Raw genomic sequence first — 72,089 nt, 5'->3', positions numbered from 1 at the left:
CTACTTTCTTGCGCTCCTATTTCGGAGCACAGATAGGTGTTCGCCTGATTTTCGTATTGGGCTTTAAATATATTGCTAGTTCCTCATACTCATTAATCTACACTGAATTGGCGGGGTTCGCTACTTTCTTGCGCTCCCATTTCGGAGCACAACAAGGTGTTCGCCTGATTTTCCTATTGGGCTTAAAATATATTGCTAGTTCTTCATACTCATTCATGTACACTGAATTGGCGGGGTTCGCTACTTTCTTGCGATGCCATTTCGGAGCACAAATACGTATTCGCCTGATTTTCGTATTGGGCTTTTATATATTGCTAGTTCCTGATACTCATTCATCTACACTGAGTTGGCGGGGTTCGCAACTTTCTTTCGCTCCCATTTCAGAGCACAACACGGTGTTTGCCTGATTTTCCTATTGGGCTTAAAATATATTGCTAGTTCTTCATAATCATTCATCTACACTGAATTGGCGGGATTCGCTACTTTCTTGCGCTCCCATTTCAGAGCACAACACGGTGTTTGCCAGATTTTCCTATTGGGCTTAAAATATATTGCTAGTTCTTATACTCATTCATCTACACTGAATTGGCGGGGTTCTCTACTTTCTTGCGCTGTCATTTCGGAGCACATATAGGGGTGCGCCTGGTTTTCCTATTGGGCTTAAAATATATTGCTAGTTCTTCATAATCATTCATCTACACTGATTTGGCGGGGTTCGCTACTTTCTTGCGCTCCCATTTCAGAGCACAACACGGTGTTTGCCTGATTTTCCTATTGGGCTTAAAATATATTGCTAGTTCTTCATATTCATTCATCTACACTGAATTGGCGGGGTTCTCTAATTGCTTGCGCTGTCATTTCGGAGCACAGATAGGGGTGCGCCTGGTTTTCCTATTGGGCTTGAAATATATTGCTAGTTCCTCATACTCATTCATCTATACTGAATTGCGGGGTTCACTACTTTCTTGCGCTCCCATTTCGGAGCACAGATAGGTGTTTGCCTGATTTTTGTATTGGGCTTTTAATATATGGCTAGTTCCTCATACTCATTCATCTACACTGAATTGGCGGGGTTCGCTACTTTCTTGCGCTCCCATTTCGGAGCACAGATTGTGTGTTTGATGATTTTCGTATTGGGCTTTAAATATATTGCTAGTTCCTCATACTCATTCATCTACACTGAATTGGCGGGGTTCGCTACTTTCTTGCGCTCCCATTTCGGAGCACAGATAGGTATTCGCCTGATTTTCGTATTGGGCTTTAAATATATTGCTTGTTCCTCATACTCATTCATCTACACTGAATTGGCGGGGTTCGCTACTTTCTTGCGCTCCTTTTTCGGAGCACAGATAGGTGTTCGCCTGATTTTCGTATTGGGCTTTAAATATATTGCTTGTTCCTCATACTCATTCATCTACACTGAATTGGCGGGGTTCGCTACTTTCTTGCGCTCCTTTTTCGGAGCACAGATAGGTGTTCGCCTGATTTTCGTATTGGGCTTTAAATATATTGCTTTTTCCTCATACTCATTCATCTACACTGAATTGGCGGGGTTCGCTACTTTCTTGCGCTCCCATTTCGGAGCACAGATGGGTGTTCGCCTGATTTTCGTATTGGGCTTTAAATATATTGCTAGTTCCTCATACTCATTCATCTACACTGAATTGGCGGGGTTCGCTACTTTCTTGCGCTCCTATTTCGGAGCACAGATAGGTGTTCGCCTGATTTTCGTATTGGGCTTTAAATGTATAGCTAGTTCCTCATACTCACTCGTCTACACTGAATTGGCGGGGTTTGGTACTTTCTTGCGCTCCTATTTCGGAGCACAGATAGGTGTTCGCCTGATTTTCGTATTGGGCTTTAAATGTATAGCTAGTTCCTCATACTCACTCGTCTACACTGAATTGGCGGGGTTCGCTACTTTCTTGCGCTCCCATTTCGGAGCACAGATGGGTGTTCGCCTGATTTTCGTATTGGGCTTTAAATGTATAGCTAGTTCCTCATACTCACTTGTCCACACTGAATTGGCGGGGTTCGCTACTTTCTTGCGCTCCTATTTCGGAGCACAGATAGCTGTTCGCCTGATTTTCGTATTGGGCTTTAAATGTATAGCTAGTTCCTCATACTCATTCGTCTACACTGAATTGGCGGGGTTTCTCTACTTTCTTGCGCTCCCATTTCGGAGCACAGATGGGTGTTCGCCTGATTTTCGTATTGGGCTTTAAATGTATAGCTAGTTCCTCATACTCACTCGTCTACACTGAATTGGCGGGGTTCGCTACATTCTTGCGCTCCCATTTCGGAGCACAGATGGGTGTTCGCCTGATTTTCGTATTGGGCTTTAAATATATTGCTAGTTCCTCATACTCATTAATCTACACTGAATTGGCGGGGTTCGCTACTTTCTTGCGCTCCTATTTCGGAGCACAGATAGGTGTTCGCCTGATTTTCGTATTGGGCTTTAAATGTATAGCTAGTTCCTCATACTCACTCGTCTACACTGAATTGGCGGGGTTCGCTACTTTCTTGCGCTACTATTTCGGAGCACAGATGGGTGTTCGCCTGATTTTCGTATTGGGCTTTCAATATATTGGTAGTTCCTCATACTCATTCATCTATACTGAATTGGCGGGGTTCGCTACTTTCTTGCGCTCCCATTTCGGAGCACAACAAGGTGTTCGCCTGATTTTCCTATTGGGCTTAAAATATATTGCTAGTTCCTCATACTCATTAATCTACACTGAATTGGCGGGGTTCGCTACTTTCTTGCGCTACTATTTCGGAGCACAGATAGGTGTTCGCCTGATTTTCGTATTGGGCTTTAAATATATTGCTAGTTCCTCATACTCATTAATCTACACTGAATTGGCGGGGTTCGCTACTTTCTTGCGCTCCCATTTCGGAGCACAACAAGGTGTTGGCCTGATTTTCCTATTGGGCTTAAAATATATTGCTAGTTCTTCATACTCATTCATGTACACTGAATTGGCGGGGTTCGCTACTTTCTTGCGATGCCATTTCGGAGCACAAATACGTATTCGCCTGATTTTCGTATTGGGCTTTTATATATTGCTAGTTCCTGATACTCATTCATCTACACTGAGTTGGCGGGGTTCGCTACTTTCTTTCGCTCCCATTTCAGAGCACAACACGGTGTTTGCCTGATTTTCCTATTGGGCTTAAAATATATTGCTAGTTCTTCATAATCATTCATCTACACTGAATTGGCGGGATTCGCTACTTTCTTGCGCTCCCATTTCAGAGCACAACACGGTGTTTGCCAGATTTTCCTATTGGGCTTAAAATATATTGCTAGTTCTTATACTCATTCATCTACACTGAATTGGCGGGGTTCTCTACTTTCTTGCGCTGTCATTTCGGAGCACATATAGGGGTGCGCCTGGTTTTCCTTTTGGGCTTAAAATATATTGCTAGTTCTTCATAATCATTCATCTACACTGATTTGGCGGGGTTCGCTACTTTCTTGCGCTCCCATTTCAGAGCACAACACGGTGTTTGCCTGATTTTCCTATTGGGCTTAAAATATATTGCTAGTTCTTCATACTCATTCATCTACACTGAATTGGCGGGGTTCTCTAATTGCTTGCGCTGTCATTTCGGAGCACAGATAGGGGTGCGCCTGGTTTTCCTATTGGGCTTGAAATATATTGCTAGTTCCTCATACTCATTCATCTATACTGAATTGCGGGGTTCACTACTTTCTTGCGCTCCCATTTCGGAGCACAGATGGGTGTTCGCCTGATTTTCGTATTGGGCTTTAAATGTATAGCTAGTTCCTCATACTCACTTGTCCACACTGAATTGGCGGGGTTCGCTACTTTCTTGCGCTCCTATTTCGGAGCACAGATAGCTGTTCGCCTGATTTTCGTATTGGGCTTTAAATGTATAGCTAGTTCCTCATACTCATTCGTCTACACTGAATTGGCGGGGTTCGCTACATTCTTGCGCTCCCATTTCGGAGCACAGATGGGTGTTCGCCTGATTTTCGTATTGGGCTTTAAATATATTGCTAGTTCCTCATACTCATTAATCTACACTGAATTGGCGGGGTTCGCTACTTTCTTGCGCTCCTATTTCGGAGCACAGATAGGTGTTCGCCTGATTTTCGTATTGGGCTTTAAATGTATAGCTAGTTCCTCATACTCACTCGTCTACACTGAATTGGCGGGGTTCGCTACTTTCTTGCGCTACTATTTCGGAGCACAGATGGGTGTTCGCCTGATTTTCGTATTGGGCTTTCAATATATTGGTAGTTCCTCATACTCATTCATCTATACTGAATTGGCGGGGTTCGCTACTTTCTTGCGCTCCCATTTCGGAGCACAACAAGGTGTTCGCCTGATTTTCCTATTGGGCTTAAAATATATTGCTAGTTCCTCATACTCATTAATCTACACTGAATTGGCGGGGTTCGCTACTTTCTTGCGCTACTATTTCGGAGCACAGATAGGTGTTCGTCTGATTTTCGTATTGGGCTTTAATTGTATAGCTAGTTCCTCATACTCACTCGTCTACACTGAATTGGCGGGGTTCGCTACTTTCTTGCGCTCCTATTTCGGAGCACAGATAGGTGTTCGCCTGATTTTCGTATTGGGCTTTAAATATATTGCTAGTTCCTCATACTCATTAATCTACACTGAATTGGCGGGGTTCGCTACTTTCTTGCGCTCCCATTTCGGAGCACAACAAGGTGTTCGCCTGATTTTCCTATTGGGCTTAAAATATATTGCTAGTTCTTCATACTCATTCATGTACACTGAATTGGCGGGGTTCGCTACTTTCTTGCGATGCCATTTCGGAGCACAAATACGTATTCGCCTGATTTTCGTATTGGGCTTTTATATATTGCTAGTTCCTGATACTCATTCATCTACACTGAGTTGGCGGGGTTCGCTACTTTCTTTCGCTCCCATTTCAGAGCACAACACGGTGTTTGCCTGATTTTCCTATTGGGCTTAAAATATATTGCTAGTTCTTCATAATCATTCATCTACACTGAATTGGCGGGATTCGCTACTTTCTTGCGCTCCCATTTCAGAGCACAACACGGTGTTTGCCAGATTTTCCTATTGGGCTTAAAATATATTGCTAGTTCTTATACTCATTCATCTACACTGAATTGGCGGGGTTCTCTACTTTCTTGCGCTGTCATTTCGGAGCACATATAGGGGTGCGCCTGGTTTTCCTATTGGGCTTAAAATATATTGCTAGTTCTTCATAATCATTCATCTACACTGATTTGGCGGGGTTCGCTACTTTCTTGCGCTCCCATTTCAGAGCACAACACGGTGTTTGCCTGATTTTCCTATTGGGCTTAAAATATATTGCTAGTTCTTCATACTCATTCATCTACACTGAATTGGCGGGGTTCTCTAATTGCTTGCGCTGTCATTTCGGAGCACAGATAGGGGTGCGCCTGGTTTTCCTATTGGGCTTGAAATATATTGCTAGTTCCTCATACTCATTCATCTATACTGAATTGCGGGGTTCACTACTTTCTTGCGCTCCCATTTCGGAGCACAGATAGGTGTTTGCCTGATTTTTGTATTGGGCTTTTAATATATGGCTAGTTCCTCATACTCATTCATCTACACTGAATTGGCGGGGTTCGCTACTTTCTTGCGCTCCCATTTCGGAGCACAGATTGTGTGTTTGATGATTTTCGTATTGGGCTTTAAATATATTGCTAGTTCCTCATACTCATTCATCTACACTGAATTGGCGGGGTTCGCTACTTTCTTGCGCTCCTATTGCGGAGCACAGATAGGTATTCGCCTGATTTTCGTATTGGGCTTTAAATATATTGCTTGTTCCTCATACTCATTCATCTACACTGAATTGGCGGGGTTCGCTACTTTCTTGCGCTCCTTTTTCGGAGCACAGATAGGTGTTCGCCTGATTTTCGTATTGGGCTTTAAATATATTGCTTTTTCCTCATACTCATTCATCTACACTGAATTGGCGGGGTTCGCTACTTTCTTGCGCTCCCATTTCGGAGCACAGATGGGTGTTCGCCTGATTTTCGTATTGGGCTTTAAATATATTGCTAGTTCCTCATACTCATTCATCTACACTGAATTGGCGGGGTTCGCTACTTTCTTGCGCTCCTATTTCGGAGCACAGATAGGTGTTCGCCTGATTTTCGTATTGGGCTTTAAATGTATAGCTAGTTCCTCATACTCACTCGTCTACACTGAATTGGCGGGGTTTGGTACTTTCTTGCGCTCCTATTTCGGAGCACAGATAGGTGTTCGCCTGATTTTCGTATTGGGCTTTAAATGTATAGCTAGTTCCTCATACTCACTCGTCTACACTGAATTGGCGGGGTTCGCTACTTTCTTGCGCTCCCATTTCGGAGCACAGATGGGTGTTCGCCTGATTTTCGTATTGGGCTTTAAATGTATAGCTAGTTCCTCATACTCACTTGTCCACACTGAATTGGCGGGGTTCGCTACTTTCTTGCGCTCCTATTTCGGAGCACAGATAGCTGTTCGCCTGATTTTCGTATTGGGCTTTAAATGTATAGCTAGTTCCTCATACTCATTCGTCTACACTGAATTGGCGGGGTTTCTCTACTTTCTTGCGCTCCCATTTCGGAGCACAGATGGGTGTTCGCCTGATTTTCGTATTGGGCTTTAAATGTATAGCTAGTTCCTCATACTCACTCGTCTACACTGAATTGGCGGGGTTCGCTACTTTCTTGCGCTCCTATTTCGGAGCACAGATAGGTGTTCGCCTGATTTTCGTATTGGGCTTTAAATGTAAAGCTAGTTCCTCATACTCACTCGTCTACACTGAATTGGCGGGGTTTGGTACTTTCTTGCGCTCCTATTTCGGAGCACAGATAGGTGTTCGCCTGATTTTCGTATTGGGCTTTAAATATATAGCTAGTTCCTCATACTCACTCGTCTACACTGAATTGGCGGGGTTCGCTACTTTCTTGCGCTCCCATTTCGGAGCACAGATGGGTGTTCGCCTGATTTTCGTATTGGGCTTTAAATGTATAGCTAGTTCCTCATACTCATTCATCTACACTGAATTGGCGGGGTTCGCTACTTTCTTGCGCTCCCATTTCGGAGCACAGATGGGTGTTCGCCTGATTTTCGTATTGGGCTTTAAATGTACAGCTAGTTCCTCATACTCACTTGTCCACACTGAATAGGCAGGGTTCGCTACTTTCTTGCGCTCCTATTTCGGAGCACAGATAGGTGTTCGCCTGATTTTCGTATTGGGCTTTAAATGTATAGCTAGTGCCTCATACTCATTCGTCTACACTGAATTGGCGGGGTTCGCTACTTTCTTCCGCTCCTATTTCGGAGCACAGATGGGTGTTAGCCTGATTTTCGTATTGGGCTTTAAATGTATAGCTAGTTCCTCATACTCACTCATCTACACTGAATTGGCGGGGTTCGCTATTTTCTTGCGCTCCTATTTCGGAGCACAGATAGGTGTTCGCCTGATTTTCGTATTGGGCTTTAAATATATTGCTTGTTCCTCATACTCATTCATCTACACTGAATTGGCGGGGTTCGCTGCTTTCTTGCGCTCCTATTTCGGAGCACTGATAGGTGTTCGCCTGATTTTCGTATTGGGCTTTAAATATATTGCTTGTTCCTCATACTCATTCATCTACACTGAATTGGCGGGGTTCGCTACTTTCTTGCGCTCCCATTTCGGAGCACAGATGGGTGTTCGCCTGATTTTCGTATTGGGCTTTAAATATATTGCTTGTTCCTCATACTCATTCATCTACACTGAATTGGCGGGGTTCGCTGCTTTCTTGCGATGCCATTTCGGAGCACAAATACGTATTCGCCTGATTTTCGTATTGGGCTTTTATATATTGCTAGTTCCTGATACTCATTCATCTACACTGAGTTGGCGGGGTTCGCTACTTTCTTTCGCTCCCATTTCAGAGCACAACACGGTGTTTGCCTGATTTTCCTATTGGGCTTAAAATATATTGCTAGTTCTTCATAATCATTCATCTACACTGAATTGGCGGGATTCGCTACTTTCTTGCGCTCCCATTTCAGAGCACAACACGGTGTTTGCCAGATTTTCCTATTGGGCTTAAAATATATTGCTAGTTCTTATACTCATTCATCTACACTGAATTGGCGGGGTTCTCTACTTTCTTGCGCTGTCATTTCGGAGCACATATAGGGGTGCGCCTGGTTTTCCTATTGGGCTTAAAATATATTGCTAGTTCTTCATAATCATTCATCTACACTGATTTGGCGGGGTTCGCTACTTTCTTGCGCTCCCATTTCAGAGCACAACACGGTGTTTGCCTGATTTTCCTATTGGGCTTAAAATATATTGCTAGTTCTTCATACTCATTCATCTACACTGAATTGGCGGGGTTCTCTAATTGCTTGCGCTGTCATTTCGGAGCACAGATAGGGGTGCGCCTGCTTTTCCTATTGGGCTTGAAATATATTGCTAGTTCCTCATACTCATTCATCTATACTGAATTGCGGGGTTCACTACTTTCTTGCGCTCCCATTTCGGAGCACAGATAGGTGTTTGCCTGATTTTTGTATTGGGCTTTTAATATATGGCTAGTTCCTCATACTCATTCATCTACACTGAATTGGCGGGGTTCGCTACTTTCTTGCGCTCCCATTTCGGAGCACAGATTGTGTGTTTGATGATTTTCGTATTGGGCTTTAAATATATTGCTAGTTCCTCATACTCATTCATCTACACTGAATTGGCGGGGTTCGCTACTTTCTTGCGCTCCTATTGCGGAGCACAGATAGGTATTCGCCTGATTTTCGTATTGGGCTTTAAATATATTGCTTGTTCCTCATACTCATTCATCTACACTGAATTGGCGGGGTTCGCTACTTTCTTGCGCTCCTTTTTCGGAGCACAGATAGGTGTTCGCCTGATTTTCGTATTGGGCTTTAAATATATTGCTTTTTCCTCATACTCATTCATCTACACTGAATTGGCGGGGTTCGCTACTTTCTTGCGCTCCCATTTCGGAGCACAGATGGGTGTTCGCCTGATTTTCGTATTGGGCTTTAAATATATTGCTAGTTCCTCATACTCATTCATCTACACTGAATTGGCGGGGTTCGCTACTTTCTTGCGCTCCTATTTCGGAGCACAGATAGGTGTTCGCCTGATTTTCGTATTGGGCTTTAAATGTATAGCTAGTTCCTCATACTCACTCGTCTACACTGAATTGGCGGGGTTTGGTACTTTCTTGCGCTCCTATTTCGGAGCACAGATAGGTGTTCGCCTGATTTTCGTATTGGGCTTTAAATGTATAGCTAGTTCCTCATACTCACTCGTCTACACTGAATTGGCGGGGTTCGCTACTTTCTTGCGCTCCCATTTCGGAGCACAGATGGGTGTTCGCCTGATTTTCGTATTGGGCTTTAAATGTATAGCTAGTTCCTCATACTCACTTGTCCACACTGAATTGGCGGGGTTCGCTACTTTCTTGCGCTCCTATTTCGGAGCACAGATAGCTGTTCGCCTGATTTTCGTATTGGGCTTTAAATGTATAGCTAGTTCCTCATACTCATTCGTCTACACTGAATTGGCGGGGTTTCTCTACTTTCTTGCGCTCCCATTTCGGAGCACAGATGGGTGTTCGCCTGATTTTCGTATTGGGCTTTAAATGTATAGCTAGTTCCTCATACTCACTCGTCTACACTGAATTGGCGGGGTTCGCTACTTTCTTGCGCTCCTATTTCGGAGCACAGATAGGTGTTCGCCTGATTTTCGTATTGGGCTTTAAATGTAAAGCTAGTTCCTCATACTCACTCGTCTACACTGAATTGGCGGGGTTTGGTACTTTCTTGCGCTCCTATTTCGGAGCACAGATAGGTGTTCGCCTGATTTTCGTATTGGGCTTTAAATATATAGCTAGTTCCTCATACTCACTCGTCTACACTGAATTGGCGGGGTTCGCTACTTTCTTGCGCTCCCATTTCGGAGCACAGATGGGTGTTCGCCTGATTTTCGTATTGGGCTTTAAATGTATAGCTAGTTCCTCATACTCATTCATCTACACTGAATTGGCGGGGTTCGCTACTTTCTTGCGCTCCCATTTCGGAGCACAGATGGGTGTTCGCCTGATTTTCGTATTGGGCTTTAAATGTACAGCTAGTTCCTCATACTCACTTGTCCACACTGAATAGGCAGGGTTCGCTACTTTCTTGCGCTCCTATTTCGGAGCACAGATAGGTGTTCGCCTGATTTTCGTATTGGGCTTTAAATGTATAGCTAGTGCCTCATACTCATTCGTCTACACTGAATTGGCGGGGTTCGCTACTTTCTTCCGCTCCTATTTGGGAGCACAGATGGGTGTTAGCCTGATTTTCGTATTGGGCTTTAAATGTATAGCTAGTTCCTCATACTCACTCATCTACACTGAATTGGCGGGGTTCGCTACTTTCTTGCGCTCCTATTTCGGAGCACAGATAGGTGTTCGCCTGATTTTCGTATTGGGCTTTAAATATATTGCTTGTTCCTCATACTCATTCATCTACACTGAATTGGCGGGGTTCGCTGCTTTCTTGCGCTCCTATTTCGGAGCACTGATAGGTGTTCGCCTGATTTTCGTATTGGGCTTTAAATATATTGCTTGTTCCTCATACTCATTCATCTACACTGAATTGGCGGGGTTCGCTACTTTCTTGCGCTCCCATTTCGGAGCACAGATGGGTGTTCGCCTGATTTTCGTATTGGGCTTTAAATATATTGCTTGTTCCTCATACTCATTCATCTACACTGAATTGGCGGGGTTCGCTGCTTTCTTGCGCTCCTATTTCGGAGCACAGATGGGTGTTCGCCTGATTTTCGTATTGGGCTTTAAATATATTGCTTGTTCCTCATACTCATTCATCTACACTGAATTGGCGGGGTTCGCTACTTTCTTGCGCTCCCATTTCGGAGCACAGATGGGTGTTCGCCTGATTTTCGTATTGGGCTTTAAATATATTGCTTGTTCCTCATACTCATTCATCTACACTGAATTGGCGGGGTTCGCTGCTTTCTTGCGCTCCTATTTCGGAGCACAGATGGGTGTTCGCCTGATTTTCGTATTGGGCTTTAAATATATTGCTAGTTCCTCATACTCATTCATCTACACTGAATTGGCGGGGTTCGCTACTTTCTTGCGCTCCTATTTCGGAGCACAGATAGGTGTTCGCCTGATTTTCGTATTGGGCTTTAAATATATTCCTTGTTCCTCATACTCATTCATCTACACTGAATTGGCGGGGTTCGCTACTTTCTTGCGCTCCCATTTCGGAGCACAGATGTGTGTTCGCCTGATTTTCGTATTGGGCTTTAAATGTATAGCTAGTTCCTCATACTCACTCATCTACACTGAATTGGCGGGGTTCGCTACTTCCTTGCGCTCCCATTTCGGAGCACAGATGGGTGTTTGCCTGATTTTCGTATTGGGCTTTAAATATATTGCTAGTTCCTCATACTCATTCATCTACACTGAATTGCCGGGGTTCGGTGCTTTCTTGCGCTCCTATTTCGGAGCACAGATAGGTGTTCGCCTGATTTTCGTATTGGGCATTAAATATATTGTTAGTTCCTCATACTCATTCATCTACACTGAATTGGCGGGGTGCGCTGCTTTCTTGCGCTCCTATTTCGGAGCACAGATCTGTGTTAGCCTGATTTTCGTATTGGGCTTTAAATATATTGCTAGTTCTTCATACTCACTCATCTACACTGAATTGGCGGGGTTCGCTACTTTCTTGCGCTCCCATTTCAGAGCAGAGATGGGTGTTTGCTGATTTTCGTATTGGGCTTTCAATATATATATTATATACTATATATTACTATACTATATATTATATATTATATATACTGTATACTATATACTATATACATACTATATATTATATTTTATATACAATACTATATTGCTAGTTCATCATACTCATTCATCTACACTGAATTGGCGGGGTTCGCTGCTTTCTTGCGCTCCTATTTTGGAGCACAGATAGGTGTTCGCCTGATTTTCTTATTGGGCTTTAAATGTATTGGTAGTTCCTGATACTCATTCATCTACACTGATGTGGCGGGGTTCGCTGCTTTCTTGCGCTCCTATTTCGGAGCACAGATAGGTGTTCGCCTGATTTTCGTATTGGGCTTCAAATATATTGCTAGTTCCTCATACTCATTCATCTACACTAAAGTGGCGGGGTTCGCTGCTTTCTTGCGCTCCTCTTTCGGAGCACAGATCTGTGTTAGCCTGATTTTCGTATTGGGCTTTAAATATATTGCTAGTTCTTCATACTCACTCATCTACAATGAATTGGCGGGGTTCGCTACTTTCTTGCGCTCCCATTTCAGAGCAGAGATGGGTGTTTGCTGATTTTCGTATTGGGCTTTCAATATATATATTATATACTATATATTACTATACTATATATTAAATATTATATATACTGTATACTATATACTATATACATACTATATATTATATTTTATATACAATACTATATTGCTAGTTCCTCATACTCATTCATCTACACTGAATTGGCGGGGTTCGCCTCTTTCTTGCGCTCCTATTTCGGAGCACAGATAGGTGTTCGCCTGATTTTCGTATTGGGCTTTAAATATATTGCTAGTTCCTCATACTCATTCATCTACACTGAATTGGCGGGGTTCGCTGCTTTCTTGCGCTCCTATTTCGGAGCACAGATAGGTGTTCGCCTGATTTTCGTATTGGGCTTCAAATATATTGCTAGTTCCTCATACTCATTCATCTACACTAAAGTGGCGGGGTTCGCTGCTTTCTTGCGCTCCTCTTTCGGAGCACAGAGAGGTGTTCGCCTGATTTTCGTATTGGGCTTTAAATGTATTGCTAGTTCCTCATACTCATTCATCTACACTGAATTGGCGGGGTTCGCTGCTTTCTTGCGCTCCTATTTCGGAGCACAGATAGGTGTTCGCCTGATTTTCGTATTGGGCTTCAAATATATTGCTAGTTCCTCATACTCATTCATCTACACTGAAGTGGCGGGGTTCGCTGCTTTCTTGCGCTCCTCTTTCGGAGCACAGATTGGTGTTCGCCTGATTTTCGTATTGGGCATTAAATATATTGTTAGTTCCTCATACTCATTCATCTACACTGAATTGGCGGGGTGCGCTGCTTTCTTGCGCTCCTATTTCGGAGCACAGATCTGTGTTAGCCTGATTTTCGTATTGGGCTTTAAATATATTGCTAGTTCTTCATACTCACTCATCTACACTGAAGTGGCGGGGTTCGCTGCTTTCTTGCGCTCCTATTTTGGAGCACAGATAGGTGTTCACCTGATTTTCATATTGGGCTTTCAATATATTGCTAGTTCCTCATACTCATTCATCTACGCTGAAGTGGCGGGGTTCGCCGCTTTCTTGCGCTCCTATTTTGGAGCACAGATAGGTGTTCGCCTGATTTTCGTATTGGGCTTTCAATATATTGCTAGTTCCTCATACTCATTCATCTATACTGAAGTGGCGGGGTTCGCTGCTTTCTTGCGCTCCTATTTTGGAGCACTGATAGGTGTTCGCCTGATTTTCGTATTGGGCTTTCAATATATTGGTAGTTCCTCATACTCATTCATCTACACTGAATTAGCGGGGTTCGCTGCTTTCTCTCGCTCCCATTTCGGAGCACAGGTGGGTGTTCGCCTGATTTTCGTATTGGGCTTTCAATATATTGGTAGTTCCTCATACTCATTCATCTACACTGAAGTGGCGGGGTTCGCTGCTTTCTTCCGCTCCTATTTTGGAGCACAGATAGGTGTTCACCTGATTTTCATATTGGGCTTTCAATATATTGGTAGTTCCTCATACTCATTCATCTACACTGAAGTGGCGGGGTTCGCTGCTTTCTTGCGCTCCGATTTCGGAGCACAGATAGGTGTTCGCCTGATTTTCGTATTGGGCTTTTAATATATTGGTAGTTCCTCATAGTCATTCATCTACACTGAAGTGGCGGGGTTCGCTGCTTTCTTGCGCTCCTATTTTGGAGCACAGATAAGTGTTCGCCTGATTTTCGTATTGGGCTTTAAATATATTGGTAGTTCCTCATACTCATTCATCTACACTGAAGTGGCGGGGTTCGCTGCTTTCTTGCGCTCCTACTTTGGAGCACAGATAGGTGTTCGCCTGATTTTCGTATTGGGCTTTCAATATATTGGTAGTTCCTCATACTCATTCATCTACACTGAAGTGGCGGGGTTCGCTGCTTTCTTGCGCTCCTATTTTGGAGCACAGATAGGTGTTCGCCTGATTTTCGTATTGGGCTTTCAATATATTGGTAGTTCCTCATACTCATTCATCTACACTGAAGTGGCGGCGTTCGCTGCTTTCTTGCGCTCCTATTTTGGAGCACAGATAGATGTTCGCCTGATTTTTGTATTGGGCTTTCAATATATTGCCAGTTCCTCATACTCATTCATCTACACTGAATTGGTGGGGTTCGCTACTTTCTTGCGCTCCTATTTCGGAGCACAGATAGGTGTTCGCCTGATTTTCGTATTGGGCTTTAAATGTATAGCTAGTTCCTCATACTCACTCGTCTACACTGAATTGGCGGGGTTCGCTACTTTCTTGCGCTCCTATTTCGGAGCACAGATAGCTGTTCGCCTGATTTTCGTATTGGGCTTTCAATATATTGCTAGTTCCTCATACTCATTCATCTATACTGAAGTGGCGGGGTTCGCTGCTTTCTTGCGCTCCTATTTTGGAGCACAGATAGGTGTTCGCCTGATTTTCGTATTGGGCTTTCAATATATTGGTAGTTCCTCATACTCATTCATCTACACTGAATTGGCGGGGTTCGCTGCTTTCTTGCGCTCCTATTTCGGAGCACAGATGGGTGTTCGCCTGATTTTCGTATTGGGCTTTCAATATATTGGTAGTTCCTCATACTCAATCATCTACACTGAAGTGGCGGGGTTCGCTGCTTTCTTGCGCTCCTATTTTGGAGCACAGATAGGTGTTCGCCTGATTTTCGTATTGGGCTTTAAATATATTGGTAGTTCCTCATACTCATTCATCTACACTGAAGTGGCGGGGTTCGCTGCTTTCTTGCGCTCCTATTTTGGAGCACAGATAGGTGTTCACCTGATTTTCATATTGGGCTTTCAATATATTGGTAGTTCCTCATACTCATTCATCTACACTGAAGTGGCGGGGTTCGCTGCTTTCTTGCGCACCGATTTCGGAGCACAGATAGGTGTTCGCCTGATTTTCGTATTGGGCTTTCAATATATTGGTAGTTCCTCATAGTCATTCATCTACACTGAAGTGGCGGGGTTCGCTGCTTTCTTGCGCTCCTATTTTGGAGCACAGATAGGTGTTCGCCTGATTTTCGTATTGGGCTTTAAATATATTGGTAGTTCCTCATACTCATTCATCTACACTGAAGTGGCGGGGTTCGCTGCTTTCTTGCGCTCCTATTTTGGAGCACAGATAGGTGTTTGCCTGATTTTCGTATTGGGCTTTCAATATATTGGTAGTTCCTCATACTCATTCATCTACACTGAAGTGGCGGGGTTCGCTGCTTTCTTGCGGTCCTATTTTGGAGCACAGATAGGTGTTGGCCTGATTTTCGTATTGGGCTTTCAATATATTGGTAGTTCCTCATACTCATTCATCTACACTGAAGTGGCGGCGTTCGCTGCTTTCTTGCGCTCCTATTTTGGAGCACAGATAGGTGTTCGCCTGATTTTTGTATTGGGCTTTCAATATATTGCCAGTTCCTCATACTCATTCATCTACACTGAATTGGTGGGGTTCGCTACTTTCTTGCGCTCCTATTTCGGAGCACAGATAGGTGTCCGCCTGATTTTCGTATTGGGCTTTAAATGTATAGCTAGTTCCTCATACTCACTCGTCTACAGTGAATTGGCGGGGTTCGCTACTTTCTTGCGCTCCTATTTCGGAGCACAGATAGGTGTTCGCCTGATTTTCGTATTGGGCTTTAAATGTATAGCTAGTTCCTCATACTCACTCATCTACACTGAATTGGCGGGGTTCGCTACTTTCTTGCGCTCTCACTTCGGAGCACAGATGGGTGTTTGCCTGATTTTCGTATTGGGCTTTAAATATATTGCTAGTTCCTCATACTCATTCATCTACACTGAATTGGCCTGGTTCGCTACTTTCTTGCGCTCCCATTTCGAAGCACAGATGGGTGTTCGCCTGATTTTCGTATTGGGCTTTAAATATATTGCTAGTTCCTCATACTCATTCATCTACACTGAATTGGCGGGGTTCGCTACTTTCTTGCGCTCCTATTTCTGAGCACAGATAGGTGTTCGCCTGATTTTCGTATTGGGCTTTAAATATATTGCTAGTTCCTCATACTCATTCATCTACACTGAATTGGCGGGGTTCGCTACTTTCTTGCGCTCCTATTTCGGAGCACAGATGGGTGTTCGCCTGATTTTCGTATTGGGCTTTAAATGTATAGCTAGTTCCTCATACTCATTCATCTACACTGAATTGGCGGGGTTCGCTACTTTCTTGCGCTCCCATTTCGGAGCACAGATGGGTGTTCGCCTGATTTTCGTATTGGGCTTTAAATGTACAGCTAGTTCCTCATACTCACTTGTCCACACTGAATAGGCAGGGTTCGCTACTTTCTTGCGCTCCTATTTCGGAGCACAGATAGGTGTTCGCCTGATTTTCGTATTGGGCTTTAAATGTATAGCTAGTGCCTCATACTCATTCGTCTACACTGAATTGGCGGGGTTCGCTACTTTCTTCCGCTCCTATTTGGGAGCACAGATGGGTGTTAGCCTGATTTTCGTATTGGGCTTTAAATGTATAGCTAGTTCCTCATACTCACTCATCTACACTGAATTGGCGGGGTTCGCTACTTTCTTGCGCTCCTATTTCGGAGCACAGATAGGTGTTCGCCTGATTTTCGTATTGGGCTTTAAATATATTGCTTGTTCCTCATACTCATTCATCTACACTGAATTGGCGGGGTTCGCTGCTTTCTTGCGCTCCTATTTCGGAGCACTGATAGGTGTTCGCCTGATTTTCGTATTGGGCTTTAAATATATTGCTTGTTCCTCATACTCATTCATCTACACTGAATTGGCGGGGTTCGCTACTTTCTTGCGCTCCCATTTCGGAGCACAGATGGGTGTTCGCCTGATTTTCGTATTGGGCTTTAAATATATTGCTTGTTCCTCATACTCATTCATCTACACTGAATTGGCGGGGTTCGCTGCTTTCTTGCGCTCCTATTTCGGAGCACAGATGGGTGTTCGCCTGATTTTCGTATTGGGCTTTAAATATATTGCTTGTTCCTCATACTCATTCATCTACACTGAATTGGCGGGGTTCGCTACTTTCTTGCGCTCCCATTTCGGAGCACAGATGGGTGTTCGCCTGATTTTCGTATTGGGCTTTAAATATATTGCTTGTTCCTCATACTCATTCATCTACACTGAATTGGCGGGGTTCGCTGCTTTCTTGCGCTCCTATTTCGGAGCACAGATGGGTGTTCGCCTGATTTTCGTATTGGGCTTTAAATATATTGCTAGTTCCTCATACTCATTCATCTACACTGAATTGGCGGGGTTCGCTACTTTCTTGCGCTCCTATTTCGGAGCACAGATAGGTGTTCGCCTGATTTTCGTATTGGGCTTTAAATATATTCCTTGTTCCTCATACTCATTCATCTACACTGAATTGGCGGGGTTCGCTACTTTCTTGCGCTCCCATTTCGGAGCACAGATGTGTGTTCGCCTGATTTTCGTATTGGGCTTTAAATGTATAGCTAGTTCCTCATACTCACTCATCTACACTGAATTGGCGGGGTTCGCTACTTCCTTGCGCTCCCATTTCGGAGCACAGATGGGTGTTTGCCTGATTTTCGTATTGGGCTTTAAATATATTGCTAGTTCCTCATACTCATTCATCTACACTGAATTGCCGGGGTTCGGTGCTTTCTTGCGCTCCTATTTCGGAGCACAGATAGGTGTTCGCCTGATTTTCGTATTGGGCATTAAATATATTGTTAGTTCCTCATACTCATTCATCTACACTGAATTGGCGGGGTGCGCTGCTTTCTTGCGCTCCTATTTCGGAGCACAGATCTGTGTTAGCCTGATTTTCGTATTGGGCTTTAAATATATTGCTAGTTCTTCATACTCACTCATCTACACTGAATTGGCGGGGTTCGCTACTTTCTTGCGCTCCCATTTCAGAGCAGAGATGGGTGTTTGCTGATTTTCGTATTGGGCTTTCAATATATATATTATATACTATATATTACTATACTATATATTATATATTATATATACTGTATACTATATACTATATACATACTATATATTATATTTTATATACAATACTATATTGCTAGTTCATCATACTCATTCATCTACACTGAATTGGCGGGGTTCGCTGCTTTCTTGCGCTCCTATTTTGGAGCACAGATAGGTGTTCGCCTGATTTTCTTATTGGGCTTTAAATGTATTGGTAGTTCCTGATACTCATTCATCTACACTGATGTGGCGGGGTTCGCTGCTTTCTTGCGCTCCTATTTCGGAGCACAGATAGGTGTTCGCCTGATTTTCGTATTGGGCTTCAAATATATTGCTAGTTCCTCATACTCATTCATCTACACTAAAGTGGCGGGGTTCGCTGCTTTCTTGCGCTCCTCTTTCGGAGCACAGATCTGTGTTAGCCTGATTTTCGTATTGGGCTTTAAATATATTGCTAGTTCTTCATACTCACTCATCTACAATGAATTGGCGGGGTTCGCTACTTTCTTGCGCTCCCATTTCAGAGCAGAGATGGGTGTTTGCTGATTTTCGTATTGGGCTTTCAATATATATATTATATACTATATATTACTATACTATATATTAAATATTATATATACTGTATACTATATACTATATACATACTATATATTATATTTTATATACAATACTATATTGCTAGTTCCTCATACTCATTCATCTACACTGAATTGGCGGGGTTCGCCTCTTTCTTGCGCTCCTATTTCGGAGCACAGATAGGTGTTCGCCTGATTTTCGTATTGGGCTTTAAATATATTGCTAGTTCCTCATACTCATTCATCTACACTGAATTGGCGGGGTTCGCTGCTTTCTTGCGCTCCTATTTCGGAGCACAGATAGGTGTTCGCCTGATTTTCGTATTGGGCTTCAAATATATTGCTAGTTCCTCATACTCATTCATCTACACTAAAGTGGCGGGGTTCGCTGCTTTCTTGCGCTCCTCTTTCGGAGCACAGAGAGGTGTTCGCCTGATTTTCGTATTGGGCTTTAAATGTATTGCTAGTTCCTCATACTCATTCATCTACACTGAATTGGCGGGGTTCGCTGCTTTCTTGCGCTCCTATTTCGGAGCACAGATAGGTGTTCGCCTGATTTTCGTATTGGGCTTCAAATATATTGCTAGTTCCTCATACTCATTCATCTACACTGAAGTGGCGGGGTTCGCTGCTTTCTTGCGCTCCTCTTTCGGAGCACAGATTGGTGTTCGCCTGATTTTCGTATTGGGCATTAAATATATTGTTAGTTCCTCATACTCATTCATCTACACTGAATTGGCGGGGTGCGCTGCTTTCTTGCGCTCCTATTTCGGAGCACAGATCTGTGTTAGCCTGATTTTCGTATTGGGCTTTAAATATATTGCTAGTTCTTCATACTCACTCATCTACACTGAAGTGGCGGGGTTCGCTGCTTTCTTGCGCTCCTATTTTGGAGCACAGATAGGTGTTCACCTGATTTTCATATTGGGCTTTCAATATATTGCTAGTTCCTCATACTCATTCATCTACGCTGAAGTGGCGGGGTTCGCCGCTTTCTTGCGCTCCTATTTTGGAGCACAGATAGGTGTTCGCCTGATTTTCGTATTGGGCTTTCAATATATTGCTAGTTCCTCATACTCATTCATCTATACTGAAGTGGCGGGGTTCGCTGCTTTCTTGCGCTCCTATTTTGGAGCACTGATAGGTGTTCGCCTGATTTTCGTATTGGGCTTTCAATATATTGGTAGTTCCTCATACTCATTCATCTACACTGAATTAGCGGGGTTCGCTGCTTTCTCTCGCTCCCATTTCGGAGCACAGGTGGGTGTTCGCCTGATTTTCGTATTGGGCTTTCAATATATTGGTAGTTCCTCATACTCATTCATCTACACTGAAGTGGCGGGGTTCGCTGCTTTCTTCCGCTCCTATTTTGGAGCACAGATAGGTGTTCACCTGATTTTCATATTGGGCTTTCAATATATTGGTAGTTCCTCATACTCATTCATCTACACTGAAGTGGCGGGGTTCGCTGCTTTCTTGCGCTCCGATTTCGGAGCACAGATAGGTGTTCGCCTGATTTTCGTATTGGGCTTTTAATATATTGGTAGTTCCTCATAGTCATTCATCTACACTGAAGTGGCGGGGTTCGCTGCTTTCTTGCGCTCCTATTTTGGAGCACAGATAAGTGTTCGCCTGATTTTCGTATTGGGCTTTAAATATATTGGTAGTTCCTCATACTCATTCATCTACACTGAAGTGGCGGGGTTCGCTGCTTTCTTGCGCTCCTACTTTGGAGCACAGATAGGTGTTCGCCTGATTTTCGTATTGGGCTTTCAATATATTGGTAGTTCCTCATACTCATTCATCTACACTGAAGTGGCGGGGTTCGCTGCTTTCTTGCGCTCCTATTTTGGAGCACAGATAGGTGTTCGCCTGATTTTCGTATTGGGCTTTCAATATATTGGTAGTTCCTCATACTCATTCATCTACACTGAAGTGGCGGCGTTCGCTGCTTTCTTGCGCTCCTATTTTGGAGCACAGATAGATGTTCGCCTGATTTTTGTATTGGGCTTTCAATATATTGCCAGTTCCTCATACTCATTCATCTACACTGAATTGGTGGGGTTCGCTACTTTCTTGCGCTCCTATTTCGGAGCACAGATAGGTGTTCGCCTGATTTTCGTATTGGGCTTTAAATGTATAGCTAGTTCCTCATACTCACTCGTCTACACTGAATTGGCGGGGTTCGCTACTTTCTTGCGCTCCTATTTCGGAGCACAGATAGCTGTTCGCCTGATTTTCGTATTGGGCTTTCAATATATTGCTAGTTCCTCATACTCATTCATCTATACTGAAGTGGCGGGGTTCGCTGCTTTCTTGCGCTCCTATTTTGGAGCACAGATAGGTGTTCGCCTGATTTTCGTATTGGGCTTTCAATATATTGGTAGTTCCTCATACTCATTCATCTACACTGAATTGGCGGGGTTCGCTGCTTTCTTGCGCTCCTATTTCGGAGCACAGATGGGTGTTCGCCTGATTTTCGTATTGGGCTTTCAATATATTGGTAGTTCCTCATACTCAATCATCTACACTGAAGTGGCGGGGTTCGCTGCTTTCTTGCGCTCCTATTTTGGAGCACAGATAGGTGTTCGCCTGATTTTCGTATTGGGCTTTAAATATATTGGTAGTTCCTCATACTCATTCATCTACACTGAAGTGGCGGGGTTCGCTGCTTTCTTGCGCTCCTATTTTGGAGCACAGATAGGTGTTCACCTGATTTTCATATTGGGCTTTCAATATATTGGTAGTTCCTCATACTCATTCATCTACACTGAAGTGGCGGGGTTCGCTGCTTTCTTGCGCACCGATTTCGGAGCACAGATAGGTGTTCGCCTGATTTTCGTATTGGGCTTTCAATATATTGGTAGTTCCTCATAGTCATTCATCTACACTGAAGTGGCGGGGTTCGCTGCTTTCTTGCGCTCCTATTTTGGAGCACAGATAGGTGTTCGCCTGATTTTCGTATTGGGCTTTAAATATATTGGTAGTTCCTCATACTCATTCATCTACACTGAAGTGGCGGGGTTCGCTGCTTTCTTGCGCTCCTATTTTGGAGCACAGATAGGTGTTTGCCTGATTTTCGTATTGGGCTTTCAATATATTGGTAGTTCCTCATACTCATTCATCTACACTGAAGTGGCGGGGTTCGCTGCTTTCTTGCGGTCCTATTTTGGAGCACAGATAGGTGTTGGCCTGATTTTCGTATTGGGCTTTCAATATATTGGTAGTTCCTCATACTCATTCATCTACACTGAAGTGGCGGCGTTCGCTGCTTTCTTGCGCTCCTATTTTGGAGCACAGATAGGTGTTCGCCTGATTTTTGTATTGGGCTTTCAATATATTGCCAGTTCCTCATACTCATTCATCTACACTGAATTGGTGGGGTTCGCTACTTTCTTGCGCTCCTATTTCGGAGCACAGATAGGTGTCCGCCTGATTTTCGTATTGGGCTTTAAATGTATAGCTAGTTCCTCATACTCACTCGTCTACAGTGAATTGGCGGGGTTCGCTACTTTCTTGCGCTCCTATTTCGGAGCACAGATAGGTGTTCGCCTGATTTTCGTATTGGGCTTTAAATGTATAGCTAGTTCCTCATACTCACTCATCTACACTGAATTGGCGGGGTTCGCTACTTTCTTGCGCTCTCACTTCGGAGCACAGATGGGTGTTTGCCTGATTTTCGTATTGGGCTTTAAATATATTGCTAGTTCCTCATACTCATTCATCTACACTGAATTGGCCTGGTTCGCTACTTTCTTGCGCTCCCATTTCGAAGCACAGATGGGTGTTCGCCTGATTTTCGTATTGGGCTTTAAATATATTGCTAGTTCCTCATACTCATTCATCTACACTGAATTGGCGGGGTTCGCTACTTTCTTGCGCTCCTATTTCTGAGCACAGATAGGTGTTCGCCTGATTTTCGTATTGGGCTTTAAATATATTGCTAGTTCCTCATACTCATTCATCTACACTGAATTGGCGGGGTTCGCTACTTTCTTGCGCTCCTATTTCGGAGCACAGATGGGTGTTCGCCTGATTTTCGTATTGGGCTTTAAATGTATAGCTAGTTCCTCATACTCATTCATCTACACTGAATTGGCGGGGTTCGCTACTTTCTTGCGCTCCCATTTCGGAGCACAGATAGGTGTTCGCCTGATTTTCGTATTGGGCTTTAAATGTATAGCTAGTTCCTCATACTCACTCATCTACACTGAATTGGCGGGGTTCGCTACTTTCTTGCGCTCCTATTTCTGAGCACAGATAGCTGTTCGCCTGATTTTCGTATTGGGCTTTAAATATATTGCTTGTTCCTCATACTCATTCATCTACACTGAATTGACGGGGTTCGCTGCTTTCTTGCGCTCCTATTTCGGAGCACAGATGGGTGTTCGCCTGATTTTCGTATTGGGCTTTAAATGTATAGCTAGTTCCTCATACTCATTCATCTACACTGAATTGGCGGGGTTCGCTACTTTCTTGCGCTCCCATATCGGAGCACAGATAGGTGTTCGCCTGATTTTCGTATTGGGCTTTAAATGTATAGCTAGTTCCTCATACTCACTCATCTACACTGAATTGGCGGGGTTCGCTACTTTCTTGCGCTCCCATTTCGGAGCACAGATGGGTGTTCGCCTGATTTTCGTATTGGGCTTTAAATATATTGCTAGTTCCTCATACTCATTCATCTACACTGAATTGGCGGGGTTCGCTACTTTCTTGCGCTCCTATTTCTGAGCACAGATAGGTGTTCGCCTGATTTTCGTATTGGGCTTTAAATATATTGCTAGTTCCTCATACTCATTCATCTACACTGAATTGGCGGGGTTCGCTACTTTCTTGCGCTCCTATTTCTGAGCACAGATAGGTGTTCGCCTGATTTTCGTACTGGGCTTTAAATGTATAGCTAGTTCCTCATACTCATTCATCTACACTGAATTGGCGGGGTTCGCTGCTTTCTTGCGCTCCCATTTCGGAGCACAGATGGGTGTTCGCCTGATTTTCGTATTGGCCTTTAAATATATTGCTTGTTCCTCATACTCATTCATCTACACTGAATTGGCGGGGTTCGCTGCTTTCTTGCGTTCCTCTTTCGGAGCACAGATAGGTATTCGCCTGATTTTCGTATTGGGCTTTAAATGTATAGCTAGTTCCTCATACTCACTCATCTACACTGAATTGGCGGGGTTCGCTGCTTTCTTGCGCTCCTATTTCGGAGCACTGAAAGGTGTTCGCCTGATTTTCGTATTGGGCTTTAAATATATTGCTTGTTCCTCATACTCATTCATCTACACTGAATTGGCGGGGTTCGCTGCTTTCTTGCGCTCCCATTTCGGAGCACAGATGGGTGTTCGCCTGATTTTCGTATTGGGCTTTAAATGTATAGCTAGTTCCTCATACTCATTCATCTACACTGAATTGGCGGGGTTCGCTGCTTTCTTGCGCTCCCATTTCGGAGCACAGATGGGTCTTCGCCTGATTTTCGTATTGGGCTTTAAATGTATAGCTAGTTCCTCATACTCATTCATCTACACTGAATTGGCGGGGTTCACTGCTTTCTTGCGCTCCCATTTCGGAGCACAGATGGGTGTTCGCCTGATTTTCGTATTGGGCTTTATATATATTGCTTGTTCCTCATACTCATTCATCTACACTGAATTGACGGGGTTTGCTGCTTTCTTGCGTTCCTCTTTCGGAGCACAGATAGGTGTTCGCCTGATTTTCGTATTGGGCTTTCAATATATTGGTAGTTCCTCATACTCATTCATCTACACTGAAGTGGCGGGGTTCGCTGCTTTCTTGCGCTCCTATTTCGGAGCACAGATGGGTGTTCGCCTGATTTTCGTATTGGGCTTTATATATATTGCTTGTTCCTCATACTCATTCATCTACACTGAATTGACGGGGTTCGCTGCTTTCTTGCGTTCCTCTTTCGGAGCACAGATAGGTGTTCGCCTGATTTTCGTATTGGGCTTTCAATATATTGGTAGTTCCTCATACTCATTCATCTACACTGAAGTGGCGGGGTTCGCTGCTTTCTTGCGCTCCTATTTTGGAGTACAGATAGGTGTTCGCCTGATTTTCGTATTGGGCTTTAAATATATTGCTAGTTCCTCATACTCATTCATCTACACTGAAGTGGCGGGGTTCGCTGCTTTCTTGCGCTCCTATTTATTAGCACAGATAGGTGCTCGCCTGATTTTCGTATTGGCCTTCAAATATATTGCTAGTTCCTCATACTCATTCATCTACACTGAATTGGCGGGGTTCGCTACTTTCTTGCGCTCCCATTTCGGAGCAGAGATGGGTGTTTGCCTGATTTTCGTATTGGGCTTTCAATATATTGGTAGTTCCTCATACTCATTCATCTACACTGAAGTGGCGGGGTTCGCTGCTTTCTTGCGCTCCTATTTTGGAGCACAGATAGGTGTTCACCTGATTTTCATATTGGGCTTTCAATATATTGCTAGTTCCTCATACTCATTCATCTACGCTGAAGTGGCGGGGTTCGCCGCTTTCTTGCGCTCCTATTTTGGAGCACAGATAGGTGTTCGCCTGATTTTCGTATTGGGCTTTCAATATATTGCTAGTTCCTCATACTCATTCATCTATACTGAAGTGGCGGGGTTCGCTGCTTTCTTGCGCTCCTATTTTGGAGCACAGATAGGTGTTCGCCTGATTTTCGTATTGGGCTTTCAATATATTGGTAGTTCCTCATACTCATTCATCTACACTGAATTGGCGGGGTTCGCTGCTTTCTTCCGCTCCTATTTCGGAGCACAGGTGGGTGTTCGCCTGATTTTCGTATTGGGCTTTCAATATATTGGTAGTTCCTCATACTCATTCATCTACACTGAAATGGCGGGGTTCGCTGCTTTCTTGCGCTCCTATTTTGGAGCACAGATAGGTGTTCGCCTGATTTTCGTATTGGGCTTTAAATATATTGGTAGTTCCTCATACTCATTCATCTACACTGAAGTGGCGGGGTTCGCTGCTTTCTTGCGCTCCTATTTTGGAGCACAGATAGGTGTTCACCTGATTTTCATATTGGGCTTTCAATATATTGGTAGTTCCTCATACTCATTCATCTACACTGAAGTGGCGGGGTTCGCTGCTTTCTTGCGCTCCGATTTCGGAGCACAGATAGGTGTTCGCCTGATTTTCGTATTGGGCTTTCAATATATTGGTAGTTCCTCATAGTCATTCATCTACACTGAAGTGGCGGGGTTCGCTGCTTTCTTGCGCTCCTATTTTGGAGCACAGATAGGTGTTCGCCTGATTTTCGTATTGGGCTTTAAATATATTGGTAGTTCCTCATACTCATTCATCTACACTGAAGTGGCGGGGTTCGCTGCTTTCTTGCGCTCCTATTTTGGAGCACAGATAGGTGTTCGCCTGATTTTCGTATTGGGCTTTAAATATATTGCTTGTTCCTCATACTCATTCATCTACACTGAATTGGCGGGGTTCGCTGCTTTCTTGCGCTCCTATTTCGGAGCACAGATGGGTGTTCGCCTGATTTTCGTATTGGGCTTTAAATATATTGCTAGTTCCTCATACTCATTCATCTACACTGAATTGGCGGGGTTCGCTACTTTCTTGCGCTCCTATTTCGGAGCACAGATAGGTGTTCGCCTGATTTTCGTATTGGGCTTTAAATATATTCCTTGTTCCTCATACTCATTCATCTACACTGAATTGGCGGGGTTCGCTACTTTCTTGCGCTCCCATTTCGGAGCACAGATGTGTGTTCGCCTGATTTTCGTATTGGGCTTTAAATGTATAGCTAGTTCCTCATACTCACTCATCTACACTGAATTGGCGGGGTTCGCTACTTCCTTGCGCTCCCATTTCGGAGCACAGATGGGTGTTTGCCTGATTTTCGTATTGGGCTTTAAATATATTGCTAGTTCCTCATACTCATTCATCTACACTGAATTGCCGGGGTTCGGTGCTTTCTTGCGCTCCTATTTCGGAGCACAGATAGGTGTTCGCCTGATTTTCGTATTGGGCATTAAATATATTGTTAGTTCCTCATACTCATTCATCTACACTGAATTGGCGGGGTGCGCTGCTTTCTTGCGCTCCTATTTCGGAGCACAGATCTGTGTTAGCCTGATTTTCGTATTGGGCTTTAAATATATTGCTAGTTCTTCATACTCACTCATCTACACTGAATTGGCGGGGTTCGCTACTTTCTTGCGCTCCCATTTCAGAGCAGAGATGGGTGTTTGCTGATTTTCGTATTGGGCTTTCAATATATATATTATATACTATATATTACTATACTATATATTATATATTATATATACTGTATACTATATACTATATACATACTATATATTATATTTTATATACAATACTATATTGCTAGTTCATCATACTCATTCATCTACACTGAATTGGCGGGGTTCGCTGCTTTCTTGCGCTCCTATTTTGGAGCACAGATAGGTGTTCGCCTGATTTTCTTATTGGGCTTTAAATATATTGGTAGTTCCTGATACTCATTCATCTACACTGATGTGGCGGGGTTCGCTGCTTTCTTGCGCTCCAATTTCGGAGCACAGATAGGTGTTCGCCTGATTTTCGTATTGGGCTTCAAATATATTGCTAGTTCCTCATACTCATTCATCTACACTGAAATGGCGGGGTTCGCTGCTTTCTTGCGCTCCTATTTTGGAGCACAGATAGGTGTTCGCCTGATTTTCGTATTGGGCTTTAAATATATTGGTAGTTCCTCATACTCATTCATCTACACTGAAGTGGCGGGGTTCGCTGCTTTCTTGCGCTCCTATTTTGGAGCACAGATAGGTGTTCACCTGATTTTCATATTGGGCTTTCAATATATTGGTAGTTCCTCATACTCATTCATCTACACTGAAGTGGCGGGGTTCGCTGCTTTCTTGCGCTCCGATTTCGGAGCACAGATAGGTGTTCGCCTGATTTTCGTATTGGGCTTTCAATATATTGGTAGTTCCTCATAGTCATTCATCTACACTGAAGTGGCGGGGTTCGCTGCTTTCTTGCGCTCCTATTTTGGAGCACAGATAGGTGTTCGCCTGATTTTCGTATTGGGCTTTAAATATATTGGTAGTTCCTCATACTCATTCATCTACACTGAAGTGGCGGGGTTCGCTGCTTTCTTGCGCTCCTATTTTGGAGCACAGATAGGTGTTCGCCTGATTTTCGTATTGGGCTTTCAATATATTGGTAGTTCCTCATACTCATTCATCTACACTGAAGTGGCGGGGTTCGCTGCTTTCTTGCGCTCCTATTTTGGAGCACAGATAGGTGTTCGCCTGATTTTCGTATTGGGCTTTCAATATATTGGTAGTTCCTCATAGTCATTCATCTACACTGAAGTGGCGGGGTTCGCTGCTTTCTTGCGCTCCTATTTTGGAGCACAGATAGGTGTTCGCCTGATTTTCGTATTGGGCTTTAAATATATTGGTAGTTCCTCATACTCATTCATCTACACTGAAGTGGCGGGGTTCGCTGCTTTCTTGCGCTCCTATTTTGGAGCACAGATAGGTGTTCACCTGATTTTCATATTGGGCTTTCAATATATTGGTAGTTCCTCATACTCATTCATCTACACTGAAGTGGCGGGGTTCGCTGCTTTCTTGCGCTCCGATTTCGGAGCACAGATAGGTGTTCGCCTGATTTTCGTATTGGGCTTTCAATATATTGGTAGTTCCTCATAGTCATTCATCTACACTGAAGTGGCGGGGTTCGCTGCTTTCTTGCGCTCCTATTTTGGAGCACAGATAGGTGTTCGCCTGATTTTCGTATTGGGCTTTCAATATATTGGTAGTTCCTCATACTCATTCATCTACACTGAAGTGGCGGGGTTCGCTGCTTTCTTGCGCTCCTATTTTGGAGCACAGATAGGTGTTCGCCTGATTTTCGTATTGGGCTTTCAATATATTGGTAGTTCCTCATACTCATTCATCTACACTGAAGTGGCGGCGTTCGCTGCTTTCTTGCGCTCCTATTTTGGAGCACAGATAGGTGTTCGCCTGATTTTTGTATTGGGCTTTCAATATATTGCCAGTTCCTCATACTCATTCATCTACACTGAATTGGTGGGGTTCGCTACTTTCTTGCGCTCCTATTTCGGAGCACAGATAGGTGTCCGCCTGATTTTCGTATTGGGCTTTAAATGTATAGCTAGTTCCTCATACTCACTCGTCTACACTGAATTGGCGGGGTTCGCTACTTTCTTGCGCTCCTATTTCGGAGCACAGATAGGTGTTCGCCTGATTTTCGTATTGGGCTTTAAATGTATAGCTAGTTCCTCATACTCACTCATCTACAGTGAATTGGCGGGGTTCGCTACTTTCTTGCGCTCTCACTTCGGAGCACAGATGGGTGTTTGCCTGATTTTCGTATTGGGCTTTAAATATATTGCTAGTTCCTCATACTCATTCATCTACACTGAATTGGCGGGGTTCGCTACTTTCTTGCGCTCCCATTTCGAAGCACAGATGGGTGTTCGCCTGATTTTCGTATTGGGCTTTAAATATATTGCTAGTTCCTCATACTCATTCATCTACACTGAATTGGCGGGGTTCGCTACTTTCTTGCGCTCGTATTTCGGAGCACAGATAGGTGTTCGCCTGATTTTCGTATTGGGCTTTAAATGTATAGCTAGTTCCTCATACTCACTCATCTACACTGAATTGGCGGGGTTTGCTACTTTCTTGCGCTCCTATTTCGGAGCACAGATAGGTGTTCGCCTGATTTTCGTATTGGGCTTTAAATGTATAGCTAGTTCCTCATACTCACTCGTCTACACTGAATTGGCACGGTTCGCTACTTTCTTGCGCTCCCATTTCGGAGCACAGATGGGTGTTCGCCTGATTTTCGTATTGGGCTTTAAATGTATAGCTAGTTCCTGATACTCACTCGTCTACACTGAATTGGCGGGGTTCGCCACTTTCTTCCGCTCCTATTTCGGAGCACAGATGGGTGGTAGCCTGATTTTCGTATTGGGCTTTAAATGTATAGCTAGTTCCTCATACTCATTCATCTACACTGAATTGGCGGGGTTTCTCTACTTTCTTGCGCTCCCATTTCGGAGCACAGGTGGGTGTTCGCCTGATTTTCGTATTGGGCTTTAAATGTATAGCTAGTTCCTCATACTCACTCGTCTACACTGAATTGGCGGGGTTCGCTACTTTCTTCCGCTCCTATTTCGGAGCACAGATGGGTGTTAGCCTGATTTTCGTATTGGGCTTTCAATGTATAGCTAGTTCCTCATGCTCATTCATCTACACTGAAGTGGCGGGGTTCGCTGCTTTCTTGCGCTCCTATTTCGGAGCACAGATAGGTGCTCGCCTGATTTTCGTATTGGCCTTCAAATATATTGCTAGTTCCTCATACTCATTCATCTACACTGAAGTGGCGGGGTTCGCTGCTTTCTTGCGCTCCTATTTTGGAGCACAGATAGGTGTTCGCCTGATTTTCGTATTGGGCTTTAAATATATTGGTAGTTCCTCATACTCATTCATCTACACTGAAGTGGCGGGGTTCGCTGCTTTCTTGCGCTCCTATTTTGGAGCACAGATAGGTGTTCGCCTGATTTTCGTATTGGGCTTTCAATATATTGGTAGTTCCTCATACTCATTCATCTACACTGAAGTGGCGGGGTTCGCTGCTTTCTTGCGCTCCTATTTCGGAGCACAGATAGGTGCTCGCCTGATTTTCGTATTGGCCTTCAAATATATTGCTAGTTCCTCATACTCATTCATCTACACTGAAGTGGCGGGGTTCGCTGCTTTCTTGCGCTCCTATTTTGGAGAACAGATAGGTGTTCGCCTGATTTTCGTATTGGGCTTTAAATATATTGGTAGTTCCTCATACTCATTCATCTACACTGAAGTGGCGGGGTTCGCTGCTTTCTTGCGCTCCTATTTTGGAGCACAGATAGGTGTTCGCCTGATTTTCGTATTGGGCTTTCAATATATTGGTAGTTCCTCATACTCATTCATCTACACTGAATTGGCGGGGTTCGCTGCTTTCTTGCGCTCCTATTTCGGAGCACAGATGGGTGTTCGCCTGATTTTCGTATTGGGCTTTCAATATATTGGTAGTTCCTCATACTCATTCATCTACACTGAAATGGCGGGGTTCGCTGCTTTCTTGCGCTCCTATTTTGGAGCACAGATAGGTGTTCGCCTGATTTTCGTATTGGGTTTTAAATATATTGGTAGTTCCTCATACTCATTCATCTACACTGAATTGGCGGGGTTCGCTGCTTTCTTGCGCTCCTATTTTGGAGCACAGATAGGTGTTCACCTGATTTTCGTATTGGGCTTTCAATATATTGGTAGTTCCTCATACTCATTCATCTACACTGAAATGGCGGGGTTCGCTGCTTTCTTGCGCTCCTATTTTGGAGCACAGATAGGTGTTCGCCTGATTTTCGTATTGGGCTTTAAATATATTGGTAGTTCCTCATACTCATTCATCTACACTGAAGTGGCGGGGTTCGCTGCTTTCTTGCGCTCCTATTTTGGAGCACAGATAGGTGTTCGCCTGATTTTCGTATTGGGCTTTCAATATATTGGTAGTTCCTCATACTCATTCATCTACACTGAATTGGCGGGGTTCGCTGCTTTCTTGCGCTCCTATTTCGGAGCACAGATGGGTGTTCGCCTGATTTTCGTATTGGGCTTTCAATATATTGGTAGTTCCTCATACTCTTTCATCTACACTGAAATGGCGGGGTTCGCTGTTTTCTTGCGCTCCTATTTTGGAGCACAGATAGGTGTTCGCCTGATTTTCGTATTGGGTTTTAAATATATTGGTAGTTCCTCATACTCATTCATCTACACTGAATTGGCGGGGTTCGCTGCTTTCTTGCGCTCCTATTTCGGAGCACAGGTGGGTGTTCGCCTGATTTTCGTATTGGGCTTTCAATATATTGGTAGTTCCTCATACTCATTCATCTACACTGAAATGGCGGGGTTCGCTGCTTTCTTGCGCTCCTATTTTGGAGCACAGATAGGTGTTCGCCTGATTTTCGTATTGGGCTTTAAATATATTGGTAGTTCCTCATACTCATTCATCTACACTGAAGTGGCGGGGTTCGCTGCTTTCTTGCGCTCCTATTTTGGAGCACAGATAGGTGTTCCCCTGATTTTCATATTGGGCTTTCAATATATTGGTAGTTCCTCATACTCATTCATCTACACTGAAGTGGCGGGGTTCGCTGCTTTCTTGCGCTCCGATTTCGGAGCACAGATAGGTGTTCGCCTGATTTTCGTATTGGGCTTTCAATATATTGGTAGTTCCTCATAGTCATTCATCTACACTGAAGTGGCGGGGTTCGCTGCTTTCTTGCGCTCCTATTTTCGAGCACAGATAGGTGTTCGCCTGATTTTCGTATTGGGCTTTAAATATATTGGTAGTTCCTCATACTCATTCATCTACACTGAAGTGGCGGGGTTCGCTGCTTTCTTGCGCTCCTATTTTGGAGCACAGATAGGTGTTCGCCTGATTTTCGTATTGGGCTTTCAATATATTGGTAGTTCCTCATACTCATTCATCTACACTGAAGTGGCGGGGTTCGCTGCTTTCTTGCGCTCCTATTTTGGAGCACAGATAGGTGTTCGCCTGATTTTCGTATTGGGCTTTCAATATATTGCCAGTTCCTCATACTCATTCATCTACACTGAATTGGTGGGGTTCGCTACTTTCTTGCGCTCCTATTTCGGAGCACAGATAGGTGTTCGCCTGATTTTCGTATTGGGCTTTAAATGTATAGCTAGTTCCTCATACTCACTCGTCTACACTGAATTGGCGGGGTTCGCTACTTTCTTGCGCTCCTATTTCGGAGCACAGATAGGTGTTCGCCTGATTTTCGTATTGGGCTTTAAATGTATAGCTAGTTCCTCATACTCACTCATCTACACTGAATTGGCGGGGTTCGCTACTTTCTTGCGCTCTCACTTCGGAGCACAGATGGGTGTTTGCCTGATTTTCGTATTGGGCTTTAAATATATTGCTAGTTCCTCATACTCATTCATCTACACTGAATTGGCGGGGTTCGCTACTTTCTTGCGCTCCCATTTCGAAGCACAGATGGGTGTTCGCCTGATTTTCGTATTGGGCTTTAAATATATTGCTAGTTCCTCATACTCATTCATCTACACTGAATTGGCGGGGTTCGCTACTTTCTTGCGCTCCTATTTCGGAGCACAGATAGGTGTTCGCCTGATTTTCGTATTGGGCTTTAAATGTATAGCTAGTTCCTCATACTCACTCATCTACACTGAATTGGCGGGGTTTGCTACTTTCTTGCGCTCCTATTTCGGAGCACAGATAGGTGTTCGCCTGATTTTCGTATTGGGCTTTAAATGTATAGCTAGTTCCTCATACTCACTCGTCTACACTGAATTGGCGGGGTTCGCTACTTTCTTGCGCTCCCATTTCGGAGCACAGATGGGTGTTCGCCTGATTTTCGTATTGGGCTTTAAATGTATAGCTAGTTCCTGATACTCACTCGTCTACACTGAATTGGCGGGGTTCGCCACTTTCTTCCGCTCCTATTTCGGAGCACAGATGGGTGGTAGCCTGATTTTCGTATTGGGCTTTAAATGTATAGCTAGTTCCTCATACTCATTCATCTACACTGAATTGGCGGGGTTTCTCTACTTTCTTGCGCTCCCATTTCGTAGCACAGGTGGGTGTTCGCCTGATTTTCGTATTGGGCTTTAAATGTATAGCTAGTTCCTCATACTCACTCGTCTACACTGAATTGGCGGGGTTCGCTACTTTCTTCCGCTCCTATTTCGGAGCACAGATGGGTGTTAGCCTGATTTTCGTATTGGGCTTTCAATGTATAGCTAGTTCCTCATACTCACTCATCTAAACTGAATTGGCGGGGTTCGCTACTTTCTTGCGCTCCTATTTCGGAGCACAGATAGGTGTTCGCCTGATTTTCGTATTGGGCTTTAAATATATTGCTTGTTCCTCATACTCATTCATCTACACTGAATTGGCGGGGTTCGCTGCTTTCTTGCGCTCCTATTTCGGAGCACTGATAGGTGTTCGCCTGATTTTCGTATGGGGCTTTAAATATATTGCTTGTTCCTCATACTCATTCATCTACACTGAATTGGCGGGGTTCGCTACTTTCTTGCACTCCCATGTCGGAGCACAGATGGGTGTTCGCCTGAATTTCGTATTGGGCTTTAAATATATTGCTTGTTCCTCATACTCATTCATCTACAATTCATCTACACTGAATTGGCGGGGTTCGCTACTTTCTTGCGCTCCCATTTCGGAGCACAGATGGGTGTTCGCCTGATTTTCGTATTGGGCTTTAAATATATTGCTTGTTCCTCATACTCATTCATCTACACTGAATTGGCGGGGTTCGCTACTTTCTTGCGCTCCCATTTCGGAGCACAGATGGGTGTTCGCCTGATTTTCGTATTGGGCTTTAAATATATTGCTTGTTCCTCATACTCATTCTACTACACTGAATTGGCGGCGTTCGCTGCTTTCTTGCGCTCCCATGTCGGAGCACAGATGGGTGTTCGCCTGATTTTCGTATCAGGCTTTAAATATATTGCTTGTTCCTCATACTCATTCTACTACACTGAATTGGCGGCGTTCGCTGCTTTCTTGCGCTCCTATTTCGGAGCACTGATAGGTGTTCGCCTGATTTTCGTATGGGGCTTTAAATATATTGCTTGTTCCTCATACTCATTCATCTACACTGAATTGACGGGGTTCGCTACTTTCTTGCGCTCCCATTTCGGAGCACAGATGGGTGTTCGCCTGATTTTCGTATTGGGCTTTAAATATATTGCTTGTTCCTCATACTCATTCTACTACACTGAATTGGCGGCGTTCGCTGCTTTCTTGCGCTCCTATTTCGGAGCACAGATGGGTGTTCGCCTGATTTTCGTATTGGGCTTTAAATATATTGCTTGTTCCTCATACTCATTCATCTACACTGAATTGGCGGGGTTCGCTACTTTCTTGCGCTCCCATGTCGGAGCACAGATGGGTGTTCGCCTGATTTTCGTATTGGGCTTTAAATATATAGCTTGTTCCTGATACTCATTCTACTACACTGAATTGGCGGCGTTCGCTGCTTTCTTGCGCTCCTATTTCGGAGCACAGATGGGTGTTCGCCTGATTTTCGTATTGGGCTTTAAATATATTGCTTGTTCCTCATACTCATTCATCTACACTGAATTAGCGGGGTTCGCTGCTTTCTTGCGCTCCTATTTCGGAGCACAGATGGGTGTTCGCCTGATTTTCGTATTGGGCTTTAAATGTATAGCTAGTTCCTCATACTCACTCATCTACACTGAATTGGCGGGGTTCGCTGCTTTCTTGCGCTCCTATTTCGGAGCACAGTTAGGTGTTCGCCTGATTTTCGTATTGGGCATTAAATATATTGTTAGTTTCTCATACTCATTCATCCATACTGAATTGGCGGGGTTCGCTACTTTCTTGCGCTCCCATTTCGTAGCACAGATGTGTGTTCGCCTGATTTTCGTATTGGGCTTTAAATATATTGCTTTTTCCTCATACTCATTCATCTACACTGAATTGGCATGGTTCGCTACTTCCTTGCGCTCCCATTTCGTAGCACAGATGTGTGTTCGCCTGATTTTCGTATTGGGCTTTAAATGTATAGCTAGTTCCTCATACTCACTCATCTACACTGAATTGGCGGGGTTCGCTGCTTTCTTGCGCTCCCATTTCGGAGCACAGATGGGTGTTTGCCTGATTTTCGTATTGGGCTTTAAATATATTGCTAGTTCCTCATACTCATTCATCTACACTGAATTGCCGGGGTTCGCTACTTTCTTGCACTCGCATTTCGGAGCACAGATCTGTGTTAGCCTGATTTTCGTATTGGGCTTTAAATATATTGCTAGTTCTTCATACTCACTCATCTACACTGAATTGGCGGGGTTCGCTACTTTCTTGCGCTCCCATTTCGGAGCACAGTTAGGTGTTCGCCTGATTTTCGTATTGGGCATTAAATATATTGTTAGTTCCTCATACTCATTCATCCACACTGAATTGGCGGGGTGCGCTGCTTTCTTGCGCTCCTATTTCGGAGCACAGATCTGTGTTAGCCTGATTTTCGTATTGGGCTTTAAATATATTGCTAGTTCTTCATACTCACTCATCTACACTGAATTGGCATGGTTCGCTACTTTCTTGCGCTCCCATTTCGGAGCAGAGATGGGTGTTTGCCTGATTTTCGTATTGGGCTTTCAATATATATATTATATACTATATATTACTATACTATATATTATATATTATATATACTATATACTATATACATACTATATATTACATATTATATGCAATACTATATTGCTAGTTCCTCATACTCATTCATCTACACTGAATTGGCGGGGTTCGCTGCTTTCTTGCGCTCCTATTTCGGAGCACAGATAGGTGTTCGCCTGATTTTCGTATTGGGCTTTAAATACATTGCTAGTTCCTCATACTCATTTATCTACACTGAATTGGCGGGGTTCGCTGCTTTCTTGCGCTCCTATTTCGGAGCACAGATAGGTGTTCGCCTGATTTTCGTATTGGGCTTCAAATATATTGCTAGTTCCTCATACTCATTCATTTACACTGAAGTGGCGGGGTTCGCTGCTTTCTTGCGCTCCTATTTTGGAGCACAGATAGGTGTTCGCCTGATTTTCGTATTGGGCTTTCAATATATTGCTAGTTCCTCATACTCATTCATCTATACTGAAGTGGCGGGGTTCGCCGCTTTCTTGCGCTCCTATTTTGGAGCACAGATAGGTGTTCGCCTGATTTTCGTATTGGGCTTTCAATATATTGCTAGTTCCTCATACTCATTCATCTATACTGAAGTGGCGGGGTTCGCTGCTTTCTTGCGCTCCTATTTCGGAGCACAGATAGGTGTTCGCCTGATTTTCGTATTGGGCTTCAAATATATTGGTAGTTCCTCATACTCATTCATCTACACTGAAGTGGCGGGGTTCGCTGCTTTCTTGCGGTTCTATTTTGGAGCACAGATAGGTGTTCGCCTGATTTTCGTATTGGGTTTTAAATATATTGGTAGTTCCTCATACTCATTCATTTACACTGAAGTGGCGGGGTTCGCTGCTTTCTTGCGCTCCGATTTCGGAGCACAGATAGGTGTTCGCCTGATTTTCGTATTGGGCTTTCAATATATTGGTAGTTCCTCATACTCATTCATCTACACTGAAGTGGCGGGGTTCGCTACCTTCTTGCGCTCCCATTTCGGAGCACAGATGGGTGTTCGCCTGATTTTCGTATTGGGCTTTAAATATATTGCTTGTTCCTCATACTCATTCATCTACACTGAATTAGCGGGGTTCGCTACTTTCTTGCGCTGCCATTTCGGAGCACAGATGGGTGTTTGCCTGATTTTCGTATTGGGCTTTAAATATATTGCTAGTTCCTCATACTCATTCATCTACACTGAATTGCCGGGGTTCGCTACTTTCTTGCGCTCCTATTTCGGAGCACAGATAGGTGTTCGCCTGATTTTCGTATTGGGCTTTAAATATATTCCTTGTTCCTCATACTCATTCATCTACACTGAATTGGCGGGGTTCGCTACTTTCTTGCGCTCCCATTTCGTAGCACAGATGTGTGTTCGCCTGATTTTCGTATTGGGCTTTAAATGTATAGCTAGTTCCTCATACTCACTCATCTACACTGAATTGGCGGGGTTCGCTACTTTCTTGCGCTCCCATTTCGGAGCAGAGATGGGTGTTTGCCTGATTTTCGTATTGGGCTTTAAATATATTGCTAGTTCCTCATACTCATTCATCTACACTGAATTGCCGGGGTTCGCTATTTTCTTGCACTCGCATTTCGGAGCACAGATCTGTGTTAGCCTGATTTTCGCATTGGGCTTTCAATATATTGGTAGTTCCTCATACTCATTCATCTACACTGAAGTGGCGGGGTTCGCTGCTTTCTTGCGCTCCTATTTCGGAGCACAGTTAGGTGTTCGCCTGATTTTCGTATTGGGCATTAAATATATTGTTAGTTCCTCATACTCATTCATCCACACTGAATTGGCGGGGTGCGCTGCTTTCTTGCGCTCCTATTTCGGAGCACAGATCTGTGTTAGCCTGATTTTCGTATTGGGCTTTAAATATATTGCTAGTTCTTCATACTCACTCATCTACACAGAATTGGCATGGTTCGCTACTTTCTTGCGCTCCCATTTCGGAGCAGAGATGGGTGTTTGCCTGATTTTCGTATTGGGCTTTCAATATATATATTATATACTATATATTACTATACTATATATTATATATTATATATACTATATACTATATACATACTATATATTATACATTATATGCAATACTATATTGGTAGTTCCTCATACTCATTCATCTACACTGAAGTGGCGGGGTTCGCTGCTTTCTTGCGCTCCTATTTTGGAGCACAGATAGGTGTTCGCCTGATTTTCGTATTGGGCTTTAAATATATTGGTAGTTCCTGATACTCATACATCTACACTGAAGTGGCGGGGTTCGCCGCTTTCTTGCGCTCCTATTTTGGAGCACAGATAGGTGTTCGCCCGATTTTCGTATTGGGCTTCAAATATATTGCTAGTTCCTCATACTCATTCATCTACACTGAAGTGGCGGGGTTCGCCGCTTTCTTGCGCTCCTATTTTGGAGCACAGATAGGTGTTCGCCTGATTTTCGTATTGGGCTTTCAATATATTGCTAGTTCCTCATACTCATTCATCTACACTGAATTAGCGGGGTTCGCTACTTTCTTGCGCTCCCATTTCGGAGCACAGATGGGTGTTTGCCTGATTTTCGTATTGGGCTTTCAATATATTGGTAGTTCCTCATACTCATTCATCTACACTGAAGTGGCGGGGTTCGCTACCTTCTTGCGCTCCCATTTCGGAGCACAGATGGGTGTTCGCCTGATTTTCGTATTGGGCTTTAAATATATTGGTAGTTCCTGATACTCATACATCTACACTGAAGTGGCGGGGTTCGCCGCTTTCTTGCGCTCCTATTTTGGAGCACAGATAGGTGTTCGCCCGATTTTCGTATTGGGCTTCAAATATATTGCTAGTTCCTCATACTCATTCATCTACACTGAAGTGGCGGGGTTCGCCGCTTTCTTGCGCTCCTATTTTGGAGCACAGATAGGTGTTCGCCTGATTTTCGTATTGGGCTTCAAATATATTGCTAGTTCCTCATACTCATTCATCTACACTGAAGTGGCGGGGTTCGCTGCTTTCTTGCGCTCCGATTTCGGAGCACAGATAGGTGTTCGCCTGATTTTCGTATTGGGCTTTCAATATATTGGTAGTTCCTCATACTCATTCATCTACACTGAAGTGGCGGGGTTCGCTACCTTCTTGCGCTCCCATTTCGGAGCACAGATGGGTGTTCGCCTGATTTTCGTATTGGGCTTTAAATATATTGCTTGTTCCTCATACTCATTCATCTACACTGAATTAGCGGGGTTCGCTACTTTCTTGCGCTCCCATTTCGGAGCACAGATGGGTGTTTGCCTGATTTTCGTATTGGGCTTTAAATATATTGCTAGTTCCTCATACTCATTCATCTACACTGAATTGCCGGGGTTCGCTACTTTCTTGCGCTCCTATTTCGGAGCACAGATAGGTGTTCGCCTGATTTTCGTATTGGGCTTTAAATATATTCCTTGTTCCTCATACTCATTCATCTACACTGAATTGGCGGGGTTCGCTACTTTCTTGCGCTCCCATTTCGGAGCACAGATGTGTGTTCGCCTGATTTTCGTATTGGGCTTTAAATGTATAGCTAGTTCCTCATACTCACTCATCTACACTGAATTGGCTGGGTTCGCTACTTCCTTGCGCTCCCATTTCGGAGCACAGATGGGTGTTTGCCTGATTTTCGTATTGGGCTTTAAATATATTGCTAGTTCCTCATACTCATTCATCTACACTGAATTGCCGGGGTTCGCTACTTTCTTGCACTCGCATTTCGGAGCACAGATCTGTGTTAGCCTGATTTTCGCATTGGGCTTTCAATATATTGGTAGTTCCTCATACTCAGTCATCTACACTCAAGTGGCGGGGTTCGCTGCTTTCTTGCGCTCCTATTTCGGAGCACAGATAGGTGTTCGCCTGATTTTCGTATTGGGCATTAAATATATTGTTAGTTCCTCATACTCATTCATCCACACTGAATTGGCGGGGTGCGCTGCTTTCTTGCGCTCCTATTTCGGAGCACAGATCTGTGTTAGCCTGATTTTCGTATTGGGCTTTAAATATATTGCTAGTTCTTCATACTCACTCATCTACACTGAATTGGCGGGGTTCGCTACTTTCTTGCGCTCCCATTTCGGAGCAGAGATGGGTGTTTGCCTGATTTTCGTATTGGGCTTTCAATATATGTATTATATACTATATATTACTATACTATATATTATATATTATATATACTATATACTATATACATACTATATATTATATATTATATGCAATACTATATTGGTAGTTCCTCATACTCATTCATCTACACTGAAGTGGCGGGGTTCGCTGCTTTCTTGCGCTCCTATTTCGGAGCACAGATAGGTGTTCGCCTGATTTTCGTATTGGGCTTTCAATATATTGCTAGTTCCTCATACTCATTCATCTATACTGAAGTGGCGGGGTTCGCTGCTTTCTTGCGCTCCTATTTTGGAGCACAGATAGGTGTTCGCCTGATTTTCGTATTGGGCTTCAAATATATTGCTAGTTCCTCATACTCATTCATCTACACTGAAGTGGCGGGGTTCGCTGCTTTCTTGCGCTCCTATTTTGGAGCACAGATAGGTATTCGCCTGATTTTCGTATTGGGCTTTAAATATATTGGTAGTTCCTGATACTCATTCATCTACACTGAAGTGGCGGGGTTCGCCGCTTTCTTGCGCTCCTATTTTGGAGCACAGATAGGTGTTCGCCTGATTTTCGTATTGGGCTTTAAATATATTGGTAGTTCCTCATACTCATTCATTTACACTGAAGTGGCGGGGTTCGCTGCTTTCTTGCGCTCCTATTTCGGAGCACAGATAGGTGTTCGCCTGATTTTCGTATTGGGCTTTCAATATATTGGTAGTTCCTCATACTCATTCATCTACACTGAAGTGGCGGGGTTCGCTGCTTTCTTGCGCTTCTATTTTGGAGCACAGATAGGTGTTCGCCTGATTTTCGTATTGGGCTTTAAATATATTGGTAGTTCCTCATACTCATTCATTTACACTGAATTGGCGGGGTTCGCTGCTTTCTTGCGCTCCTATTTCGGAGCACAGATAGGTGTTCGCCCGATTTTCGTATTGGGCTTTCAATATATTGCTAGTTCCTCATACTCATTCATCTATACTGAAGTGGCGGGGTTCGCTGCTTTCTTGCGCTCCTATTTCGGAGCACAGATAGGTGTTCGCCTGATTTTCGTATTGGGCTTTCAATATATTGGTAGTTCCTCATACTCATTCATCTACACTGAAGTGGCGGGGTTCGCTGCTTTCTTGCGCTTCTATTTTGGAGCACAGATAGGTGTTCGCCTGATTTTCGTATTGGGCTTTAAATATATTGGTAGTTCCTCATACTCATTCATTTACACTGAAGTGGCGGGGTTCGCCGCTTTCTTGCGCTTCTATTTTGGAGCACAGATAGGTGTTCGCCTGATTTTCGTATTGGGCTTTAAATATATTGGTAGTTCCTCATACTCATTCATTTACACTGAAGTGGCGGGGTTCGCTGCTTTCTTGCACTCCTATTTTGGAGCACAGATAGGTGTTCGCCTGATTTTAGTATTGGGCTTTCAATATATTGGTAGTTCCTCATACTCATTCATCTACACTGATGTGGCGGGGTTCGCTACTTTCTTGCGCTCCTATTTTGGAGCACAGATAGGTGTTCGCCTGATTTTCGTATTGGCCTTTCAATATATTGGTAGTTCCTCATACTCATTCATCTACACTTAAGTGGCGGGGTTCGCTGCTTTCTTGCGCTCCGATTTCGGAGCACAGATAGGTGTTCGCCTGATTTTCGTATTGGGCTTTCAATATATTCGTAGTTCCTCATACTCATTCATCTACACTGAAGTGGCCGGGTTCGCTGCATTCTTGCGCTCCTATTTTGGAGCACAGATAGGTGTTAGCCTGATTTTCGTATTGGGCTTTAAATATATTGCTAGTTCCTCATACTCATTCATCTACACTGAAGTGGCGGGGTTCGCTGCTTTCTTGCGCTCCTATTTCGGAGCACAGATAGGTGTTCGCCTGATTTTCGTATTGGGCTTTAAATACATTGCTAGTTCCTCATGCTCATTCATCTACACTGAATTGGCGGGGTTCGCTGCTTTCTTGCGCTCCTATTTCGGAGCACAGATAGGTGTTCGCCTGATTTTCGTATTGGGCTTCAAATATATTGCTAGTTCCTCATACTCATTCATCTACACTGAAGTGGCGGGGTTCGCTGCTTTCTTGCGCTCCTATTTTGGAGCACATATAGGTGTTCGCCTGATTTTCGTATTGGGCTTTAAATATATTGCTAGTTCCTCATACTCATTCATCTACACTGATGTGGCGGGGTTCGCCGCTTTCTCGCGCTCCTATTTTGGAGCACAGATAGGTGTTCGCCTGATTTTCGTATTGGGCTTTAAATACATTGCTAGTTCCTCATGCTCATTCATCTACACTGAATTGGCGGGGTTCGCTGCTTTCTTGCGCTCCTATTTCGGAGCACAGATAGGTGTTCGCCTGATTTTCGTATTGGGCTTCAAATATATTGCTAGTTCCTCATACTCATTCATCTACACTGAAGTGGCGGGGTTCGCTGCTTTCTTGCGCTCCTATTTTGGAGCACAGATAGGTGTTCGCCTGATTTTCGTATTGGGCTTTAAATATATTGGTAGTTCCTGATACTCATTCATCTACACTGAATTGGCGGGGTTCGCTGCTTTCTTGCGCTCCTATTTCGGAGCACAGATAGGTGTTCGCCTGATTTTCGTATTGGGCTTCAAATATATTGCTAGTTCCTCATACTCATTCATCTACACTGATGTGGCGGGGTTCGCCGCTTTCTCGCGCTCCTATTTTGGAGCACAGATAGGTGTTCGCCTGATTTTCGTATTGGGCTTTCAATATATTGGTAGTTCCTCATACTCATTCATCTACACTGAAGTGGCGGGGTTCGCTACCTTCTTGCGCTCCCATTTTGGAGCACAGATGGGTGTTCGCCTGATTTTCGTATTGGGCTTTAAATATATTGCTTGTTCCTCATACTCATTCATCTACACTGAATTAGCGGGGTTCGCTACTTTCTTGCGCTCCCATTTCGGAGCACAGATGGGTGTTTGCCTGATTTTCGTATTGGGCTTTAAATATATTGCTAGTTCCTCATACTCATTCATCTACACTGAATTGCCGGGGTTCGCTACTTTCTTGCACTCGCATTTCGGAGCACAGATCTGTGTTCGCCTGATTTTCGTATTGGGCTTCAAATATATTGGTAGTTCCTCATACTCATTCATCCACACTGAAGTGGCGGGGTTCGCTGCTTTCTTGCGCTCCTATTTTGGAGCACAGATAGGTGTTCGCCTGATTTTCGTATTGGGCTTTAAATATATTGCTAGTTCCTCATACTCATTCATCTACACTGAAGTGGCGGGGTTCGCCGCTTTCTTGCGCTCCTATATTGGAGCACAGATAGGTGTTCGCCTGATTTTCGTATTGGGCTTTAAATATATTCCTTGTTCCTCATACTCGTTCATCTACACTGAATTGGCGGGGTTCGCTACTTTCTTGCGCTCCCATTTCGTAGCACAGATGTGTGTTCGCCTGATTTTCGTATTGGGCTTTAAATGTATAGCTAGTTCCTCATACTCACTCATCTACACTGAATTGGCGGGGTTCGCTACTTTCTTGAGCTCCCATTTCGGAGCAGAGATGGGTGTTTGCCTGATTTTCGTATTGGGCTTTAAATATATTGCTAGTTCCTCATACTCATTCATCTACACTGAATTGCCGGGGTTCGCTATTTTCTTGCACTCGCATTTCGGAGCACAGATCTGTGTTAGCCTGATTTTCGCATTGGGCTTTCAATATATTGGTAGTTCCTCATACTCATTCATCTACACTGAAGTGGCGGGGTTCGCTGCTTTCTTGCGCTCCTATTTCGGAGCACAGTTAGGTGTTCGCCTGATTTTCGTATTGGGCATTAAATATATTGTTAGTTCCTCATACTCATTCATCCACACTGAATTGGCGGGGTTCGCTACTTTCTTGCGCTCCCATTTCGTAGCACAGATGTGTGTTCGCCTGATTTTCGTATTGGGCTTTAAATATATTGCTTGTTCCTCATACTCATTCATCTACACTGAATTGGCATGGTTCGCTACTTTCTTGCGCTCCCATTTCGTAGCACAGATGTGTGTTCGCCTGATTTTCGTATTGGGCTTTAAATGTATAGCTAGTTCCTCATACTCACTCATCTACACTGAATTGGCGGGGTTCGCTGCTTTCTTGCGCTCCCATTTCGGAGCACAGATGGGTGTTTGCCTGATTTTCGTATTGGGCTTTAAATATATTGCTAGTTCTTCATACTCATTCATCTACACTGAATTGCCGGGGTTCGCTATTTTCTTGCACTCGCATTTCGGAGCACAGATCTGTGTTAGCCTGATTTTCGCATTGGGCTTTCAATATATTGGTAGTTCCTCATACTCACTCATCTACACTGAATTGGCGGGGTTCGCTACTTTCTTGCGCTCCCATTTCGGAGCACAGATGGGTGTTTGCCTGATTTTCGTATTCGGCTTTAAATATATTGCTAGTTCCTCATACTCATTCATCTACACTGAATTGCCGGGGTTCGCTACTTTCTTGCGCTCCTATTTCGGAGCACAGATAGGTGTTCGCCTGATTTTCGTATTGGGCTTTAAATATATTCCTTGTTCCTCATACTCATTCATCTACACTGAATTGGCGGGGTTCGCTACTTTCTTGCGCTCCCATTTCGTAGCACAGATGTGTGTTCGCCTGATTTTCGTATTGGGCTTTAAATGTATAGCTAGTTCCTCATACTCACTCATCTACACTGAATTGGCGGGGTTCGCTACTTTCTTGCGCTCCCATTTCGGAGCAGAGATGGGTGTTTGCCTGATTTTCGTATTGGGCTTTAAATATATTGCTAGTTCCTCATACTCATTCATCTACACTGAATTGCCGGGGTTCGCTGCTTTCTTGCGCTCCTATTTTGGAGCACATATAGGTGTTCGCCTGATTTTCGTATTGGGCTTTAAATATATTGCTAGTTCCTCATACTCATTCATCTACACTGATGTGGCGGGGTTCGCCGCTTTCTCGCGCTCCTATTTTGGAGCACAGATAGGTGTTCGCCTGATTTTCGTATTGGGCTTTAAATACATTGCTAGTTCCTCATGCTCATTCATCTACACTGAATTGGCGGGGTTCGCTGCTTTCTTGCGCTCCTATTTCGGAGCACAGATAGGTGTTCGCCTGATTTTCGTATTGGGCTTCAAATATATTGCTAGTTCCTCATACTCATTCATCTACACTGAAGTGGCGGGGTTCGCTGCTTTCTTGCGCTCCTATTTTGGAGCACAGATAGGTGTTCGCCTGATTTTCGTATTGGGCTTTAAATATATTGGTAGTTCCTGATACTCATTCATCTACACTGAATTGGCGGGGTTCGCTGCTTTCTTGCGCTCCTATTTCGGAGCACAGATAGGTGTTCGCCTGATTTTCGTATTGGGCTTCAAATATATTGCTAGTTCCTCATACTCATTCATCTACACTGATGTGGCGGGGTTCGCCGCTTTCTCGCGCTCCTATTTTGGAGCACAGATAGGTGTTCGCCTGATTTTCGTATTGGGCTTTCAATATATTGGTAGTTCCTCATACTCATTCATCTACACTGAAGTGGCGGGGTTCGCTACCTTCTTGCGCTCCCATTTTGGAGCACAGATGGGTGTTCGCCTGATTTTCGTATTGGGCTTTAAATATATTGCTTGTTCCTCATACTCATTCATCTACACTGAATTAGCGGGGTTCGCTACTTTCTTGCGCTCCCATTTCGGAGCACAGATGGGTGTTTGCCTGATTTTCGTATTGGGCTTTAAATATATTGCTAGTTCCTCATACTCATTCATCTACACTGAATTGCCGGGGTTCGCTACTTTCTTGCACTCGCATTTCGGAGCACAGATCTGTGTTCGCCTGATTTTCGTATTGGGCTTCAAATATATTGGTAGTTCCTCATACTCATTCATCCACACTGAAGTGGCGGGGTTCGCTGCTTTCTTGCGCTCCTATTTTGGAGCACAGATAGGTGTTCGCCTGATTTTCGTATTGGGCTTTAAATATATTGCTAGTTCCTCATACTCATTCATCTACACTGAAGTGGCGGGGTTCGCCGCTTTCTTGCGCTCCTATATTGGAGCACAGATAGGTGTTCGCCTGATTTTCGTATTGGGCTTTAAATATATTCCTTGTTCCTCATACTCGTTCATCTACACTGAATTGGCGGGGTTCGCTACTTTCTTGCGCTCCCATTTCGTAGCACAGATGTGTGTTCGCCTGATTTTCGTATTGGGCTTTAAATGTATAGCTAGTTCCTCATACTCACTCATCTACACTGAATTGGCGGGGTTCGCTACTTTCTTGAGCTCCCATTTCGGAGCAGAGATGGGTGTTTGCCTGATTTTCGTATTGGGCTTTAAATATATTGCTAGTTCCTCATACTCATTCATCTACACTGAATTGCCGGGGTTCGCTATTTTCTTGCACTCGCATTTCGGAGCACAGATCTGTGTTAGCCTGATTTTCGCATTGGGCTTTCAATATATTGGTAGTTCCTCATACTCATTCATCTACACTGAAGTGGCGGGGTTCGCTGCTTTCTTGCGCTCCTATTTCGGAGCACAGTTAGGTGTTCGCCTGATTTTCGTATTGGGCATTAAATATATTGTTAGTTCCTCATACTCATTCATCCACACTGAATTGGCGGGGTTCGCTACTTTCTTGCGCTCCCATTTCGTAGCACAGATGTGTGTTCGCCTGATTTTCGTATTGGGCTTTAAATATATTGCTTGTTCCTCATACTCATTCATCTACACTGAATTGGCATGGTTCGCTACTTTCTTGCGCTCCCATTTCGTAGCACAGATGTGTGTTCGCCTGATTTTCGTATTGGGCTTTAAATGTATAGCTAGTTCCTCATACTCACTCCTCTACACTGAATTGGCGGGGTTCGCTGCTTTCTTGCGCTCCCATTTCGGAGCACAGATGGGTGTTTGCCTGATTTTCGTATTGGGCTTTAAATATATTGCTAGTTCCTCATACTCATTCATCTACACTGAATTGCCGGGGTTCGCTATTTTCTTGCACTCGCATTTCGGAGCACAGATCTGTGTTAGCCTGATTTTCGCATTGGGCTTTCAATATATTGGTAGTTCCTCATACTCACTCATCTACACTGAATTGGCGGGGTTCGCTACTTTCTTGCGCTCCCATTTCGGAGCACAGATGGGTGTTTGCCTGATTTTCGTATTCGGCTTTAAATATATTGCTAGTTCCTCATACTCATTCATCTACACTGAATTGCCGGGGTTCGCTACTTTCTTGCGCTCCTATTTCGGAGCACAGATAGGTGTTCGCCTGATTTTCGTATTGGGCTTTAAATATATTCCTTGTTCCTCATACTCATTCATCTACACTGAATTGGCGGGGTTCGCTACTTTCTTGCGCTCCCATTTCGTAGCACAGATGTGTGTTCGCCTGATTTTCGTATTGGGCTTTAAATGTATAGCTAGTTCCTCATACTCACTCATCTACACTGAATTGGCGGGGTTCGCTACTTTCTTGCGCTCCCATTTCGGAGCAGAGATGGGTGTTTGCCTGATTTTCGTATTGGGCTTTAAATATATTGCTAGTTCCTCATACTCATTCATCTACACTGAATTGCCGGGGTTCGCTATTTTCTTGCACTCGCATTTCGGAGCACAGATCTGTGTTAGCCTGATTTTCGCATTGGGCTTTCAATATATTGGTAGTTCCTCATACTCATTCATCTACACTGAAGTGGCGGGGTTCGCTGCTTTCTTGCGCTCCTATTTCGGAGCACAGTTAGGTGTTCGCCTGATTTTCGTATTGGGCATTAAATATATTGTTAGTTCCTCATACTCATTCATCCACACTGAATTGGCGGGGTGCGCTGCTTTCTTGCGCTCCTATTTCGGAGCACAGATCTGTGTTAGCCTGATTTTCGTATTGGGCTTTAAATATATTGCTAGTTCTTCATACTCACTCATCTACACTGAATTGGCATGGTTCGCTACTTTCTTGCGCTCCCATTTCGGAGCAGAGATGGGTGTTTGCCTGATTTTCGTATTGGGCTTTCAATATATATATTATATACTATATATTACTATACTATATATTATATATTATATATACTATATACTATATACATACTATATATTATATATTATATGCAATACTATATTGGTAGTTCCTCATACTCATTCATCTACACTGAAGTGGCGGGGTTCGCTGCTTTCTTGCGCTCCTATTTTGGAGCACAGATAGGTGTTCGCCTGATTTTCGTATTGGGCTTTAAGTATATTGGTAGTTCCTGATACTCATACATCTACACTGAAGTGGCGGGGTTCGCCGCTTTCTTGCGCTCCTATTTTGGAGCACAGATAGGTGTTCGCCCGATTTTCGTATTGGGCTTCAAATATATTGCTAGTTCCTCATACTCATTCATCTACACTGAAGTGGCGGGGTTCGCCGCTTTCTTGCGCTCCTATTTTGGAGCACAGATAGGTGTTCGCCTGATTTTCGTATTGGGCTTTCAATATATTGCTAGTTCCTCATACTCATTCATCTACACTGAATTAGCGGGGTTCGCTACTTTCTTGCGCTCCCATTTCGGAGCACAGATGGGTGTTTGCCTGATTTTCGTATTGGGCTTTCAATATATTGGTAGTTCCTCATACTCATTCATCTACACTGAAGTGGCGGGGTTCGCTACCTTCTTGCACTCCCATTTCGGAGCACAGATGGGTGTTCGCCTGATTTTCGTATTGGGCTTTAAATATATTGGTAGTTCCTGATACTCATACATCTACACTGAAGTGGCGGGGTTCGCCGCTTTCTTGCGCTCCTATTTTGGAGCACAGATAGGTGTTCGCCTGATTTTCGTATTGGGCTTCAAATATATTGCTAGTTCCTCATACTCATTCATCTACACTGAAGTGGCGGGGTTCGCTGCTTTCTTGCGCTCCGATTTCGGAGCACAGATAGGTGTTCGCCTGATTTTCGTATTGGGCTTTCAATATATTGGTAGTTCCTCATACTCATTCATCTACACTGAAGTGGCGGGGTTCGCTACCTTCTTGCGCTCCCATTTCGGAGCACAGATGGGTGTTCGCCTGATTTTCGTATTGGGCTTTAAATATATTGCTTGTTCCTCATACTCATTCATCTACACTGAATTAGCGGGGTTCGCTACTTTCTTGCGCTCCCATTTCGGAGCACAGATGGGTGTTTGCCTGATTTTCGTATTGGGCTTTAAATATATTGCTAGTTCCTCATACTCATTCATCTACACTGAATTGCCGGGGTTCGCTACTTTCTTGCGCTCCTATTTCGGAGCACAGATAGGTGTTCGCCTGATTTTCGTATTGGGCTTTAAATATATTCCTTGTTCCTCATACTCATTCATCTACACTGAATTGGCGGGGTTCGCTACTTTCTTGCGCTCCCATTTCGGAGCACAGATGTGTGTTCGCCTGATTTTCGTATTGGGCTTTAAATGTATAGCTAGTTCCTCATACTCACTCATCTACACTGAATTGGCTGGGTTCGCTACTTCCTTGCGCTCCCATTTCGGAGCACAGATGGGTGTTTGCCTGATTTTCGTATTGGGCTTTAAATATATTGCTAGTTCCTCATACTCATTCATCTACACTGAATTGCCGGGGTTCGCTACTTTCTTGCACTCGCATTTCGGAGCACAGATCTGTGTTAGCCTGATTTTCGCATTGGGCTTTCAATATATTGGTAGTTCCTCATACTCAGTCATCTACACTCAAGTGGCGGGGTTCGCTGCTTTCTTGCGCTCCTATTTCGGAGCACAGATAGGTGTTCGCCTGATTTTCGTATTGGGCATTAAATATATTGTTAGTTCCTCATACTCATTCATCCACACTGAATTGGCGGGGTGCGCTGCTTTCTTGCGCTCCTATTTCGGAGCACAGATCTGTGTTAGCCTGATTTTCGTATTGGGCTTTAAATATATTGCTAGTTCTTCATACTCACTCATCTACACTGAATTGGCGGGGTTCGCTACTTTCTTGCGCTCCCATTTCGGAGCAGAGATGGGTGTTTGCCTGATTTTCGTATTGGGCTTTCAATATATATATTATATACTATATATTACTATACTATATATTATATATTATATATACTATATACTATATACATACTATATATTATATATTATATACAATACTATATTGCTAGTTCCTCATACTCATTCATCTACACTGAATTGGCGGGGTTCGCTGCTTTCTTGCGCTCCTATTTCGGAGCACAGATAGGTGTTCGCCTGATTTTCGTATTGGGCTTTCAATATATTGCTAGTTCCTCATACTCATTCATCTATACTGAAGTGGCGGGGTTCGCTGCTTTCTTGCGCTCCTATTTTGGAGCACAGATAGGTGTTCGCCTGATTTTCGTATTGGGCTTCAAATATATTGCTAGTTCCTCATACTCATTCATCTACACTGAAGTGGCGGGGTTCGCTGCTTTCTTGCGCTCCTATTTTGGAGCACAGATAGGTATTCGCCTGATTTTCGTATTGGGCTTTAAATATATTGGTAGTTCCTGATACTCATTCATCTACACTGAAGTGGCGGGGTTCGCCGCTTTCTTGCGCTCCTATTTTGGAGCACAGATAGGTGTTCGCCTGATTTTCGTATTGGGCTTTAAATATATTGGTAGTTCCTCATACTCATTCATTTACACTGAAGTGGCGGGGTTCGCTGCTTTCTTGCGCTCCTATTTCGGAGCACAGATAGGTGTTCGCCTGATTTTCGTATTGGGCTTTCAATATATTGGTAGTTCCTCATACTCATTCATCTACACTGAAGTGGCGGGGTTCGCTGCTTTCTTGCGCTTCTATTTTGGAGCACAGATAGGTGTTCGCCTGATTTTCGTATTGGGCTTTAAATATATTGGTAGTTCCTCATACTCATTCATCTACACTGAAGTGGCGGGTTCGCTGCTTTCTTGCGCTTCTATTTTGGAGCACAGATAGGTGTTCGCCTGATTTTCGTATTGGGCTTTAAATATATTGGTAGTTCCTCATACTCATTCATTTACACTGAAGTGGCGGGGTTCGCCGCTTTCTTGCGCTTCTATTTTGGAGCACAGATAGGTGTTCGCCTGATTTTCGTATTGGGCTTTAAATATATTGGTAGTTCCTCATACTCATTCATTTACACTGAAGTGGCGGGGTTCGCTGCTTTCTTGCGCTCCTATTTTGGAGCACAGATAGGTGTTCGCCTGATTTTAGTATTGGGCTTTCAATATATTGGTAGTTCCTCATACTCATTCATCTACACTGATGTGGCGGGGTTCGCTACTTTCTTGCGCTCCTATTTTGGAGCACAGATAGGTGTTCGCCTGATTTTCGTATTGGCCTTTCAATATATTGGTAGTTCCTCATACTCATTCATCTACACTTAAGTGGCGGGGTTCGCTGCTTTCTTGCGCTCCGATTTCGGAGCACAGATAGGTGTTCGCCTGATTTTCGTATTGGGCTTTCAATATATTCGTAGTTCCTCATACTCATTCATCTACACTGAAGTGGCCGGGTTCGCTGCATTCTTGCGCTCCTATTTTGGAGCACAGATAGGTGTTAGCCTGATTTTCGTATTGGGCTTTAAATATATTGCTAGTTCCTCATACTCATTCATCTACACTGAAGTGGCGGGGTTCGCTGCTTTCTTGCGCTCCTATTTCGGAGCACAGATAGGTGTTCGCCTGATTTTCGTATTGGGCTTTAAATACATTGCTAGTTCCTCATGCTCATTCATCTACACTGAATTGGCGGGGTTCGCTGCTTTCTTGCGCTCCTATTTCGGAGCACAGATAGGTGTTCGCCTGATTTTCGTATTGGGCTTCAAATATATTGCTAGTTCCTCATACTCATTCATCTACACTGAAGTGGCGGGGTTCGCTGCTTTCTTGCGCTCCTATTTTGGAGCACATATAGGTGTTCGCCTGATTTTCGTATTGGGCTTTAAATATATTGCTAGTTCCTCATACTCATTCATCTACACTGATGTGGCGGGGTTCGCCGCTTTCTCGCGCTCCTATTTTGGAGCACAGATAGGTGTTCGCCTGATTTTCGTATTGGGCTTTAAATACATTGCTAGTTCCTCATGCTCATTCATCTACACTGAATTGGCGGGGTTCGCTGCTTTCTTGCGCTCCTATTTCGGAGCACAGATAGGTGTTCGCCTGATTTTCGTATTGGGCTTCAAATATATTGCTAGTTCCTCATACTCATTCATCTACACTGAAGTGGCGCGGTTCGCTGCTTTCTTGCGCTCCTATTTTGGAGCACAGATAGGTGTTCGCCTGATTTTCGTATTGGGCTTTAAATATATTGGTAGTTCCTGATACTCATTCATCTACACTGAATTGGCGGGGTTCGCTGCTTTCTTGCGCTCCTATTTCGGAGCACAGATAGGTGTTCGCCTGATTTTCGTATTGGGCTTTAAATATATTGGTAGTTCCTCATACTCATTCATCTACACTGAAGTGGCGGGGTTCGCTGCTTTCTTGCGCTTCTATTTTGGAGCACAGATAGGTGTTCGCCTGATTTTCGTATTGGGCTTTAAATATATTGGTAGTTCCTCATACTCATTCATTTACACTGAAGTGGCGGGGTTCGCCGCTTTCTTGCGCTTCTATTTTGGAGCACAGATAGGTGTTCGCCTGATTTTCGTATTGGGCTTTAAATATATTGGTAGTTCCTCATACTCATTCATTTACACTGAAGTGGCGGGGTTCGCTGCTTTCTTGCGCTCCTATTTTGGAGCACAGATAGGTGTTCGCCTGATTTTCGTATTGGGCTTTAAATACATTGCTAGTTCCTCATGCTCATTCATCTACACTGAATTGGCGGGGTTCGCTGCTTTCTTGCGCTCCTATTTCGGAGCACAGATAGGTGTTCGCCTGATTTTCGTATTGGGCTTCAAATATATTGCTAGTTCCTCATACTCATTCATCTACACTGAAGTGGCGCGGTTCGCTGCTTTCTTGCGCTCCTATTTTGGAGCACAGATAGGTGTTCGCCTGATTTTCGTATTGGGCTTTAAATATATTGGTAGTTCCTGATACTCATTCATCTACACTGAATTGGCGGGGTTCGCTGCTTTCTTGCGCTCCTATTTCGGAGCACAGATAGGTGTTCGCCTGATTTTCGTATTGGGCTTTAAATATATTGGTAGTTCCTCATACTCATTCATCTACACTGAAGTGGCGGGGTTCGCTGCTTTCTTGCGCTTCTATTTTGGAGCACAGATAGGTGTTCGCCTGATTTTCGTATTGGGCTTTAAATATATTGGTAGTTCCTCATACTCATTCATTTACACTGAAGTGGCGGGGTTCGCCGCTTTCTTGCGCTTCTATTTTGGAGCACAGATAGGTGTTCGCCTGATTTTCGTATTGGGCTTTAAATATATTGGTAGTTCCTCATACTCATTCATTTACACTGAAGTGGCGGGGTTCGCTGCTTTCTTGCGCTCCTATTTTGGAGCACAGATAGGTGTTCGCCTGATTTTAGTATTGGGCTTTCAATATATTGGTAGTTCCTCATACTCATTCATCTACACTGATGTGGCGGGGTTCGCTACTTTCTTGCGCTCCTATTTTGGAGCACAGATAGGTGTTCGCCTGATTTTCGTATTGGCCTTTCAATATATTGGTAGTTCCTCATACTCATTCATCTACACTTAAGTGGCGGGGTTCGCTGCTTTCTTGCGCTCCGATTTCGGAGCACAGATAGGTGTTCGCCTGATTTTCGTATTGGGCTTTCAATATATTCGTAGTTCCTCATACTCATTCATCTACACTGAAGTGGCCGGGTTCGCTGCATTCTTGCGCTCCTATTTTGGAGCACAGATAGGTGTTAGCCTGATTTTCGTATTGGGCTTTAAATATATTGCTAGTTCCTCATACTCATTCATCTACACTGAAGTGGCGGGGTTCGCTGCTTTCTTGCGCTCCTATTTCGGAGCACAGATAGGTGTTCGCCTGATTTTCGTATTGGGCTTTAAATACATTGCTAGTTCCTCATGCTCATTCATCTACACTGAATTGGCGGGGTTCGCTGCTTTCTTGCGCTCCTATTTCGGAGCACAGATAGGTGTTCGCCTGATTTTCGTATTGGGCTTCAAATATATTGCTAGTTCCTCATACTCATTCATCTACACTGAAGTGGCGGGGTTCGCTGCTTTCTTGCGCTCCTATTTTGGAGCACATATAGGTGTTCGCCTGATTTTCGTATTGGGCTTTAAATATATTGCTAGTTCCTCATACTCATTCATCTACACTGATGTGGCGGGGTTCGCCGCTTTCTCGCGCTCCTATTTTGGAGCACAGATAGGTGTTCGCCTGATTTTCGTATTGGGCTTTAAATACATTGCTAGTTCCTCATGCTCATTCATCTACACTGAATTGGCGGGGTTCGCTGCTTTCTTGCGCTCCTATTTCGGAGCACAGATAGGTGTTCGCCTGATTTTCGTATTGGGCTTCAAATATATTGCTAGTTCCTCATACTCATTCATCTACACTGAAGTGGCGCGGTTCGCTGCTTTCTTGCGCTCCTATTTTGGAGCACAGATAGGTGTTCGCCTGATTTTCGTATTGGGCTTTAAATATATTGGTAGTTCCTGATACTCATTCATCTACACTGAATTGGCGGGGTTCGCTGCTTTCTTGCGCTCCTATTTCGGAGCACAGATAGGTGTTCGCCTGATTTTCGTATTGGGCTTCAAATATATTGCTAGTTCCTCATACTCATTCATCTACACTGATGTGGCGGGGTTCGCCGCTTTCTCGCGCTCCTATTTTGGAGCACAGATAGGTGTTCGCCTGATTTTCGTATTGGGCTTTCAATATATTGGTAGTTCCTCATACTCATTCATCTACACTGAAGTGGCGGGGTTCGCTACCTTCTTGCGCTCCCATTTTGGAGCACAGATGGGTGTTCGCCTGATTTTCGTATTGGGCTTTAAATATATTGCTTGTTCCTCATACTCATTCATCTACACTGAATTAGCGGGGTTCGCTACTTTCTTGCGCTCCCATTTCGGAGCACAGATGGGTGTTTGCCTGATTTTCGTATTGGGCTTTAAATATATTGCTAGTTCCTCATACTCATTCATCTACACTGAATTGCCGCGGTTCGCTACTTTCTTGCACTCGCATTTCGGAGCACAGATCTGTGTTCGCCTGATTTTCGTATTGGGCTTCAAATATATTGGTAGTTCCTCATACTCATTCATCTACACTGAAGTGGCGGGGTTCGCTGCTTTCTTGCGCTCCTATTTTGGAGCACAGATAGGTGTTCGCCTGATTTTCGTATTGGGCTTTAAATATATTGCTAGTTCCTCATACTCATTCATCTACACTGAAGTGGCGGGGTTCGCCGCTTTCTTGCGCTCCTATATTGGAGCACAGATAGGTGTTCGCCTGATTTTCGTATTGGGCTTTCAATATATTGGTAGTTCCTCATACTCATTCATCTACACTGAAGTGGCGGGGTTCGCTGCTTTCTTGCGCTTCTATTTTGGAGCACAGATAGGTGTTCGCCTGATTTTCGTATTGGGCTTTAAATATATTGGTAGTTCCTCATACTCATTCATTTACACTGAAGTGGCGGGGTTCGCTGCTTTCTTGCGCTCCTATTTTGGAGCACAGATAGGTGTTCGCCTGATTTTCGTATTGGGCTTTCAATATATTGGTAGTTCCTCATACTCATACATCTACACTGATGTGGCGGGGTTCGCTGCTTTCTTGCGCTCCTATTTTGGAGCACCGATAGGTGTTCGCCTGATTTTCGTATTGGGCTTTCAATATATTGCTAGTTCCTCATACTCATTCATCTATACTGAAGTGGCGGGGTTCGCTGCTTTCTTGCGCTCCTATTTCGAGCACAGATAGGTGTTCGCCTGATTTTCGTATTGGGCTTCAAATATATTGGTAGTTCCTCATACTCATTCATCTACACTGAAGTGGCGGGGTTCGCTGCTTTCTTGCGCTCCTATTTTGGAGCACAGATAGGTGTTCGCCTGATTTTCGTATTGGGCTTTAAATATATTGGTAGTTCCTCATACTCATTCATCTACACTGAAGTGGCGGGGTTCGCCGCTTTCTTGCGCTCCTATTTTGGAGCACAGATAGGTGTTCGCCTGATTTTCGTATTGGGCTTTCAATATATTGGTAGTTCCTCATACTCATTCATCTACACTGAAGTGGCGGGGTTCGCTGCTTTCTTGCGCTCCTATTTTGGAGCACAGATAGGTGTTCGCCTGATTTTCGTATTGGGCTTTAAATATATTGGTAGTTCCTCATACTCATTCATCTACACTGAAGTGGCGGGGTTCGCCGCTTTCTTGCGCTCCTATTTTGGAGCACAGATAGGTGTTCGCCTGATTTTCGTATTGGGCTTTAAATACATTGCTAGTTCCTCATGCTCATTCATCTACACTGAATTGGCGGGGTTCGCTGCTTTCTTGCGCTCCTATTTCGGAGCACAGATAGGTGTTCGCCTGATTTTCGTATTGGGCTTCAAATATATTGCTAGTTCCTCATACTCATTCATCTACACTGAAGTGGCGCGGTTCGCTGCTTTCTTGCGCTCCTATTTTGGAGCACAGATAGGTGTTCGCCTGATTTTCGTATTGGGCTTTAAATATATTGGTAGTTCCTGATACTCATTCATCTACACTGAATTGGCGGGGTTCGCTGCTTTCTTGCGCTCCTATTTCGGAGCACAGATAGGTGTTCGCCTGATTTTCGTATTGGGCTTTAAATATATTGGTAGTTCCTCATACTCATTCATCTACACTGAAGTGGCGGGGTTCGCTGCTTTCTTGCGCTTCTATTTTGGAGCACAGATAGGTGTTCGCCTGATTTTCGTATTGGGCTTTAAATATATTGGTAGTTCCTCATACTCATTCATTTACACTGAAGTGGCGGGGTTCGCCGCTTTCTTGCGCTTCTATTTTGGAGCACAGATAGGTGTTCGCCTGATTTTCGTATTGGGCTTTAAATATATTGGTAGTTCCTCATACTCATTCATTTACACTGAAGTGGCGGGGTTCGCTGCTTTCTTGCGCTCCTATTTTGGAGCACAGATAGGTGTTCGCCTGATTTTAGTATTGGGCTTTCAATATATTGGTAGTTCCTCATACTCATTCATCTACACTGATGTGGCGGGGTTCGCTACTTTCTTGCGCTCCTATTTTGGAGCACAGATAGGTGTTCGCCTGATTTTCGTATTGGCCTTTCAATATATTGGTAGTTCCTCATACTCATTCATCTACACTTAAGTGGCGGGGTTCGCTGCTTTCTTGCGCTCCGATTTCGGAGCACAGATAGGTGTTCGCCTGATTTTCGTATTGGGCTTTCAATATATTCGTAGTTCCTCATACTCATTCATCTACACTGAAGTGGCCGGGTTCGCTGCATTCTTGCGCTCCTATTTTGGAGCACAGATAGGTGTTAGCCTGATTTTCGTATTGGGCTTTAAATATATTGCTAGTTCCTCATACTCATTCATCTACACTGAAGTGGCGGGGTTCGCTGCTTTCTTGCGCTCCTATTTCGGAGCACAGATAGGTGTTCGCCTGATTTTCGTATTGGGCTTTAAATACATTGCTAGTTCCTCATGCTCATTCATCTACACTGAATTGGCGGGGTTCGCTGCTTTCTTGCGCTCCTATTTCGGAGCACAGATAGGTGTTCGCCTGATTTTCGTATTGGGCTTCAAATATATTGCTAGTTCCTCATACTCATTCATCTACACTGAAGTGGCGGGGTTCGCTGCTTTCTTGCGCTCCTATTTTGGAGCACATATAGGTGTTCGCCTGATTTTCGTATTGGGCTTTAAATATATTGCTAGTTCCTCATACTCATTCATCTACACTGATGTGGCGGGGTTCGCCGCTTTCTCGCGCTCCTATTTCGGAGCACAGATAGGTGTTCGCCTGATTTTCGTATTGGGCTTTAAATACATTGCTAGTTCCTCATGCTCATTCATCTACACTGAATTGGCGGGGTTCGCTGCTTTCTTGCGCTCCTATTTCGGAGCACAGATAGGTGTTCGCCTGATTTTCGTATTGGGCTTCAAATATATTGCTAGTTCCTCATACTCATTCATCTACACTGAAGTGGCGCGGTTCGCTGCTTTCTTGCGCTCCTATTTTGGAGCACAGATAGGTGTTCGCCTGATTTTCGTATTGGGCTTTAAATATATTGGTAGTTCCTGATACTCATTCATCTACACTGAATTGGCGGGGTTCGCTGCTTTCTTGCGCTCCTATTTCGGAGCACAGATAGGTGTTCGCCTGATTTTCGTATTGGGCTTCAAATATATTGCTAGTTCCTCATACTCATTCATCTACACTGATGTGGCGGGGTTCGCCGCTTTCTCGCGCTCCTATTTTGGAGCACAGATAGGTGTTCGCCTGATTTTCGTATTGGGCTTTCAATATATTGGTAGTTCCTCATACTCATTCATCTACACTGAAGTGGCGGGGTTCGCTACCTTCTTGCGCTCCCATTTTGGAGCACAGATGGGTGTTCGCCTGATTTTCGTATTGGGCTTTAAATATATTGCTTGTTCCTCATACTCATTCATCTACACTGAATTAGCGGGGTTCGCTACTTTCTTGCGCTCCCATTTCGGAGCACAGATGGGTGTTTGCCTGATTTTCGTATTGGGCTTTAAATATATTGCTAGTTCCTCATACTCATTCATCTACACTGAATTGCCGGGGTTCGCTACTTTCTTGCACTCGCATTTCGGAGCACAGATCTGTGTTCGCCTGATTTTCGTATTGGGCTTCAAATATATTGGTAGTTCCTCATACTCATTCATCTACACTGAAGTGGCGGGGTTCGCTGCTTTCTTGCGCTCCTATTTTGGAGCACAGATAGGTGTTCGCCTGATTTTCGTATTGGGCTTTAAATATATTGCTAGTTCCTCATACTCATTCATCTACACTGAAGTGGCGGGGTTCGCCGCTTTCTTGCGCTCCTATATTGGAGCACAGATAGGTGTTCGCCTGATTTTCGTATTGGGCTTTCAATATATTGGTAGTTCCTCATACTCATTCATCTACACTGAAGTGGCGGGGTTCGCTGCTTTCTTGCGCTTCTATTTTGGAGCACAGATAGGTGTTCGCCTGATTTTCGTATTGGGCTTTAAATATATTGGTAGTTCCTCATACTCATTCATTTACACTGAAGTGGCGGGGTTCGCTGCTTTCTTGCGCTCCTATTTTGGAGCACAGATAGGTGTTCGCCTGATTTTCGTATTGGGCTTTCAATATATTGGTAGTTCCTCATACTCATTCATCTACACTGATGTGGCGGGGTTCGCTGCTTTCTTGCGCTCCTATTTTGGAGCACCGATAGGTGTTCGCCTGATTTTCGTATTGGGCTTTCAATATATTGCTAGTTCCTCATACTCATTCATCTATACTGAAGTGGCGGGGTTCGCTGCTTTCTTGCGCTCCTATTTCGAGCACAGATAGGTGTTCGCCTGATTTTCGTATTGGGCTTCAAATATATTGGTAGTTCCTCATACTCATTCATCTACACTGAAGTGGCGGGGTTCGCTGCTTTCTTGCGCTCCTATTTTGGAGCACAGATAGGTGTTCGCCTGATTTTCGTATTGGGCTTTAAATATATTGGTAGTTCCTCATACTCATTCATCTACACTGAAGTGGCGGGGTTCGCCGCTTTCTTGCGCTCCTATTTTGGAGCACAGATAGGTGTTCGCCTGATTTTCGTATTGGGCTTTCAATATATTGGTAGTTCCTCATACTCATTCATCTACACTGAAGTGGCGGGGTTCGCTTCTTTCTTGCGCTTCTATTTTGGAGCACAGATAGGTGTTCGCCTGATTTTAGTATTGGGCTTTAAATATATTGGTAGTTCCTCATACTCATTCATTTACACTGAAGTGGCGGGGTTCGCTACTTTCTTGCACTCCTATTTTGGAGCACAGATAGGTGTTCGCCTGATTTTCGTATTGGCCTTTCAATATATTGGTAGTTCCTCATACTCATTCATCTACACTTAGGTGGCGGGGTTCGCTGCTTTCTTGCGCTCCGATTTCGGAGCACAGATAGGTGTTCGCCTGATTTTCGTATTGGGCTTTCAATATATTCGTAGTTCCTCATACTCATTCATCTACACTGAAGTGGCGGGGTTCGCTGCATTCTTGCGCTCCTATTTTGGAGCACAGATAGGTGTTAGCCTGATTTTCGTATTGGGCTTTAAATATATTGCTAGTTCCTCATACTCATTCATCTACACTGAAGTGGCGGGGTTCGCTGCTTTCTTGCGCTCCTATTTCGGAGCACAGATAGGTGTTCGCCTGATTTTCGTATTGGGCTTTAAATACATTGCTAGTTCCTCATGCTCATTCATCTACACTGAATTGGCGGGGTTCGCTGCTTTCTTGCGCTCCTATTTCGGAGCACAGATAGGTGTTCGCCTGATTTTCGTATTGGGCTTCAAATATATTGCTAGTTCCTCATACTCATTCATCTACACTGAAGTGGCAGGGTTCGCTGCTTTCTTGCGCTCCTATTTTGGAGCACAGATAGGTGTTCGCCTGATTTTCGTATTGGGCTTTAAATATATTGGTAGTTCCTGATACTCATTCATCTACACTGAAGTGGCGGGGTTCGCCGCTTTCTTGCGCTCCTATTTTGGAGCACAGATAGGTGTTCGCCCGATTTTCGTATTGGGCTTCAAATATATTGCTAGTTCCTCATACTCATTCATCTACACTGAAGTGGCGGGGTTCGCCGCTTTCTTGCGCTCCTATTTTGGAGCACAGATAGGTGTTCGCCTGATTTTCGTATTGGGCTTTCAATATATTGCTAGTTCCTCATACTCATTCATCTATACTGAAGTGGCGGGGTTCGCTGCTTTCTTGCGCTCCTATTTCGGAGCACAGATAGGTGTTCGCCTGATTTTCGTATTGGGCTTCAAATATATTGGTAGTTCCTCATACTCATTCATCTACACTGAAGTGGCGGGGTTCGCTGCTTTCTTGCGCTCCTATTTCGGAGCACAGATAGGTGTTCGCCTGATTTTCGTATTGGGCTTTAAATATATTGCTAGTTCCTCATACTCATTCATCTACACTGAAGTGGCGGGGTTCGCTGCTTTCTTGCGCTCCTATTTCGGAGCACAGATAGGTGTTCGCCTGATTTTCGTATTGGGCTTTCAATATATTGCTAGTTCCTCATACTCATTCATCTATACTGAAGTGGCGGGGTTCGCTGCTTTCTTGCGCTCCTATTTTGGAGCACAGATAGGTGTTCGCCTGATTTTCGTATTGGGCTTTCAATATATTGGTAGTTCCTTATATTCATTCATCTACACTGAAGTGGCGGGGTTCGCTGCTTTCTTGCGGTTCTATTTTGGAGCACAGATAGGTGTTCGCCTGATTTTCGTATTGGGCTTTAAATATATTGGTAGTTCCTCATACTCATTCATTTACACTGAAGTGGCGGGGTTCGCTGCTTTCTTGAGCTCCTATTTTGGAGCACAGATAGGTGTTCGCCTGATTTTCGTATTGGCCTTTCAATATATTGGTAATTCCTCATACTCATTCATCTACACTGAAGTGGCGGGGTTCGCTGCTTTCTTGCGCTCCGATTTCGGAGCACAGATAGGTGTTCGCCTGATTTTCGTATTGGGCTTTCAATATATTGGTAGTTCCTCATACTCATTCATCTACACTGAAGTGGCGGGGTTCGCTACCTTCTTGCGCTCCCATTTCGGAGCACAGATGGGTGTTCGCCTGATTTTCGTATTGGGCTTTAAATATATTGCTTGTTCCTCATACTCATTCATCTACACTGAATTAGCGGGGTTCGCTACTTTCTTGCGCTCCCATTTCGGAGCACAGATGGGTGTTTGCCTGATTTTCGTATTGGGCTTTAAATATATTGCTAGTTCCTCATACTCATTCATCTACACTGAATTGCCGGGGTTCGCTGCTTTCTTGCGCTTCTATTTTGGAGCACCGATAGGTGTTCGCCTGATTTTCGTATTGGGCTTTCAATATATTGCTAGTTCCTCATACTCATTCATCTATACTGAAGTGGCGGGGTTCGCTGCTTTCTTGCGCTCCTATTTCGGAGCACAGATAGGTGTTCGCCTGATTTTCGTATTGGGCTTTAAATATATTGCTAGTTCCTCATACTCATTCATCTACACTGAAGTGGCGGGGTTCGCTGCTTTCTTGCGCTCCTATTTCGGAGCACAGATAGGTGTTCGCCTGATTTTCGTATTGGGCTTTAAATACATTGCTAGTTCCTCATGCTCATTCATCTACACTGAATTGGCGGGGTTCGCTGCTTTCTTGCGCTCCTATTTCGGAGCACAGATAGGTGTTCGCCTGATTTTCGTATTGGGCTTCAAATATATTGCTAGTTCCTCATACTCATTCATCTACACTGAAGTGGCAGGGTTCGCTGCTTTCTTGCGCTCCTATTTTGGAGCACAGATAGGTGTTCGCCTGATTTTCGTATTGGGCTTTAAATATATTGGTAGTTCCTGATACTCATTCATCTACACTGAAGTGGCGGGGTTCGCCGCTTTCTTGCGCTCCTATTTTGGAGCACAGATAGGTGTTCGCCCGATTTTCGTATTGGGCTTCAAATATATTGCTAGTTCCTCATACTCATTCATCTACACTGAAGTGGCGGGGTTCGCCGCTTTCTTGCGCTCCTATTTTGGAGCACAGATAGGTGTTCGCCTGATTTTCGTATTGGGCTTTCAATATATTGCTAGTTCCTCATACTCATTCATCTATACTGAAGTGGCGGGGTTCGCTGCTTTCTTGCGCTCCTATTTCGGAGCACAGATAGGTGTTCGCCTGATTTTCGTATTGGGCTTCAAATATATTGGTAGTTCCTCATACTCATTCATCTACACTGAAGTGGCGGGGTTCGCTGCTTTCTTGCGCTCCTATTTCGGAGCACAGATAGGTGTTCGCCTGATTTTCGTATTGGGCTTTAAATATATTGCTAGTTCCTCATACTCATTCATCTACACTGAAGTGGCGGGGTTCGCTGCTTTCTTGCGCTCCTATTTCGGAGCACAGATAGGTGTTCGCCTGATTTTCGTATTGGGCTTTCAATATATTGCTAGTTCCTCATACTCATTCATCTATACTGAAGTGGCGGGGTTCGCTGCTTTCTTGCGCTCCTATTTTGGAGCACAGATAGGTGTTCGCCTGATTTTCGTATTGGGCTTTCAATATATTGGTAGTTCCTTATATTCATTCATCTACACTGAAGTGGCGGGGTTCGCTGCTTTCTTGCGGTTCTATTTTGGAGCACAGATAGGTGTTCGCCTGATTTTCGTATTGGGCTTTAAATATATTGGTAGTTCCTCATACTCATTCATTTACACTGAAGTGGCGGGGTTCGCTGCTTTCTTGAGCTCCTATTTTGGAGCACAGATAGGTGTTCGCCTGATTTTCGTATTGGCCTTTCAATATATTGGTAATTCCTCATACTCATTCATCTACACTGAAGTGGCGGGGTTCGCTGCTTTCTTGCGCTCCGATTTCGGAGCACAGATAGGTGTTCGCCTGATTTTCGTATTGGGCTTTCAATATATTGGTAGTTCCTCATACTCATTCATCTACACTGAAGTGGCGGGGTTCGCTACCTTCTTGCGCTCCCATTTCGGAGCACAGATGGGTGTTCGCCTGATTTTCGTATTGGGCTTTAAATATATTGCTTGTTCCTCATACTCATTCATCTACACTGAATTAGCGGGGTTCGCTACTTTCTTGCGCTCCCATTTCGGAGCACAGATGGGTGTTTGCCTGATTTTCGTATTGGGCTTTAAATATATTGCTAGTTCCTCATACTCATTCATCTACACTGAATTGCCGGGGTTCGCTGCTTTCTTGCGCTTCTATTTTGGAGCACCGATAGGTGTTCGCCTGATTTTCGTATTGGGCTTTCAATATATTGCTAGTTCCTCATACTCATTCATCTATACTGAAGTGGCGGGGTTCGCTGCTTTCTTGCGCTCCTATTTCGGAGCACAGATAGGTGTTCGCCTGATTTTCGTATTGGGCTTTAAATATATTGCTAGTTCCTCATACTCATTCATCTACACTGAAGTGGCGGGGTTCGCTGCTTTCTTGCGCTTCTATTTTGGAGCACAGATAGGTTTTCGCCTGATTTTCGTATTGGGCTTTCAATATATTCGTAGTTCCTCATACTCATTCATCTACACTGAAGTGGCGGGGTTCGCTGCATTCTTGCGCTCCTATATTGGAGCACAGATAGGTGTTAGCCTGATTTTCGTATTGGGCTTTAAATATATTGCTAGTTCCTCATACTCATTCATCTACACTGAAGTGGCGGGGTTCGCTGCTTTCTTGCGCTCCTATTTTGGAGCACAGATAGGTGTTCGCCTGATTTTCGTATTGGGCTTTCAATATATTGCTAGTTCCTCATACTCATTCATCTACACAGAAGTGGCGGGGTTCGCTGCTTTCCTGCGCTCCTATTTTGGAGCACAGATAGGTGTTCGCCTGATTTTCGTATTGGGCTTTCAATATATTGGTAGTTCCTCATACTCATTCATCTACACTGATGTGGCGGGGTTCGCTGCTTTCTTGCGCTCCTATTTTGGAGCACCGATAGGTGTTCGCCTGATTTTCTCATTGGGCTTTATATATATTGCTAGTTCCTCATACTCAGCCATCTACACTGAATTGGCGGGGTTCGCTAATTTCTTGCGCTCCCATTTCGGAGCACAGATAGGTGTTTACCTGATTTTCGTATTCGGCTTTTAATATATGGCTAGTTCCTCATGCTCATTCATCTACACTGAATTGGCCGGGTTCGCTGCATTCTTGCGCTCCCCTTTCGGAGCACAGATAGATGTTCGCCTGATTTTCGTATTGGGCTTTTAATATATGGCTAGTTCCTCATACTCATTCATCTACACTGATTTGGCGGGGTTCGCTACTTTCTTGCGCTCCCATTTCGGAGCACAGATAGATGTCCGCCTGATTTTCATATTGGGCTTTTATTTATGGCTAGTTCCTCATACTCATTCATCTACACTGAATTGGCGGGGTTCGCTGCATTCTTGCGTTCCCATTTCGGAGCACAGATAGGTGTTTGCGTGATTTTCGTATTGGGCTTTAAGTATATTGCTAGTTCCTCATACTCATTTATCTAGACTGAATTGGCCGGGTTTGCTACTTTCTTGCGCCCCCATTTCGGAGCACAGATATGCGTGGGCCTGGTTTTCGAATTGGGCTTCAAATATATTACTAGTTCCTCATACTCAGTCATCTACACTGAATTGGCGGGGTTCGCTGCATTCTTGCGTTCCCATTTCGGAGCACAGATAGGTGTTTGCGTGATTTTCGTATTGGGCTTTAAATGTATAGCCAGTTCCTCATACTCATTCATCTACACTGAATTGGCGGGGTTCGCTACTTTCTTGCGCTCCCATTTCAGAGCACAGATGTGTGTTCGCCTGATTTTCGTATTGGGCTTTAAATGTATAGCTAGTTCCTCATACTCACTCATCTACACTGAATTGGCGGGGTTCGCTACTTCCTTGCGCTCCCATTTCGGAGCACAGATGGGTGTTTGCCTGATTTTCGTATTTGGCTTTAAATATATTGGTAGTTCCTCATACTCATTCATCTACACTGAATTGGTGGGGTTCGCTACTTTCTTGCACTCGCATTTCGGAGCACAGATCTGTGTTAGCCTGATTTTCGCATTGGGCTTTCAATATATTGGTAGTTCCTCATACTCATTCATCTACACTGAAGTGGCGGGGTTCGCTGCATCCTTGCGCTCCTATTTCGGAGCACAGATAGGTGTTCGCCTGATTTTCGTATTGGACTTTAAATATATTGTTAGTTCCTCATACTCATTCATCTACACTGATTCGGCGGGGTTCGCTACTTTTTTGCGCTCCCATTTCGGAGCACAGATAGATGTCCGCCTGATTTTCATATTGGGCTTTTAATTTATGGCTAGTTCCTCATACTCATTCATCTACACTGAATTGGCGGGGTTCGCTGCATTCTTGCGTTCCCATTTCGGAGCACAGATAGGTGTTCGCCTGATTTTCGTATTGGGCATTAAATATATTGTTATTTCCTCATACTCATTCATCCACACTGAATTGGCGGGGTGCGCTGCTTTCTTGCGCTCCTATTTCGGAGCACAGATCTGTGTTAGCCTGATTTTCGTATTGGGCTTTAAATATATTGCTAGTTCTTCATACTCACTCATCTACACTGAATTGGCGGGGTTCGCTACTTTCTTGCGCTCCCATTTCGGAGCAGAAATGGGTGTTTGCCTGATTTTCGTATTGGGCTTTCAATATATATATTATATACTATATATTACTATACTATATATTATATATTATATATACTATATACTATATACATGCTATATATTATATATTATATACAATACTATATTGCTAGTTCCTCATACTCATTCATCTATACTGAAGTGGCGGGGTTCGCTGCTTTCTTGCGCTCCTATTTCGGAGCACAGATAGGTGTTCGCCTGATTTTCGTATTGGGCTTTAAATATATTGCTAGTTCCTCATACTCATTCATCTACACTGAAGTGGCGAGGTTCGCTGCTTTCTTGCGCTTCTATTTCGGAGCACAGATAGGTGTTCGCCTGATTTTCGTATTGGGCTTTAAATATATTGGTAGTTCCTCATACTCATTCATTTACACTGAAGTGGCGGGGTTCGCTGCTTTCTTGCGCTCCTATTTTGGAGCACAGATAGGTGTTCGCCTGATTTTCGTATTGGCCTTTCAATATATTGGTAGTTCCTCATACTCTTTCATCTACACTTAAGTGGCGGGGTTCGCTGCTTTCTTGCGCTCCGATTTCGGAGCACAGATAGATGTTCGCCTGATTTTCGTATTGGGCTTTTAATATATGGCTAGTTCCTCATACTCATTCATCTACACTGATTTGGCGGGGTTCGCTACTTTCTTGCGCTCCCATTTCGGAGCACAGATAGATGTCCGCCTGATTTTCATATTGGGCTTTTATTTATGGCTAGTTCCTCATACTCATTCATCTACACTGAATTGGCGGGGTTCGCTGCATTCTTGCGTTCCCATTTCGGAGCACAGATAGGTGTTTGCGTGATTTTCGTATTGGGCTTTAAGTATATTGCTAGTTCCTCATACTCATTTATCTAGACTGAATTGGCCGGGTTTGCTACTTTCTTGCGCCCCCATTTCGGAGCACAGATATGCGTGGGCCTGGTTTTCGAATTGGGCTTCAAATATATTACTAGTTCCTCATACTCAGTCATCTACAATGAATTGGCGGGGTTCGCTGCATTCTTGCGTTCCCATTTTGGAGCACAGATAGGTGTTTGCGTGATTTTCGTATTGGGCTTTAAATGTATAGCCAGTTCCTCATACTCATTCATCTACACTGAATTGGCGGGGTTCGCTACTTTCTTGCGCTCCCATTTCAGAGCACAGATGTGTGTTCGCCTGATTTTCGTATTGGGCTTTAAATGTATAGCTAGTTCCTCATACTCACTCATCTACACTGAATTGGCGGGGTTCGCTACTTCCTTGCGCTCCCATTTCGGAGCACAGATGGGTGTTTGCCTGATTTTCGTATTTGGCTTTAAATATATTGGTAGTTCCTCATACTCATTCATCTACACTGAATTGGTGGGGTTCGCTACTTTCTTGCACTCGCATTTCGGAGCACAGATCTGTGTTAGCCTGATTTTCGCATTGGGCTTTCAATATATTGGTAGTTCCTCATACTCATTCATCTACACTGAAGTGGCGGGGTTCGCTGCATCCTTGCGCTCCTATTTCGGAGCACAGATAGGTGTTCGCCTGATTTTCGTATTGGACTTTAAATATATTGTTAGTTCCTCATACTCATTCATCTACACTGATTCGGCGGGGTTCGCTACTTTTTTGCGCTCCCATTTCGGAGCACAGATAGATGTCCGCCTGATTTTCATATTGGGCTTTTAATTTATGGCTAGTTCCTCATACTCATTCATCTACACTGAATTGGCGGGGTTCGCTGCATTCTTGCGTTCCCATTTCGGAGCACAGATAGGTGTTCGCCTGATTTTCGTATTGGGCATTAAATATATTGTTATTTCCTCATACTCATTCATCCACACTGAATTGGCGGGGTGCGCTGCTTTCTTGCGCTCCTATTTCGGAGCACAGATCTGTGTTAGCCTGATTTTCGTATTGGGCTTTAAATATATTGCTAGTTCTTCATACTCACTCATCTACACTGAATTGGCGGGGTTCGCTACTTTCTTGCGCTCCCATTTCGGAGCAGAAATGGGTGTTTGCCTGATTTTCGTATTGGGCTTTCAATATATATATTATATACTATATATTACTATACTATATATTATATATTATATATACTATATACTATATACATACTATATATTATATATTATATACAATACTATATTGCTAGTTCCTCATACTCATTCATCTATACTGAAGTGGCGGGGTTCGCTGCTTTCTTGCGCTCCTATTTCGGAGCACAGATAGGTGTTCGCCTGATTTTCGTATTGGGCTTTAAATATATTGCTAGTTCCTCATACTCATTCATCTACACTGAAGTGGCGAGGTTCGCTGCTTTCTTGCGCTTCTATTTCGGAGCACAGATAGGTGTTCGCCTGATTTTCGTATTGGGCTTTAAATATATTGGTAGTTCCTCATACTCATTCATTTACACTGAAGTGGCGGGGTTCGCTGCTTTCTTGCGCTCCTATTTTGGAGCACAGATAGGTGTTCGCCTGATTTTCGTATTGGCCTTTCAATATATTGGTAGTTCCTCATACTCTTTCATCTACACTTAAGTGGCGGGGTTCGCTGCTTTCTTGCGCTCCGATTTCGGAGCACAGATAGATGTTCGCCTGATTTTCGTATTGGGCTTTTAATATATGGCTAGTTCCTCATACTCATTCATCTACACTGATTTGGCGGGGTTCGCTACTTTCTTGCGCTCCCATTTCGGAGCACAGATAGATGTCCGCCTGATTTTCATATTGGGCTTTTATTTATGGCTAGTTCCTCATACTCATTCATCTACACTGAATTGGCGGGGTTCGCTGCATTCTTGCGTTCCCATTTCGGAGCACAGATAGGTGTTTGCGTGATTTTCGTATTGGGCTTTAAGTATATTGCTAGTTCCTCATACTCACTCATCTACACTGAATTGGCGGGGTTCGCTACTTCCTTGCGCTCCCATTTCGGAGCACAGATGGGTGTTTGCCTGATTTTCGTATTTGGCTTTAAATATATTGGTAGTTCCTCATACTCATTCATCTACACTGAATTGGTGGGGTTCGCTACTTTCTTGCACTCGCATTTCGGAGCACAGATCTGTGTTAGCCTGATTTTCGCATTGGGCTTTCAATATATTGGTAGTTCCTCATACTCATTCATCTACACTGAAGTGGCGGGGTTCGCTGCATTCTTGCGCTCCTATTTCGGAGCACAGATAGGTGTTCGCCTGATTTTCGTATTGGACTTTAAATATATTGTTAGTTCCTCATACTCATTCATCTACACTGATTCGGCGGGGTTCGCTACTTTTTTGCGCTCCCATTTCGGAGCACAGATAGATGTCCGCCTGATTTTCATATTGGGCTTTTAATTTATGGCTAGTTCCTCATACTCATTCATCTACACTGAATTGGCGGGGTTCGCTGCATTCTTGCGTTCCCATTTCGGAGCACAGATAGGTGTTCGCCTGATTTTCGTATTGGGCATTAAATATATTGTTAGTTCCTCATACTCATTCATCCACACTGAATTGGCGGGGTGCGCTGCTTTCTTGCGCTCCTATTTCGGAGCACAGATCTGTGTTAGCCTGATTTTCGTATTGGGCTTTAAATATATTGCTAGTTCTTCATACTCACTCATCTACACTGAATTGGCGGGGTTCGCTACTTTCTTGCGCTCCCATTTCGGAGCAGAAATGGGTGTTTGCCTGATTTTCGTATTGGGCTTTCAATATATATATTATATACTATATATTACTATACTATATATTATATATTATATATACTATATACTATATACATACTATATATTATATATTATATACAATACTATATTGCTAGTTCCTCATACTCATTCATCTACACTGAAGTGGCGGGGTTCGCTGCTTTCTTGCGCTTCTATTTTGGAGCACAGATAGGTGTTCGCCTGATTTTCGTATTGGGCTTTAAATATATTGGTAGTTCCTCATACTCATTCATCTACACTGATGTGGCGGGGTTCGCTGCTTTCTTGCGCTTCTATTTCGGAGCACAGATAGGTGTTCGCCTGATTTTCGTATTGGGCTTTAAATATATTGCTAGTTCCTCATACTCATTCATCTACACTGAAGTGGCGAGGTTCGCTGCTTTCTTGCGCTTCTATTTCGGAGCACAGATAGGTGTTCGCCTGATTTTCGTATTGGGCTTTAAATATATTGGTAGTTCCTCATACTCATTCATTTACACTCAAGTGGCGGGGTTCGCTGCTTTCTTGCGCTCCTATTTTGGAGCACAGATAGGTGTTCGCCTGATTTTCGTATTGGCCTTTCAATATATTGGTAGTTCCTCATACTCATTCATCTACACTTAAGTGGCGGGGTTCGCTGCTTTCTTGCGCTCCGATTTCGGAGCACAGATAGGTGTTCGCCTGATTTTCGTATTGGGCTTTCAATATATTCGTAGTTCCTCATACTCATTCATCTACACTGAAGTGGCGGGGTTCGCTGCATTCTTGCGCTCCTATATTGGAGCACAGATAGGTGTTTACCTGATTTTCGTATTGGGCTTTCAATATATTGGTAGTTCCTCATACTCATTCATCTACACTGATGTGGCGGGGTTCGCTGCATTCTTGCGCTCCTATATTGGAGCACAGATAGGTGTTAGCCTGATTTTCGTATTGGGCTTTAAATATATTGCTAGTTCCTCATACTCATTCATCTACACTGAAGTGGCGGGGTTCGCTGCTTTCTTGCGCTCCTATTTTGGAGCACAGATAGGTGTTCGCCTGATTTTCGTATTGGGCTTTCAATATATTGCTAGTTCCTCATACTCATTCATCTACACAGAAGTGGCGGGGTTCGCTGCTTTCTTGCGCTCCTATTTTGGAGCACAGATAGGTGTTCGCCTGATTTTCGTATTGGGCTTTCAATATATTGGTAGTTCCTCATACTCATTCATCTACACTGATGTGGCGGGGTTCGCTGCTTTCTTGCGCTCCTATTTTGGAGCACCGATAGGTGTTCGCCTGATTTTCTCATTGGGCTTTATATATATTGCTAGTTCCTCATACTCAGCCATCTACACTGAATTGGCGGGGTTCGCTAATTTCTTGCGCTCCCATTTCGGAGCACAGATAGGTGTTTACCTGATTTTCGTATTGGGCTTTTAATATATGGCTAGTTCCTCATACTCATTCATCTACACTGAATTGGCCGGGTTCGCTGCATTCTTGCGCTCCCCTTTCGGAGCACAGATAGATGTTCGCCTGATTTTCGTATTGGGCTTTTAATATATGGCTAGTTCCTCATACTCATTCATCTACACTGATTTGGCGGGGTTCGCTACTTTCTTGCGCTCCCATTTCGGAAAACAGATAGATGTCCGCCTGATTTTCATATTGGGCTTTTATTTATGGCTAGTTCCTCATACTCATTCATCTACACTGAATTGGCGGGGTTCGCTGCATTCTTGCGTTCCCATTTCGGAGCACAGATAGGTGTTTGCGTGATTTTCGTATTGGGCTTTAGTATATTGCTAGTTCCTCATACTCATTTATCTAGACTGAATT

This window comes from Dermacentor andersoni, unplaced genomic scaffold, assembly GCF_023375885.2.
Source record: "Dermacentor andersoni unplaced genomic scaffold, qqDerAnde1_hic_scaffold ctg00000039.1, whole genome shotgun sequence".
NCBI lineage: Eukaryota > Metazoa > Arthropoda > Arachnida > Ixodida > Ixodidae > Dermacentor > Dermacentor andersoni.
Note: the sequence above shows the minus strand (reverse complement) of the source record.